Source organism: Bidens hawaiensis, unplaced genomic scaffold, assembly GCF_021521415.1.
Source record: "Bidens hawaiensis isolate Kalapana, Puna unplaced genomic scaffold, B.hawaiensis_p1.1 tig00043428_1, whole genome shotgun sequence".
NCBI lineage: Eukaryota > Viridiplantae > Streptophyta > Magnoliopsida > Asterales > Asteraceae > Bidens > Bidens hawaiensis.
The window spans coordinates 2,074-74,162 of NW_027497689.1; the positions used below are offsets into that span (position 1 = coordinate 2,074).

At 34.3% G+C, this 72,089-nt stretch overlaps 1 protein-coding gene across 2 annotated transcripts; it reads right to left on the reverse strand.

Moving 5' to 3' along the window:
• Positions 1-23,835: 23,835 nt before the first annotated feature.
• LOC143594264 (uncharacterized) lies at positions 23,836-27,698 on the reverse strand. 2 transcript variants are annotated; one of them, XM_077073614.1, is made up of 5 exons: positions 26,552-27,698; positions 26,407-26,468; positions 25,829-26,327; positions 25,008-25,345; positions 23,836-24,184 (listed from the first exon to the last, which is right to left on the reverse strand). In XM_077073614.1, exons 1-5 carry the CDS (start codon positions 26,712-26,714, stop codon positions 24,026-24,028), a joined length of 1,221 nt encoding a protein of 406 aa, XP_076929729.1. In that variant the 5' UTR covers positions 26,715-27,698; the 3' UTR covers positions 23,836-24,025. The 2 variants fall into 2 exon arrangements, with proteins under 2 accessions (XP_076929729.1, XP_076929728.1); XM_077073613.1 differs by having other exon boundaries at positions 25,829-26,330.
• Positions 27,699-72,089: the final 44,391 nt, after the last annotated feature.

Here is a 72,089-nt window from a genome sequence, read left to right on the forward strand (position 1 = left end):
TTTAAGCAATATATGGTAAATATGTGTTAGGTAAACTACAGAGAAAAATGATGGAAAACGTCACTAAACAACAAACAATAAGTTTGCTTAAGTAACTGCTCAATTAGTATGATTATAGCATGTATCTAAGGCATTTTCACCAAGCCAACTTAAGAATTACGTTGAATTATGCTAAAGCGGTTGAGACAATGCTTATTCTACCAAAAAAGTTTATAGATTGGTAAAAGAAACGCAAACTGTGTTTAGATTCATGAGATGTTTGGTACGTATTTAAACTGACCACACTTCAAATACTTATGTAATATATGCCAATCTGCGTAAGAGACACAACAATGAGAATGATATAAAATCTCATAACAAAAAACAACTGTCGATCAAAAATACGACCCAGAAAGAGCTAGATCCGTTCTTAAAATTGTCAAAAGGTGCATTTGAAGCCAATAAACTTTTAAAGATGGTTATTTGAGGCCTCCTCTTTACTTACTTGAATTATAAAAGCATTTTAGTATGTTTATTTGAAACCTGAAGATTGTAAACTACATAATCATGAGGCTATGCAACTAACTGTGTATCTTTTGCATTTAAGTTAAATTGACTAAGTTGTAAATCATAGTAGTTACTATTGTTATAAAGAGTATACGAACCTAGGCATTTTTAAGGAAAAAAAACAAAAATCTAAGACTTGTGTTTTAGCTATTCAACATAAATCATAAGTTTGTTCTAGTAATTGCTCAATCAATATGCGTATAACATGCGTATGAGAAATTAAGGAAACAAACGTAAGAATTATGTTGAAGATATTAAGATAACACTTATTCTACCAAACATGTTTGTCGATTGGTAAACCAAGTGTTCGTTGTGTGGATACCGACAATATGTGTACCTGCTTTATAATTTGATTTGGACAAAATTATTAATTTCCATTCGATGTGGGATCGTATGTCATTGTAAAAACGTGTATCCCGCTAGTAGAAAATGGTTTCCCTTGTAAGCAAACGCTAATTTTTATTCCTTCAAATTAAATGAACATATGATTTAACCACCACGATTTGTCTACAATAAACCTCTATAATTTGCACTATGCCACCTTGGATCTTGCATGAGATATTACTGTAAATGTGGTTAAATGAATCGTACACTATTTATGCAATATATGGTAAATGTGTGGTAGGAAAACTACAGAGAAAAACAATGGAAAAAGCCATTTTACCACAAACATTAAGTTTGCTTTTGTAACTGCCTCAATTAGTATGATTATACAATGTATCTAAGGCATTTTCTCCAGGACATCTTAAGGATTATGTTGAATTATGCTAAAGAGGTTGAGACAACACTTATTCTACCAAACAAGTTTGTAGATTGGTAAGACAAACGCGCACTGTGTTTAGATTGTTAACATGCAGACTAGCTTTATAAGTTTCATATCAACAACACTATTATTTTCTTATCGAAGTGTGATAGAATGTCGAGATAAAATTTATAGTCATCTGGTAGGAAATGGTTTCCCATGTAGGAAAATAGTATATTATTTTCATAAAAAAGGAAGATATGAGATACCCACTACGATATCTATGTGAAACTACTATGATTTGCGTTATGTCACCTTGGATCATGATTCATGAGATGTTCGATACATATTTAAACTAACCACGCTTACAATACTTATGTAATATATGCCAATCTGCGTAAGAGACACAACAAAGAGAATGATAAAAAAATCTTATAACAAAAGCAAATGTCGATCATAAATACGACCAAGAAAGAGCTATAGATCCGTTCTTAAAATTGTCAAAAGGTGCATTTGAAGCCAATAAAGCTTTAAAGATGGTTATTTGAGGCCTCTTTAGTTACTTGAATTATAAAAGTATTTTAATATTTTTATTTAAGATTATAAACCACATAATCATGAGGCTATACTCATGAGATGTTCGGTACGTATTTAAACTGACCACACTTACAATACTAATGTAAAATATGCCAATCTGCGTAAGGGACACAACAATGAGAATGATATAAAATCTCATAACAAAAAAAAATGTCAATCAGAAATACGACCCAGAAAGAGCTAGATCCGTTCTTAAAATTGTCAAAAAGTGCATTTGAAGCCAATAAACCTTAAAAGATGGTTATTTGAGGCCTCTTTAGTTACTTGAATTCTAAAAGTATTTTAGTATGTTTATTTGAAACCTGAAGATTATAAACTACATAATCATGAGGCTATGCAACTCACTGTGTATCTTTTGCATTTAAGTTAAAGTGACTAAGTTGTAAATCATAGTAGTTACTATTGTTATAAAGAGTATACGAACCTAGGCATTTTTAAGGGGAAAAAAACAAAAATCTAAGACTTGTGTTTGAGCTATTCAACATAAATCATAAGTTTGTTCCAGTAATTGCTCAATCAATATGCTTATAACAAGCGTCTGAGCAATTAAAGGAAACAAACGTAAGAATTATGCCGTATTATGTTGAAGAGATTAAGACAAAACTTATTCTACCAAACATGTTTGTGAATTGGTAAACCAAGTGTTCGTTGTGTTGATACTGGCAATATTTGTACTCGCATTATAAGTTTGATTTCGACAAAAAAAAAACAAAAAATCTAACACTTAAGTTTGAGCTATTCAACATAAATCATAAGTTTGTTCCGGTAATTGCTCAATCAATATGCTTATAACATGCGTTTGAGCAATTAGGAAACAAACGTAAGAATTATGCCAATTATGTTGAAGAGATTAAGACAAAACTTATTCTACCAAACATGTTTGTCGAATGGTAAACCAAGTGTTCGTTGTGTTGATACTAGCTATATGTGGGCTCGCTTTATAAGTTTGATTTCAACAAAATTATTATTTTCCATCCGATGTGGGATCGAATGCCATTGTAAAAACGCGTATCCCCCTAGTAGGAAATGGTTTCCCTTGTAAGCAAACACTAATTTTTATTCATTCAAACAAAATGAACATATGATTTAACAACCACGATTTGTCTACAATAAAACTCTATGATTTCCACTATATGCCACATGGGATCTTGCATGAGATATTACTGTAATGTGGTCAAATGAATCACACAATATTTATGAAATATATGGTAAATGTGTACGTGTTAGGGAAACTACATTGAAAAATGATGGAAAATGTCATTAAACAACAAACATTAAGTTTGCTTGAGTAACTGTCTCAGTTAGTATGATTATAGCATGTATCTAAGGCATTTTTCCAAGCCAACTTAAGGATTATGTTGAATTATGCTAAAGAGGTTGAGACAACACTTAATCTACCAAACAAGTTTGTAGATTGGTAAAATAAATGTGCACTGTGTTTAGATTGTTTATATGCAGACTCCCTTTATAAGTTTGATTTCAACAACACTAATATTTTCTTATCGATGTGGTATAGAATGCCGAGATAAAATATGTAGCCTTCTGGTAGAAAATGATTTACCTTGTAGGAAAATAGTAAATTCTTTTCATAAAAAAAGGAAGATATGATATACCCACTACGATATCTATGAGAAACTACTATGATTTGTGTTATTTCACCTAGATCATGATTCATGAGATGTTCACTACGTATTTAAACGGACCACACTTATAATACTTATGTAATATATGCACTGTGCCACGTTGGATCTTGCATTAGATATTACTGAAAATGCCTGATTTTTTCATAAATCGTCATAAAATGCATTTGAAACATTGAGAACTAAAAAGTTATTTGAGGCCTTCTTCATTATGTGAACCCTCAAGAAATTTTGAAGATACTTATTTGAAACTTGAAATATTCTAAACTACGAATACATTTTGAATTGCAACTAGCTATGAATTTAACACATTTAACACATTTTGAAATGTTTGAAGCCAATAAACCTTTAAAGAAGGTTATTTCAAGCCTCTTTCGTTATGAATCCTAAAAATATTTTAATATGATTATTTGAAACCTAAAAGATTATAAACCGCATAATCATCAGGCTATGCAACTAACTGTGTATCTTTTGCATTCAAGTTAAATTGGCTAAGTTGTAAATCATAGTAGTTGCTATTGTGATAATGAGTATACGAACCTAGGCATTTTAAGGAAAACACAAACAAAAATCTAAGACTTGTGTTTGAGCTATTCAACATAAATCATAAGTTTGTTCTAGTAATCAGCTAAATCAATATGCTTATAGCATGTGTTTGAGCTAATAAAGAAAACAAACGTAAGAATTAGGCCGAATTATGTTGTTGAGATTAAGACAACACTTATTCTACCAAACATGTTTGTCGATTGGTAAACCAAGTGTTCGTTGTGTCGATTGGTAAACCAAGTGTTCGTTGTAAACCAAGTTTGATTTAACAAAATTATTATTTTCCGGTCAATGTGGGATAGAATGTCATGGTAAAAACGTGTAACCCTCTAGTAGGAAATGGTTTCCCTTGTAAGAAAAGGATGATTTTTATTCCTTCAAGAAGATAAACCTATGATCTAACCACCACAATATGTCTATGTTAAACTTATGTGATTTGCACTATGCCACCTTGGATCATGAGATATTACTTTAAATGTGGTTAAATGGATCACCCTTACAATATTCATGCAATATATGGTCAACGTGTGTAAGAGAAACTACAAAGAAAAATGACGTAAACCGTCATTAAACAACAAACATCATATATGACCATGAAAATGTTGGATTGTTTCATAAAATCGTCAAAAGTGCATTTGAAACCCATGGAGAACTAAAAAGATGATATTTTCTTTAAACTTGAAATATTCTAAAATGCGGATTCATTTTGAATTGCTACTAGTTGTGAATCGAATGCATTTAAGTTAAGTTTACTAAATTGTTGATCCGTGTAGTAACTATAACTAAAATGACTAATCAACATAAATAAGTTTGCTTCCAGTACAACCTCAATCAGTATGCTTATAACATTTGTTTAGGGCTTCCACACACAAAGCAGATATAAGGATTATGTTGAATTATGCTAAAAAAACGAGACACCACTTATTCTACCAAATAAGTTTGTTGAGTGGTAAACCAAACGTGTGTTGTGTTGAAATTGCTAATGCGTGAACTCTCTTTATCGATGTGAGATAGAATGTTATGATCAAATTTATAATCCTCTTGTAGGAAATGGTTTCCCTTGTAGGTAAAATATGTGGTTTGTTTCTTAAAGAAACGAAGATGTGATCTAACCACTACGATATCTTTGTTAAAATACTATGATTTATGCTATTTAACCTTGGATCATGAGTATAATCAGTATGTAGTTAACTGGATCACACTTACAAATTACAATACTTATATAATATCAGGCGAATGTGTTTTAGAGAAACTACAAACAAAAATGAAGTATAATGTCATTAACTAACAAACATCGATCACAAATGTAACCACGAAAACGTTGGATTCTTTCATAAAATCATCAAAAAGTGCATTTGAAACTCCATAGAGAATTATAAAGATGGTTATTTAGATTCATTTTGAATTACTACTAGCTGTAAATCTAATGCATTTAAGTTAAGTTTACTAAATTGTTGATCACACTATAGTAACAATGTTTAAAATAGCTATAAGAAATTTAAAGACGTGTTTAAGTTCTTTGGCATAAATTTAAAGACGTGTTTAAGAAACCAAAAACAAAATTTAAGACGTGTTTAAGTTCTTTGGCATAAATCTTGTGGTTGCTACCAATACCCGGCTCAATTAGTACGATTATAACATGTGTTTGATCCGGTTAGAGGAAGCGATCACAAGGATATGTTGAATTACGCAGAAGAGATTCAGGCAACACTTGATCTACCAAACAAGCCGATCGTTTAGTAAACCAAGTGTGTGTTGTGTGGAGATTGTTAATTTGTGAACTCGCTTTATAGGTTTGATTTCAAAAAAAATATTATTTTCCATTCGATGTGGGATAGGTCAGATTTAAACTTTTGTAAATATGTAAATATTTTAACGGTAAATAGGAATACGATCTAAACCTTTTGTTTGGACAATTCGTTAGTCGTCTATTTAATATAACACGAGGTTTTATAACTTGCGCGTTGGGTCATGTTTGTGACACATGTGAACACCTAAAAGTGTTAGCATTACTCAAAACATAAAACATAAAGAAAAATAACATCAAACCCAAAATCAGTAACCAAAAAGTCTTAAAAGTGCTTAAAAAACTCGAAATACGAATCAAATTACCCGCGTCTCTAAACTCCATTATGGTTGTGGCATAGGTTGCCACACCACATAGCGGAGCCTCATCATATCCTATACTGTAATTTAAGTCACAAACCGACAACATAAAGCACCACCCATTGTCGCCGCTATAGACAGCCGGAAATGCCACTAGCACAAATGCACTGATGCATCAACAATTAACAGCAAAACACCGCTAGGCAACACCACCACGATGGCTATATCAAACCACCGCCACCAACCTCAAAAACCAGTAGCAAGACAGTGGCGGAAGAACGATGATGGAGACGTGGATTGCAGCAAGATTCACAAATCAAAGTGAATGTAAAGTAAAGATAATGCCAACGGTACAACTAACGAAGCAAAACGTACATTCAACTAAAGCCATGATATAATGCTAAATATATATGTTTCCCTTGTTTACTTTATTTAATATTTTAATAGTTTTTTGTTCGTTTTTAGTCGAGATTTGTATATTACTAACGTTTTTATGTTTCGTAGGTTCCGGGATTTGATCGTGAAGAAAAAGGGCGAAAAAAGAGCTAAAACGAGCCAACACGGAGATCCGGAACGCATCAGGAAGAGTCAGAACAGGGAACCGGTCAGACCGGACTGGGCCCATAGAGACGCACGCCGCGCCACGTGAAGGGGGGAAGGCCAAATGACCTACGCGTGGCGCCTAGGCACTACTTGGCTGGATTAAGTTCGTTTTCGCTTAATGTCGGGCCTTGTTTTAGTTATTTAAACACATTTAACTTAAACCTGACATAACCTGAAAGCCCCTAGCCGATTTTGGAGAGTTATTGGAGCATATTTTTGAGCTTTGCGGTGATTTTGAAGGCAAGAAGACAGTCGGTGAAAAGCTATACGTTCACGTTTGTGACACTCGTCAATTTCAGGTTAACTCCGTTAATTTAAACTCCGTCAATTCAAACTTAAGATCACTTGATCTATAACGCACATCTCATTACATTTAAACTAGGGTTTTAAATGACGCTTGACAATCACTACATATGTAGTCTTTCGGGATTGCACCGAAACGCAAACGAGTTAACGCAAACCATTGGTGAATAAACGAAAAATATCCAAACAATAATTATTTGATAATTATGTGTTAGGTTTATGTGCTATTTGATAATATTATATAGAACACTAACTCAAGATGCAAACAAGTTACTTTAAGCTAGAAAAGTAACAATTAGAAGTTGAGGGGCCTTAGTGTAACATATTATTATTAATAATATTAAAATCCCTAACTCTCCCTCTCCCTCCCCAAAACCGATCGGCCCCCCTCCCCTTGCTCCCTTGGCTGCCGTCAACATACACACACATACACAAAAGGATTTTTCAAGTTTGTTGAAGAATTAAGGTGCTAGGAAGGTATAAACAACTATTCTATGCATTCTATATGGTTAATTTTGATTTTGAATGGGTTAATCCAAAACCCTAAGTCACGAAATTGATGAGTAAGATGAACTAGGGTTTGATTTTATGCTTGATGATTAATTATGCTTTGGTTATTGATTTAGATGATCATATGTGATTTTGAACGGTGAAAGGTTGTTAAATCATTGATTGTTTGTAAACCCTAGAGGGTTACTACTGATTTCTATGGATAATTATGTTTATTGCATGTTTGGAGATATGTCGTATGCTTAGGATGCATGTTAGACGATTGTGTGTGCTTGCTGAGTTTTGACAGCAGAGATAGTTAAACTTGAACGACATGTAACTTGTTAAATATAAAACCAAACTGAGCTATTTATGAGTCTAAAAGGTATTACTCTGAGTCTAGTTTCCAGAAAACCCAACCACGCCTGATTTGGAGTTGTTTTGGTTGCTCAAACAATTTAAATGTGATTAAAGGTCAAAACTGGTACTGGACAGATTGTAAGTTATGTTTAGACAACTGTAACTAAATTTTAATGTGGAAATTGATCGAGGTTGTTAACACTACAGGGTACTATCTTGAGTCTAGTTTTTAAAAAAATCCAAGTTTGTAATTTTTGGATGAGTAAAAGTTAACTTTTATTATTTTACAAAACTGAGGTGCAAATCTGAATTGTGAGACATGCTGTTAGGTTGTTTTGTAATTATCATATCTCATGAACTACAAGACCAAATGGGTTGGTTCCACTTCTGGAAGTTAACATGTTGAGTTAAGAACCTAACCCAATTGGTCTTGCATTAATTGGATTTTTCATTTAACGGGAATAACAAATAACATTCTGTTGCGCATGATTTTGACTGCTGTGAGTTTGCTGTAATGTTTTGATCTTTGTGAGTAAACCATGTGGAATAAAAATACAATAAAAATAGTTCTGGAAACCTAACTCATGTATGCTTTTGTGACAATTTTTGGTGAATTAATTGATATGCTATGATCTGTTGAATAGAGTAATCTCTCAAGTAGAATTCTGTCGTGATAAAACTAGCTGCTGAACTATATGAAAATACATGAAACGTGCTTGTTGCTAGATAATTGTTATGTTTTGACCAAATTGCCCTTGTGGGGAATAATTGCTAATAATGTACATTATTAATACTTGACACGTAAATAGTTTTTCACACATCTAACGTATCACAAATGTGTTTGTTGAGTCACACACAATTCACAAACGAAACACGAAACGTATCTTGTGCATAGGTATTATGTGCCGAGTCTAGAGACTTGATAGTAGTTCCAACACTTAGAAAATCTAATTGTTGTTTTAGAACGCTAGGGAGGATTTTCTGTGACGCGCATCACTTGGGTGACTTGTTTTTGGAATTCTTCGCAAACAGTGAGTTTCACGTTCCCCTTTTAACTCCTTTAAACGCTTTTTTTCACTTGGGGGAGAATACATACTCCGAAACGCTTTTAGATTTTGTTATTTAGTTATATATCACTTGTAAAGGCTAAGTGGCAAACGAAACAACAAAAGTCTTTCATACACATCGAACCGTTTAGTATTGGATAATAGCGAGTCACTGTTGAGTAGTACTACTGGGTTTGACAAACCCCACCCGACGCTAAACTTGACTGGAGGTCGAGTGGGTGTAATCTTGGCTAACACATTACCATGGTCGAGATAGACCTGGTGGCAAGGCAAATGATAAACAGTCAGCTTCGGTGTCGAACACTTAGTAATACTTGCTTTATAGGCTAGCTACCTATAGATATATAATTGATTTAACACTATATGATAACGCAAAACGCAAAACGCAAACGCAAACGCTTTATTTTATATAAACTTGTGAACTCACCAACCCCGTGTTGACACTTTTAGTATGTTATTCTCAGGTAGCCGAGGCGGCGCGCGGTATAGGATCATGCATTACTTTGAACGCTATTGTTTATGCAAACTGGTTTTCAAACTGTTATTAATTGGGTTTTTATGTCGTTCTGCGTGACGCAACACTTGGTTTATGGTTTTACGCTTCCGCACTTATTTACACTTAAATTGTTTTCGTGGTTTGAAAACTTTATTTATGGTTTGATTATAACTAATGATTCCGATCCTGTTAGTTCACACCCTCTGACGGTAAAACTCCGTTAGTGGATTTTGAGGGTGTGACAATTGGTATCAAAGCCATTGGTTATAGCGAACTAGAAATTGCATGCATACTAGACTATAACCGCAATGACCCATTAGTTATAATTATACGCACTGCATATATATTTTGCTTAGTCTCTCGTTATCTTATTTCTTTACCTCATTCACTCATACGCACGCATACACGGCTTACCTGTAGGGATGTCGACGCCATCATCTTCATCATCCGACCAGATGACTCATGCTCATGGAAAGGAACCGCAGCTACCTACCTCATCGCCACCCCGAGTAGTCCCGAAACTAGAAGCCCCTGCACCGAAGAGGTATCGCCTGTCTGGAGGCATGTACGACGACGACGTTAGCTGGGATTGGTACCCGAGTCTGATCAGACGTATGGTTTATCGCGAACAAGTTCCCCCACTACCTCACCCGAGTCGCCCTGCTTACCCCAACACCCTACCACCCATAACCTAACCTATAGAGCGTGTTCTCGCAGCTGTTGTTTCTTGTTTAGAGCGTGACGTGGGTTTTATGCGCTCGGCGAGGGCGAACGTTTTCGGATTGATAATAGATGGAACCGAGGCTAGGGAGGAAATTTCCCACCTGACAGCGGCTATGAAGGAAATGCAAGATACTAATGATCAGCAGATGAAGATTATGAGAAAAATGCAAGCAGAGATGATCGACTTGCAAGAGCAACTTCTTGTGGCGAAATCCCGGACAGAGATAGCTCTGGAGCGTTGCGATGTCTTACAGACGCAAATTGCTCAGAACGCAGCAGAACTCGAGGAATATCCCGAGGAGGAACCCGAGGAAGATCCCGAGGAGGAACCCGAAGAGGAACCGGAAGAAGAACCGGCTAAGCCCGAGGCACACTCAGAGGTGTCCTCAGACGATGACATCTAAGGATGATAACACCTATATGGAGGGGTTGTCTCCATCCAAACTATTATTTTCTATGATTTTAAGGATTGGTTTTAAATACTTTGTAGCGAATACAATGGTTTTAATCATGAATTATTATTTGGATTATTATATGGTTGTGATGTGATGTTTACTTCTTTTTTTTTCTTTCTTACCTATCTTCTTATTACATGTATGGTGTGTTGCATATGAAACCGAGAATTCATGTCTGACATTTTATGCTGTGATTCTAGGAGATGGCTGGAAGAAACGCTGGGCACGGTCGCGGTAACATCAACTTAACCGCAGCAGAACTCCAAACCCTATTGAATGACCATGCGGCGGCAGCTCTAGCCGCACATGTTCAAAATCAAGCCGGAGGTCCAGCTGGAACGTGTACTTTCAAGAACTACCTGGATTGCAAGCCCAATTCGTTTAAGGGAACTGAGGGAGCCACAGGGTTCCTGCGTTAGGCTGAGAAGGCAGAGTCAACTTTTGAGATGTGTAACTGTCCACCCGCCAGTAGGGTCAAATTTGCTGCTGGAACACTGGAAGATTCTGCTCTCACTTGGTGGAACTCCAATGTGCAAATTCTTGGATTGGAATTGGCTAACGCTATGAACTGGGAAGAGTTCAAGAATATGATGCGGGAAAAGTATTGTCCTAGAGAGGAGATCGCGAAGTTGGAATCTGAGTTTTGGTCCTTGAAAATGGTGGGTTCCGAGATTGAAGCTTACACCACCCGTTCTCACGAGCTAGCAGTAATGTGTCCACGGATGGTAAACCCGCCGAGTAAGAGGATCGAGATGTATATCGATGGGTTGGTACCACAAATTCAGGGTATGGTGACGTCCTCTAAACCGGCTACAATTCAACAAGCGATCCGGTTAGCTCACAAACTGACGGATCAGGCAGTGACCCAAGGTGCGTTACCACCTAGAGGTTCAACCTCTAAAACCCGTGACAACCCGAGCACTGACAATCACAACAACAACAACCCGAGCAATGGAAAGAGAAAATTTGACAACACCAGGTCCTCATCCTCGAACCTCCCACAACAACAACACTACCGTAAGCGCGAACTCACTCGGAGCTTCAATAATCAGGGTCCCAACAATAACAACAACGGTGGCGGGCATAGTTCGAGCGGCTATGCTAGGAAACACCCGAAATGCAACAAGTGCAACTATCACCATGCTGGGCCATGCGACCATATCAAATGTCTGAGATGCGGAAAAATGGGTCATCAGGCCAAAGAATGTAGGGGAGACCTAGCGGCAAAGGGTGCTCCTAATCCACCTATGATGACTAAAGGGTGTTACGAGTGTGGTCAAGAGGGTCATTTCAAGAAGGATTGCCCCAAACTGAAGCAGAATGAGAACAATGGAGGCAGCAGCGGTGGCGGAAGCAGTGGTAAAGGAAGAGCTTTCATCATTGGGTCAGGCCAGGCCCGCAGCGATCCATATGTGGTGACCGGTAAGTTTCCTGTGAACGACTGTTTTGCTTTTGTTTTGTTTGACACTGGAGTTGATAGGAGTTTTGTATCGAAAGCCTTTAGTAAACTCTTAGACTTAACTCCAACCCCGTTAGATGCTAAGTTTCCTGTTGAATTAGCTGACGGTAAGTCTATAGAAACAACTCATGTACTTGCGGGATGTAAGTTGAAACTGTCGGGTCATATTTTTGATATCGATCTCATACCTATTTCACTTGGTAGTTTCGATGTCATTGTCGGCATGGACTGGTTATCCGAGAACCGAGCGGAGATTATATGTCATGACAAGATAGTCCACATCACTACCCTTTCCGGCGAGATCATTTCAATTCAGGGCGAGAAGAGCGGCATGACCACCAGCATCATCACCCTCATGAAGGCACAGAAATATTTACGAAAGGGTCATCTGGCAATTTTAGCCCATATTGTCGAGAAACCCGCAGAGGAGAAACGAATCGAAGACATACCGATCGTGAGAGATTTTCCGGAAGTTTTCCCGGAAGATTTGCCTGGACTCCCTCCTATTCGACAAATCGAGTTCCAAATCAAATTGACCCCCGGTGCTGCACCCATAGCACGAGCCCCGTATCGGCTCGCACCGGCAGAGCTTCAGGAGTTGTCCACTCAATTGCAAGATTTGTTGGATAAAGGTTTTATCCGACCTAGCTCATCACCATGGGGAGCCCCTATCTTATTTGTCCGGAAGAAGGACGGGACTTTCCGCATGTGCATCGACTACCGAGAGCTGAATAAGGTGACGATCAAGAACCGTTATCCCTTACCCCGAATTGATGATCTCTTTGACCAACTTCAAGGATCGAGTTACTACTCGAAGATCGATCTGAGATCTGGTTACCATCAATTAAGAGTGCGCAAAGAAGATATTTCAAAGACGGCTTTCAGAACTCGGTATGGTCACTACGAGTTTTCGGTAATGCCTTTTGGCTTAACCAACACACCAGCCGTATTCATGGATCTCATGAACCGAGTATGCAAGGTGTACCTCGACAAGTTTGTGATTGTTTTTATTGATGATATCCTCGTCTACTCCAAGGACAAGACCGATCACAAAGAACACTTGAGGTTAATTCTGAAATTACTAAAGAAGGAACAACTGTACGCTAAACTCTCGAAATGCGAATTTTGGCTTCGCGAGGTTCACTTCTTAGGACATGTGATCAATGAGAATGGTATCCATGTCGATCCCAGTAAGGTAGAGGCCATCAAAAACTGGGAAGCACCTAAAACTCCGACAGAGGTGCGACAATTCCTAGGACTGGCCGGCTACTACCGGCGTTTTATCGAGGGATTTTCAAAGATTGCTCAACTCCTCACTGCTTTGACTCACAAGGGTACTAAGTACAATTAGGGTGACGCGTAAGAATTCGCTTTTCAACTGTTGAAAACCAAACTCTGTAGCGCCCCTATTCTAGCCCTTCCCGAGGGAACGGAAAATTTTGAGGTACATTGCGACGCATCGATACAAGGTCTCGGTTGCATGCTGATGCAACTCGAGAAGGTTATAGCCTATGCCTCTCGACAACTACGGATTCACGAGAAGAATTACACGACCCATGACTTGGAACTCGGAGCTGTGGTGTTTGCTCTTAAGATATGGAGGCATTACTTGTACAGTACCAAGTTTACCATTTACACCGACCACAAGAGTCTCCAACATATCTACGATCAGAAGGAGCTGAACATGCGACAGCGTCGTTGGGTCGAGCTATTTAAGGATTATGACTGTGCCATTAAATACCACCCGGGCAAGGCCAACGTAGTGGCCGACGTTCTCAGCAGAAAAGAAACTGATAAACTTAGGCGAGTGCGAGCATTACAACTCACGATTCACGCCAACTTACCCGATCAGATTCGCGATGCGCAACTCGAAGCCTTGAAAGACGATAATCTCCCATCAGAACTCATGCGAGGCATGAACAAGCAACTTGAAACCAAATCCGACGGGGTCCGATATTTCGAAAATCGGATTTGGGTCCCACGTTACGGAGAGTTGAGAACTCTAGTGATGGACGAAGCACACAAGTTCCGATATTCCATCCACCCTGGCTCAGATAAAATGTACCATGACCTGAAGGCACTTTACTGGTGGCCGAACATGAAAGCCGACATTGCCACCTACGTGAGCAAATGCTTGACTTGTGCAAGAGTCAAAATAGAATATCAGAAACCATCTGGCCTGCTACAGCAACCGGAACTAACCTACGTGAGCAAATGCTTGACACTCGTCAATTTCAGGTTAACTCCGTTAATTTAAACTCCGTCAATTCAAACTTAAGATCACTTGATCTATAACGCACATCTCATTACATTTAAACTAGGGTTTTAAATGACGCTTGACAATCACTACATATGTAGTCTTTCGGGATTGCACCGAAACGCAAACGAGTTAACGCAAACCAATGGTGAATAAACGAAAAACATCCAAACAATAATTATTTGATAATTATGTGTTAGGTTTATGTGCTATTTGATAATATTATATAGAACACTAACTCAAGATGCAAACAAGTTACTTTAAGCTAGAAAAGTAACAATTAGAAGTTGAGGGGCCTTAGTGTAACATATTATTATTAATAATATTAAAAACCCTAACTCTCCCTCTCCCTCCCCACAACCGATCGGCCCCCCTCCCCTTGCTCCCTTGGCTGCCGTCAACATACACACACATACACAAAAGGATTTTTCAAGTTTGTTGAAGAATTAAGGTGCTAGGAAGGTATAAACAACTATTCTATGCATTCTATATGGTTAATTTTGATTTTGAATGGGTTAATCCAAAACCCTAAGTCACGAAATTGATGAGTAAGATGAACTAGGGTTTGATTTTATGCTTGATGATTAATTATGCTTTGGTTATTGATTTAGATGATCATATGTGATTTTGAACGGTGAAAGGTTGTTAAATCATTGATTGTTTGTAAACCCTAGAGGGTTACTACTGATTTCTATGGATAATTATGTTTATTGCATGTTTGGAGATATGTCGTATGCTTAGGATGCATGTTAGACGATTGTGTGTGCTTGCTGAGTTTTGACAGCAGAGATAGTTAAACTTGAACGACATGTAACTTGTTAAATATAAAACCAAACTGAGCTATTTATGAGTCTAAAAGGTATTACTCTGAGTCTAGTTTCCAGAAAACCCAACCACGCCTGATTTGGAGTTGTTTTGGTTGCTCAAACGATTTAAATGTGATTAAAGGTCAAAACTGGTACTGGACAGATTGTAAGTTATGTTTAGACAACTGTAACTAAATTTTAATGTGGAAATTGATCGAGGTTGTTAACACTACAGGGTACTATCTTGAGTCTAGTTTTTAAAAAAATCCAAGTTTGTAATTTTTGGATGAGTAAAAGTTAACTTTTATTATTTTACAAAACTGAGGTGCAAATCTGAATTGTGAGACCTGCTGTTAGGTTGTTTTGTAATTATCATATCTCATGAACTACAAGACCAAATGGGTTGGTTCCACTAATGGAAGTTAACATGTTGAGTTAAGAACCTAACCCAATTGGTCTTGCATTAATTGGATTTTTCATTTAACGGGAATAACAAATAACATTCTGTTGCGCATGATTTTGACTGCTGTGAGTTTGCTGTAATGTTTTGATCTTTGTGAGTAAACCATGTGGAATAAAAATACAATAAAAATAGTTCTGGAAACCTAACTCATGTATTCTTTTGTGACACTTTTTGGTGAATTAATTGATATGCTATGATCTGTTGAATAGAGTAATCTCTCAAGTAGAATTCTGTCGTGATAAAACTAGCTGCTGAACTATATGAAAATACATGAAACGTGTTTGTTGCTAGATAATTGTTATGTTTTGACCAAATTGCCCTTGTGGGGAATAATTTCTAGTAATGTACACTATTAATACTTGACACGTAAATAGTTTTTCACACATGTAACGTATCACAAATATGTTTGTTGAGTCACACACAATTCACAAACGAAACACGAAACGTATCTTATGCATAGGTATTATGTGCCGAGTCTAGAGACTCGATAGTAGTTCCAACACTTAGAAAATCTCATTGTTGTTTTAGAACGCTAGGGAGGATTTTCTGTGACGCGCATCACTTGGGTGACTTGTTTTTGGAATTCCTCGCAAACAGTGAGTTTCGCGTTCCCCTTTTAACTCTTTTAAACGCTTTTTTTCACTTGGGGGAGAATACATACTCCGAAACGCTTTTAGATTTTGTTATTTAGTTATATATCACTTGTAAAGGCTAAGTGGCAAACGAAACAACAAAAGTCCTTCATACACATCGAACCGTTTAGTATTGGATAATAGCGAGTCACTGTTGAGTAGTACTACTGGGCTTGACAAACCCCATCCAACGCTAAACTCGACTGGAGGTCGAGTGGGTGTAATCTTGGCTAACACATTACCATGGTCGAGATAGACCTGGTGGCAAGGCAAATGATAAACAGTCAGCTTCGGTGTCGAACACTTAGTAATACTTGCTTTATAGGCTAGCTACCTATAGATATATAATTGATTTAACACTATCTGGTAATGCAAAACGTAAACGCAAACGCTTTATTTTATATAAACTTATGAACTCACCAACCCCGTGTTGACACTTTTAGTATGTTATTCTCAGGTAGCCGAGGCGGCGCGCGGTATAGGATCATGCATTACTTTGAACGCTATTGTTTATGCAAACTTGTTTTCAAACTGTTATTAATTTGGTTTTTAAGTCGTCCTGCGTGACGCAACACTTGGTTTATGGTTTTACGCTTCCGCACTTATTTACACTTAAATTGTTTTCGTGGTTTGAAAACTTTATTTATGGTTTGATTATAACTAATGATTCCGATCCTGTTAGTTCACACCCTCTGACGGTAAAACTCCGTTAGTGGATTTTGAGGGTGTGACAACGTTCGAGTTTACAGGTTTTATCATCTTCGATTCCCCGTTCTTTATTTTTTCACTACGATTTCATTATTACTTGTTTTGTTTAATTTAGACTTCATGATGCTAGGCTAAATTCCATAAACTACCTAGGTCGTAATGAACCTTTGTTCAGTTTGATTTTATTTGGATTTCGTTTCGTTATGGATTTTATGTTCTAAGTAAACAGTTGAGTTTGATTTAATTGATGCGTATGATTGCTTGGTTTTGTTTACTTGAATTTATTGTTCACATTGCCCTTGTTGATTGTTTCATAGGATAGGGTTTTGTTAGGTTATTTACTGTGTGTTCTTGGCTAGTTTGTGATTAATATGCATTAAAAATCATATAAACGATAAAATCAATTAAACAGATAAAAGTGAACTGCCAGCCTAGAAAGCTGTAAGGTGATAGGTTGTTGATAGATCTTTGTTGATCAGGATTGCTAGATTTAGTTCTTCGTAAGGAGTCCGTCTATGTTTGATTGTCAGCTTAGTCTATTAAGTTAATTGAGTCTGCTTTGCTATCTTTTGAATTCCGCTGTAAGGTAGGTTTTCGTCATAAAAGATACTTAGACATAAGCGATTAAATAACCGTAAGGAAGTTTAATATAAAACTGGTGAGTCTTAAAACTTGTTAGAAATCCATAGGCGTCTTCTTGAAGTTCAAGGGTCCTGTTCGGGTTTTCTGTCAAGGCTCTATTTTATGATCCCAGTTCCATAATGTGAGTTTTCCATTTAATTAATAACCGTAACTTTGGGGATTCTAGCCTATGTTGTTATCTTTGTCATCTGAATTAATCTAAGTGTTTACTAGTTTATTAGTTTATAGTAATTAGGTTTAAGTTTTATTATTAATTAATTAATTAGTTTTAAGGTAATGATTATGTTTTATTATTATTATAATAATTAGGGTTAGGTTTTAATATTTTATTAGGTTTATTATTAGTTAATTAAAGTAATTATTAGTTAATTATTATTATTATTAAGTTTAATTATTAGTATTTAATTCCCCCTTCAAATATTATTAATAAATAGGCGTGTCTTGTAGTTGAGTCTAATTTGCTAGTTTCGTAATTTAAAAAGTCTCGTGGGTTCGATATCCGGACTTACTTAGTTGTACTAGAGTCGATCGGTTCACTTGCCGGTTAGTAGTTTAGTCGAGTTTAAGAGTCTAGAATTTATTACTTAGTGTCTAGATTAGTATAATTTTAGTTAATAATTATTTGACTACTTTTAGCACATCAAGTTTTTGGCGCCGTTGCCGGGGACTCTTGGCGATTGCGTTATTAGCTCTGGTTGGAATTACTTGCTATATACGTGCTATTGTGTTTTTGCTTTTGAGTTTTGTAGGGTTTTAGTTAAATTTATTTTTACGTGTTTATTTATTTATTATTATTATTTTTTTTTGCTTTGGTCCTAGGTGTCTAATTGTCCGTGTCTTTTTCTTGTTCTTGTAATTATGTGTGAAATTTGTAATGTACCTCACTTTACCATTAAATCTCCATACTATAGTAACCTTAATTGTGATACGTGTGGTGACCCTCATTTACACTATGATTGTCCATACAAGGGTTCTAGATTTATTTGTTATAGATGCGCTGGTTGTCATATGACTCGTGCATGTCCATATAATCGTACTAACCCTTCTGTGCAGCCGGTGCAAAATTTTTCACAGGAACCTTTTCCGTATTATTTTAATAATTCATATCAGCAACCTCAGCAAAACCAAGAGCAGTGTTATGATCAATTTTCTAAAAGCCTTTCTGATGAGAATGTATCTGCTAAGGGTAGGATAGAAAAGATGTTGGTCCAATACATGGATACAGATACCCAAAAGATGTTCGTTAAGCATGATACCATCTTCAAAAATCACCAGGATATTATTACAGATCTCCAACGTCAAGTAGAAGAAATTTCTAGGAGACTGGATGAAGAAGATGAAATGGAGAGGTTGAGATCCTTGGAATATGTTGAGCAGTCAGATGAGGAGATCATTCAAGTAATGGAGACAAAAATGGATGTTGAAGTCCCACCTCCGGTTTCACATGCTATTATTGATTTTTGGAGTGACTCTGATGATGAGATAAATGAAGAAGAGTGGGCTGCTTATCAGAGGTCGTTAGTGAAGAAAGAAGAGATAGAGGATGACGTGGATTTGGGGGATTCACTTGAGTTGATGTTTGGTGTTGAGGAAAATGTTGAGAATAAGTTGTGTGAGGAGGATGACCTTTTGGATTTAGAGTTAGAAGGTTTGCCCGAGTATTATGAAATATGTGAGTTCGATTCGGAGGGTGACTTAGCATTTTCTGAAGCCCTACTAGAAGATATTGAAGAGGTGGTAGAGGAAGAACACCACAGCTGCCCCGTGGAAGTTATAATAAATGTCGCTCAAAAATCAAAACCACGGGAGAAGGCGAAGAAAAGAGTATTTGCGAATCGGAACTATTTTCAAGTCAGAGGATGGTCTACAGGACAGAAGAAGCCATTGAAGTTTAAGAACGACCAGTCTTCTTAATACTTACAACACATTCGGCTCTTGCCAGGTAAGTTTAATAATAGGTGGTCTGACCCGTTACTGATTCTGAATTCTAATTTAATATTTTGCGGTTCCATCATTGATATATTACTATTTGATAAATTCCGGGTGGAACTAAACGGGTTAGATAGGGTCCAGATCAAGGAGAAACCTCCTGATTAAGTTCAAGTGTAGGGAGGTTTCGCGGAGTTTGTATATTTTATCGAGTCACTAACGTAGTTTTTGTAGTTCGTCTTTGTTTTTTTGTTTTTAAGTTTTGTTAGTTTGAAGAAAGATTAAGCTAGAGACGATCCCCAAGGAAGAGTATAATGAAAAAAGACAAGTGTGGGGATGAAGTTGCAATGGAGCCGTATACTTTATATTTATTTATTTGCTTCTAATTATTCATGTTTTATATTTTTATGGGTTGTTGAAACACTTTAATTGCATTATATCTATAATTATGATAAGATACATTTTTAGATATGTTTGTTTTGTTTTGCTGTTTGCGTTCGTTCGTGAGAGAAGGAGTTACCATTTGCTGAGCATGTTCGTAGTTGGAGGGCATTCATGGAAGAAGACTTTGGCATCATATTTCATGCGCATATTACCAGCTAAGTCTTTTCCATTATCTAGCTTGTTAATTTGTTAATTTTTTATTTTTCTTTTGTTTTTAATTTTTAGGTTTTTATAGTTTTTTTTGTAGTCCGACTTTATTTTTATTTTATTTTTGTTTTAAGTCGTCCTTATCCTTGCATTGAGGACAATGCAAAATTTAAGTGTGGGGATAGGATATTTGAGTCATAATTTTAATTCTAACTAATAAAAATTAAAATAATAATTAAAAAAATGTCTTAAAAATGTCCCTCGAGCCTAGTTTTTGTTGCGAGAAAGTGGAAAATGGTGATATTTGTCGGAAATTGGTTTTTCAAACTATTAATAATATGAGATAAATAAAAAAACACACTTAACTTGGGATGTGTCGGTAGGCTCAGCCTTGAAAATGAAAGGGCAATTTGATAAAATGGGTCGGAAATCTCTTGCGGGTAAAGCGTTTTGTCCGTAGAAAATAAGTAATGAAAGGTCAGCCATACTCAAGCCTCAATTCTTGGTATGAAAAGTGAAAATAATAAAAAGTTTGAAAAGTGAAAATATTAAAAAGTTTGAAAAGTTTAAAATTTGAATACGTTATCATATGATGCTTGGGTAGGTTAACGTTAGAGTATGCCGTGTAGCCTGTGATATAAACTTAAAAATGCTTAGTTTTAGTGTTTTACACATCATTGGCGTATGGCTTTATAACCTTAAATCTTGTATTGATGGGATGCCCCGGGTCCGGAGACCATGGTCTGTATGCAGTCTATTCATCTGGGTATTTTACAATTCCAAATGGGGTTGTAAATATTTAAAATAAAGCTAAAAAAGAGCAAACCCGCAGATTTCTGCCACATAAGTCTTTAAATATGATCACAAAAGTACAAAAGCATTACAGACTTGATCATCCACGCTGTTAGCCATGTGGGTCCCCTTGCTCGCGTCTCATTACCATTAAGAAACGAACCACAAGGAACACGCCACATGTAAGCCCTACAGATGAAATTTTGCATACTCACCTATGGTAATGGTTCAGTGTATTGCTTGATAACGGGGGTATGTCATGTTGTGGGAAACACTAGCTATAAATTAATTGAACCTTAATAATATCTAATGGCTGCTTGGTAGACTTTGATGCTTAAACTTAGGTGGATAAACAATATCCTTGGTTGTCTTAACTATTCATAAGAAAATAGAGCAATAAAAGTTTTAAATATGCTAATTTTGAGGTTTAAGTCAAGTTGGGGTGGTTTGGTCCGGTAAAAGCTGAAAATAAGCGGGTCTTAATTGTGTAAACCACTGAGTATTATTATTGTCGGATCTTCTTTGTCCCGGTAAAGATTAAGGCATGGGTTTAAATGGACAACAATATCGGTGATCGCGGTTTTTGCGTTTTTCTGAGCTTTAAAAATTAACCTATATGTTTGTTAGACTGTATTTTCCGATTCTGATCCAACTGCTTCAAACTTTTTCAAGGACGAAAAAAGAATAAGTGTGGGGATATTTGATATAATGCTAAATATATATGTTTCCCTTGTTTACTTTATTTAATATTTTAATAGTTTTTTGTTCGTTTTTAGTCGAGATTTGTATATTACTAACGTTTTTATGTTTCCTAGGTTCCGGGATTTGATCGTGATGAAAAAGGGCGAAAACGAGTTAAACGAGCCGAAACGGAGATCCGGAACGAATCAGGAAGAGTCAGAACAGAGAACCGGTTGGACCGGGCCGGTCTGACCGGCCCCATGGAGAAGCACGCCGCGCGAAGGGGGAAGGCCAAATGCCCTCCGCGCGGCGCCTAGGCACTACTGGGCTGGATTAAGTTCGTTTTAGCTTAATGGCAGGCCTTGTTTTGGTTATTTAAACATATTTAACTTAAACCTGACATAAACTGAAAGCCCCTAGCCGATTTTGGAGAGTTATTGGAGCATATTTTCGAGCTTTGCGGTGATTTTGAAGGCAAGAAGACAGCCGGTGAAGAGCTACACGTTCACGTTCGAGTTTACGGGTTTTATCATCTTAGATTTCCCGTTCTTAATATTTTCACCATGTTTTCGTTATTACTTGTTTTGTTAAATTTAGACTTCATGATGCTAGGCTAAATTCCATAAACTACCTAGGTCGTGATGAACCTTAGTACGGTTTGATTTTATTTGAATTTCGTTTCGTTATGGATTTTATGTTCTAAGTAAACGGTTGAGTTTGATTTAATTGATGCGTATGATTGCTTGGTTTTGTTTACTTGAATTTATTGTTTCACATTGCCCTTGTTGATTGTTTCATAGGATAGGGTTTTGTTAGGTCATTTACTGTGTGTTCTTGGCTAGTTTGTGATTAATATGCATTAAAAATCATAGAAACAATAAAATCAATTAAATAGATAAAAGTGAACTGCCAGCCTAGAAAGCTGTAAGGTGATAGGTTGTTGATAGATCTTTGTTGGTCAGGATTGCTAGATTTAGTTCTTCGTAAGGAGTCCGTCTATGTTTGATTGTCAGCTTAGTCTATTAAGTTAATTGAGTCTGCTTTACTATCTTTTGAATTCCGCGCTGTAAGGTAGGTTTTCGTCATAAAAGATACTTAGACATAAGCGATTAAATAACCGTAAGGAAGTTTAATATAAAACTGGTGAGTCTTAAAACTTGTTAGAAATCCATAGGCGTCTTCTTGAAGTTCAAGGGTCCTGTTCGGGTTTTCTGTCAAGGGTCTATTTTATGATCCCAGTTCCATAACGTGAGTTTTCCATTTAATTAATAACCGTAACTTTGGGGATTCTAGCCTAGATAGTTATCTTTGTCATATGAATTAATCTAAGTGTTTACTTGTTTATTAGTTTAAAAGTAATTAGGTTTAAGTTTTATTATTAATTAATTAATTAATTAGTTTTAAGGTAATGATTATGTTTTATTATTATTATAATAATTAGGGTTAGGTTTTTAATATTTTATTATTAGTTTTATTATTTGTTAATTAAAGTAATTATTAGTTCATTATTATTATTAAGTTTAATTATTAGTATTCAATTCCCACTTCAAATATTATTAATAAATAGCCGTGTCTTGTAGTTGAGTCTAATTTGCTAGTTTCGTAATTTAAATAGTCTCGTGGGTTCGATATCCGGACTTACTTAGCTGTACCAGAGTCGATCGGTTCACTTGCCGGTTAGTAGTTTAATCGAGTCCAAAAGTCTAGAATTTATTACTTTAGTGTCTAGATTAGTATAATTTTAGTTAATAATTATTTGACTATTTTTAACACATCAAGCCATTTTCAAATGAACAGGGATGTGCAACCGAAAATTCTAAATAGTATAGAAAATGATTGTGACACATTTATTGCACATATACCATGGAAATCTAAGATGGTAATTTAAAAAAAAAAATCACATTCTGTAAGCTATTTTGCTTTTCCAACATGTTTTCCTAAAGTACACAAAATATGAATTCCACTTTGGAACTAAATTTTAGAACATAACTTTATTAGCAGACAGCAACTGGTCTGCGTTAAAATTGAACATCAAAGCGAGCATACAGTTTAAACTCACAACATCAACGCGTTTACCATCTGTAGCATTGATCAAATACCAATCAACAAATACAAAATGTCAAAAGAAGAAGACTAATCTAACATAGAACCCGAATATTAAAAAAATAAAAAACGAAACAAACTAAACTATCATAGCTATGAAAATGGCAAGTAATATATGCCTTAAAAGACAAAAGAAACAGGTATTAGCAAACTGAAGTTTACCGCCATTAATTAACTGTACAAATTTTCTGCAACTACAATGTTCCACAAATTATACCCGAACACCTAACCACATGCTTATTGTATAGATAATCATGTTAAAATATTGGAGATGTAAGTAAGAATCTATTTATTCCTTGTTACCGAATCGCTTAGCAATAATGGGACGAACATCTTGAGCATCAACTAGAGTTTCAAGAAACGGAAGTAAAGAAATTAGTGCGCAATCTGATGGATCATCAAACCAACTCTTGATCGGAATTCCATTATTGACTTGCAGCCGGAACACCTGCAATCAACACAAGAGTGTATGAGACTCTCAAGTCTGAAAACACTTTTACAAAAATATATGTTATAATCTAGGGCATTCACTGTCGGTTTTGACGAAAATTTGGAGCTGCATCGCTAACCATGCTAACGTTTTTTTTTTATTTTAAACAGTTAGTTTGTATTTATTTTTTTTAAAATAAGTTGAATGTATCATGTGTGTGTATATAACTCCATATTCAAAAAATTAAAAAAAAAATAAGTAAAAAACATTACACTGCTGGTCTGGTTTTCACGGTAACCATTTGACAGGCCGTTAAACTGCCAAACTATGAAAACCATGAGCCGTTAAACAGCTGACTTGCTTCGGCAGTTTGATCTCTCATTTTTGACACGACATGAAACTAACAAGAAATTCACAGGTTTGGTTTTAGTGTAAACAGATTCGGGTCAGTTTTAGGCCTTAGGTTAAACCGGTCATGTTCGTGTCAACCTAGCAAGTTCGTGGGTTGACCCGTTTAACCGGTTTATTCTTTAGTTAATTCTTTTTAATGTATTTTATGTCATAAATTCAATTGGTTAGGTATTTTATGCAAACATTTAAAACTTATAAGTGAAATTGACAAAGATTTCATAATTAAATATTATTCTTGTATATACATTTATATTTTTTGTTGTAAATTTTTTATAGTATAACTTATGATTTGGGTTAAACGGGCAGGTTTGTGTCAACCCACGAATAATCTTATCGTGTTGGGTTGAGGTCAACCCGGAAACACAACCCGTTTAGCACCCCTAGTCTCAATGTTTTATGAACACCACAATTATAATTAATCAAGTTCTACCTGTGGCGAGTTATCGATCAAGACAATTTTGGCAAGATCGACACTTAAAACGGTTAGATCTTTGGTATAACTGCCATCTGCGAAGATACATGAATCTCTGTAAGCTCGACGAGAGATGATCTTTCCATCAGGGTCAAGTATATCGAGAAGTTTCTTGGCGTAAATGCTTTGACTTGCTGTGAAAATGACAATATGAAACATTTCTGATACTTTCTCCAAGAATGTTCTTAAATAAGGCCTTTGCTTCACATACACAGTATGCTCCTTAAGACCAGATACTACTGAAAATGTGAAGTCTGCATCATCACAATGGTCCAATGAAGAATGCACCAGGGTTTCTGTACATCAAATTAACAATTTTTAGAAATCAAATTATGTTTTACAAGATTTAAATCAATGTAAAAAAACAAGAATTTCATACCTTCTAAATCAAATTAACAACTTTTAAGGGATCAAATTTATTTGTTAAATATTAAAATTAATATAAAAAGCATGAATATCATCATACCAGCTAAATCAAATTAACAATATTTAAAGGATGAAATTATTTTTTAAAAGATTAAAATCAATGTAAAAAAGCAAGAATTTATATCTAAATCAAGTTTACACCTTTTAAAGGATGAAATTATATTTTGAGAAATTAAAACCAATATAAAAAGCATGAATATCATACCATCTAAATCAAATTAACAATTTTTAGAAAATGAAATGATTTTTTAAAAAGATGTAAAAATCAATATAGAAAGCAAGATAACAATTTTAAAGGATGAAAACTAATTTTTAAAAGATTAGAATCAGCATAAAAAGCAAGAATATCATACCATCTAAATCAAGTGCAAGGGTTACAGATTTTGTTTTGGTGGGAATCTCCGAAAGATCCCGGAGATTCCTGAGAAACATCTGTGGATCCAAAAAGTCCCTCGGATACCAATCCGGATATGAATTAGCATCAGAATCTTGATTGCACGGTTTCAATTGATGGATCGCAACATATATGTTTGAATCTTCTGATACGATTACCGGTTCAGAATAAACACCATCTTCATAACGATTTTTTGTCTCGATATTATCTTCTAGAAATGGTAGTAGCATACATTCATCACCAAGAAATCTGCTTGATTCATCACACTCATTATCGAGTAAACACGAGGTGGAAACAATCATGTCGGGGATGAACGGTTCTGAATATTCACACGGCTCTCGTATGGTATCATCAAGATCATTTTCCATCCATTTGTTACCTCCATAATCGTATAGATTCGGTTCAATGTCAATCGAATCCAAAATAGGCGAAAAGATTGTTTCTATAGTTGAGGAATCCTGCTATTAAATTATCAACTAAAAGTTAGAATTACCATAATATTATTTTGTATTCAACGGTTTTAAGTAAGGTATTTACCGCGCTTGAAGGTGATATACGCTTTTCGTCATCTACCATTTGACAGCAGTTGGTTCTTTCATCTGATTTATTAACAACAAAATGAGATTAAAAAAGAAAATTTATCACAAAGATTGTTATTTTATATAAAATTTAGAAACTTTACCACCCTTTGGAGTACACGTATCGAGTTCTGCTTCATGCTTCGAATTTCTCGTGTGAGAAAACGAGTTCTTGGATATCTTGCTCGATTTTTGACAGACGTGGAGACCATTACTTTCTTTCAGAAAGTCTCCGGTTGACTTTGTTTTCATCTTAAATGATGGCATTTGATTTGTGTTTATTATGTCTATCACAGTCTTCTTCACCCAAGAACATCAATGAGTATATATGACCCGGTTGAGTGAAGATATGTAGACCGATCCAACGGCCTGCAAATTACCAAATATTGCATAAGAACATGTTTAAATTGAATCATATCTACAAATTCTAATTAACAATCTCAAACTTTATATAAAAATCAATTTCAAATTCTATATTAAAAACAGTTTCAAATTGCATAAAATCAAACTCGGATTGTATGAATTTAATCTCAATTTCTATAAAATCAGCCTCAAATTGTACCAAATCAAACTCAAATTCTATAAAATCAAACTCAAAATTGTATAAAATCAATCTCAAATTCTATATAATCAAAGACAAACTCTATAAAATCAATCTCAAATTCTATAAATTTAAACTCAAATTCTATAAAAACCAATCTTAAACTGTACAAAACCAATCAAACCTACTAACAAACAACTTATAACTTAAAAACCATCCATTTCCAGATGCAGATCTAACATATTCAAACCCACACAAACTACATAAAACCACTAGCACATATCACTATCGAGTACCCACGTGCGTATATATCTTCCGAACACCCGAATCAAGATCCCACATCTCAATTACAACCAACCCAATCCCAATATCAAGAAACCACCATTCCAACTCAAATTCAACACACCCGGAACCGATCGATTACAATTACACAATAAAATTCAAAACCCACCAATTAATTCACGAAATTAAGCAAATCCATTTCCTAAAACCTTAATTAAGCTGAATCTTGTACAATTAAGTTCAAAATTGATACATAATTGATGATTAATATGGAATTGGTTAGTGATTAAGTGATAGTGATTGAGTGGATTTGAGTGAATTAAGATCAAACAAGTGATGAATTTAAAGATTAAAATCGTTATTTAATTAATTACCTGATTATTATGAATCTGACCCTGTTTTGACAAGCTTTTATTCCCTCTTTCTATCTCTCTGTTTCTGTATATATATAAATGGAATTGATTTGCATTTGGGTACTACTTGTTGGGATGAGTGTGACTTATAGTCCTTGTATAATTAGAGAAATGTCTTTATAGGTTTATTGTGACGGAGATATGTTATAATTCGAGAATTCTTGTTTGATTGTTCGTGTTTGGAGTAACAGGATAAAGGTAAATGGGATTAAAAAGACTTCGGCTTAGAATGATCATGATATTTTATTTGTTTTCCTCTGTCTAATTCGCTAAATTTAGTGATTTTGATTGACTATGTATTGGTTATAAAAACGCGCAAAACGTGAATTTAATTAATCCACGTGTTTAATAAGTTTGATTTTATTTGTGTTATGCCGATTTTAATGTTCGAAGATTCACATTTCTTGGAAAACACGTCTTTAAAGTAATTTTTTTATATTCATTATTCAGAACTATATTAAAATTTTATCAATTAGTGCATTCTTTCTCTTATAATTATGCTTTACGCTATATTTAACGGATATTTGTAACTTTATATGATGGAAAGTTACTCTTGAGGTAAATTTTGTGTCATTGATTTAGCTCTTGATAATATAGTCAATTTTTATCTCTTACATCAACTATGTATCCTATTTATAATTTGGCTAAGGCATTAAAACCTTTAGTTAAAAGCGTAGTTTGTCAAGTGAGGTTGGTACTTGAGCAAGTGATTAAGAAAAATGGGCTAGAAAATTGCTCAACTTAAAAAGAGCACAAATCTCGCTTTGTATGGAGTTATGGGTCCATGAATAGTGAACGGAAAAATCTCAACATATCGAATCATATCGTAATGTCAGATCCGAATCCATCATCTTGAGCCCAGATTCTAACACTGACAATTTTCCTCAAATTGAGTAATTTTTAATCATTTCAATTTGATTGTAGAGACACAAGAATCTTTGAATTTATTAACTAGGGTCTAGGATTTTGTTTATTCACTTAGTTTTGTGTCAATCAAATTATATTTTAATTGTTGAAGATATACAATCAATAATATGTTGATTTTCTTGTAATAAGAGTATTTTTTTAGTGTATTCGTCATGTCCTGAGTATCTACTTTTTTACAACATTTTTTACTAAGTTAGGTTTTTTTGGCTTAGTTAAACATATTTTTTACACTTCATAGCTTGATAATAATAATAATAATATAATAATCCATGATACATTAGCTAATCTTACCTGGTTAAGGTTTATCTTCTCCATTTTTTCATAAAGAACAAAATATAGGTAGTTGTTTTTAAGGTTGATTTAAGTATAGGGGTAGGTTTGTGAAATATAAACATAAGTCCAGCTCAAGACTGACTGGACAGGGTTATCATATTCATAGGCATGGTGGTCTGGTGGACTATCTAGATTGACTCAACTAACGGCTCAGATCGTAATTCTCTTGGAGTTCTTTCTAGCAATAGGGTGTTCACACGTGGGCTCACACGCCCACAACCACAGTGGTCGTCACAAAGTCAAATAATTTATCCTTAAAAGGTATAATAATTTAACTATTCATTTAAATAATAACTGAATTATATTTTCTTGTATAAGTAAACGTCAAACTTGATATAATTTGTGATAATAATCGGTACAAATATATTTTTTACATAATTTACATAACCATAATTTATAAGGAAAACAACAATTTAAATGGTACGTTTTACTTGTAAAACCCTGATGTATCTTTTATTTTATTTACTTTCGAAAGTTGACTCAAACGTTAACCGGTTTAAGTTACAACCGTAGCTGACCCACAAACCTGTCTGTTGACTTAAACCTGATCCATATAGCAAACCGTTTTTGCGGGTTTGACCCGAAACTCAATCTCCTCTTTTAGATTAAATCAAAATTCGCAAATTTCAGATAGGTTTGTGTAATATTGAATACTTGAATTCACATATAAACCATTTTTCTCCCATTATTAGTTCACCAACCATCAACCCCATCAAATCTCAACGCAGCACAAGTTACGACCTCTTTAACAATAAAGGAGTTTCGTTTCTCCTAGCCACATGACGTCAAAACAATGACCTTAACTAAACCAAAGCTCCAAGGGTTGAGCCCATTTAGACACCTTTTGTATCATGTCATTAACATATCGACTGTTTATACAAATCTCGATCAACACAAACCCTAACTGGTTTAACGTTATTGCAAGCCTTGGGATATCATAACTTGTTCCACTAAGCTTCGATCTTGGGTGAGGAACATGAGCTCTCTTATATGGAGGGAGATAATCAAGGGCTCAGTTCTACGGCTACACATTTTTTAAGAGTTCACTTTTGAACTTATCTCATGTAAATGATATGCTTCATTATTTCATTAAACACGAAATGCTCGAGTTAAATAATCGTGTTAAATGTCATGTAGAACACCCACAATCCAATTAATGACAGGTTTTGCCAGCTCTAGCTCAAACGATTGAAGCTAACAATAAAAACAAAAGGTTTGTGAACTTGATATGGTAAGCTCAACATAAGGAGACGTGTTTCAAAATAATTTTTTAATAGATACATATATAAAGTAACGTGTAACAAAAGAAGAAAAGCAGTCAATTTTATCAAAACAATAGATTCTCCATATTCCAATGAACCTTCACCTACTTATAAATATTAAATAAAAAGTTTGAACTTTTAAGTATATTTTTGCCACTAATGTTTACTCAGTTTTCCGTTTCATTCCAAAAAAATATTATTTTTTTTGGGTCCGGTAGCTTCGTTTTTTCCCCATTTTCATCTGATTACCTAGCAATGTTATTTAATAGTGTTAATATACTTTCATGTGCCACTCACATGAGTGTAGAGATGAGATCGGAACCGTACGGTAACAATCGGTCCCGATCTTGAAAATGCCGATCCCAAAATAGCGAATTTTTGGTACCGGTACCGAAATATTCGGTTCGGTACCGGTACGAGACCAAGATGTTACGGGGATTGAAGATAAAAATTCGAGAAATACCGGTACCAGTCTCGTACCGGTACCGAAACTCAAAACTTTGGTACCGATTCGGTACCGACGGTACCAAATCAGTACCGATTTCGGTACCAGTACCGATTTTGCCCATCCCTACATGAGTGCAAACACGTAAAGGGATATCACGTATAGAAACCCTAAGCATGCTACTATGTCGTTAAATCTAACCATCTATCTTATAGTTTTCGGCTCTGATACCAATCTGTCACACCCCCGACCAAAGGCGGCAGAACATGCCGAGGCTAACGTATTGATTGGACAGTAGATCAAAAGACACTAATTAAAACAATAATAATTATTTACTTTAATTAACATTATACAAGTGCGCAAATTCAATAATAAGAAGCAAATACAATATGTTTTTTGTATCTTGAATAATATCCTGGGGTAAAACTAATTTCTTCGATCCTGAACAATGTTAATTAATTGTACATGTAGCATGTATAAAAATAAATTTTGGCAACACGAATGTTAATGAGAATACATAGTTTTAGTTGATATATATATAAATAAAAACAACAATTAATATGTTAATGATGAGCATTATAATTCTTATGAAAGTGCAAACAACTAAATAGATGTGGATCCGTTTCTATTGATAGAAAATCAATGTACTTTGGTAAATGCATGATCATACTAGATGAAAAAAGGTGAGGATGAAATACCAACCACCAAACATAAAATAAACATTTAAGCACATAAAGCATAATCGTAGAGCATGCAATAATCACACATAAACATTTATTGAATTGTATTGTGAATAATTGTAGAAATAAAACATGAGTAAAATTGAATACGGTATACATGCTACCCCCATAATATAAAAGAGGGAAAATGGGGTATGTAAACTCATATTGAATGTGTTAGGAACAACTTTCATTTAGAAAGTTTGGTCGTATTCAGACCCGAGATTGGCTATAACACCCATTTTTTCTAAAAGGGTAAAGATCTGCGCACTAATTTTAGTTTGACCACTATGGAGTCATAAAAATGAATTAAAATGCAAATAAAACATTATTAGAACCACAACTTAATGAGTTTAGTCATAGGCTTTAGTCTTGCACCATTTCAATTTGTTATTATAAAGTTGTGGCTCAACCTTTGTTGGCCAAGAATTCTGTCAGTTCTGAATCATTATAATTATTAATGTCCTTTACATTTTGAAATGATGTTTTTGATGGAAATAAATTATAAGCTATTGATGGGATGATGAATACATCATATAAAGAATATGTATCATCAAACCCTTATGGTTATTATATAAAAGAAAATCAAAATAAAACATAAAGTTACAAGGAATGTAAGAACTTTGTTAATGTGTGACCATTGAAGATCATCTTCCCACCTTTAGTTCTTTGTCTCCTCCACAACACACACCATGGTGCATTGATTATGTGGGATCCTTGACATTACTATATGATTGTTAATTTGCAACCTTGTGAATGAAGAAGATGACAAGAAAAATAGAAGCCTTAAAGATGGTACAACTAACAAAAACTTGATTACCTTAATTTTTGACAAAATAGTAACAATAAGAAAAAAAAATGAAGAAGATGGAGATGATAGAGGGAGAGGGGATAAGATAAGTTCTTCTTTGAATTTCAAAGAAGAATAATAATGGTACAAAAGAAAAGAGGGGATGATGGTCTCATATAAATAACAAGATTCGGATAGGCTAACTTAGTAAAGTTTGCTTTTGTAAAAAGTTGTAAAACTTAAAGAAGGGGAAGGGGTGGGGTGAACGGTTTCGGGTCTTTTTGATTGTATTATATTGTATTTTTAAGATATGGGAAGAAATATTTGCTACAATAATTAATTAGATATAGTACTTAGGCTAGTTACATGTTTAAAGGTGCATGTAACAGTTTATTATGTTATAAAATGAAAGAAACACACTTATGAGTTATAACTTATTATGTATAGGAAAAATACATATACATAACTTATTAGGGACTCCAAATATCCAGTTAGGTTATACGAGTTTCCAAACGCTTTAAATACGTAACACAATATAAGTAACGACGTGAGATAACAATTTTCGATTCATCAAAACTTGCGAATATGTTAGCATAATAAATATGATATAACTTTAGTATCAATGACCAATAACATGATTAAAACATAGACATCCAACATTTCATTGTTATAAATGTTTAAAATCACATTGAAAACAAAACGGATCGGGTTACGGGTTTGGAAATTAACGAATGTTACAAGTAATTGCGAATATGTTAGCATAATAAATATGATATAACTTTAGTATCAATGACTAATAACATGAGACATCCAACATTTCATTGATTATAAACATTTAAAATCACATTGAAAACAAAAACGTGCCGGGTTACGAGTTTGAAAATTAACTAGTGTTACAAGTATTGTATTGTTATAGTTTAGTTTTTATTAATTCAAACAAAGTTAACATGTTACGTGATTACTAGTGTCTACGTTTCTTGTCTCATCATGCGTACACCATTCTAATATGATGTGATATGTAATATAATATGATATGATATGTTATGCTATGATATACTATGACACGTGGTTTGATATAATATTATATATAATATGTAGTATGATATCATATGATACGATAAGATATATATTATGATATAACACATAATATGATATGATACGTAATGCAATATATATACTATGCTGCGTAATTTAATTAATATGATAAGTAACCTGATATGATGCATAATAATGTATGATATGATATGCTTTGATATGATATAATATAATATGATATGATATGACTTGATATGATATGATTTGATATGATAAATAACATGATATGATGCATAATAATGTATGATATGATATGACTTGATATGCAATGACATAACTAACCATTGTAGATGGGGTGTGAACGACCCAATAAGTTTTTCTTTAGTAGTCTATAAACATTTTAACACCCCATAAAAAAATTGATTTGGATATTTAAAGCCTATTTAAACAATTTGTTTAGATAACTCGAGCTATTTTAAACAATAATTTGAAAAATTCGAGCCTATTTTAAACAATGAATTTGAATACTTCAGGCCAAACAACTAAACAATGAAATTAGTAGCATTTTGAAAGTTCATCTATTTGTCACATATGGATCATTAACATCTAAATGAAAAACAATCGAATTGCCACCCAAAACACGACAACCACTAGAGAGAGCCTGGTTGATCCTAGCCCGCCCTCCACAATCCACACCTGTAATCAACCAGACCGCGCCACTCTTACGAATCGATTCGAAACAACATCCAAATCCTTAATTTGAAACAACTTATATTGATTAATTCTTTGAATGCTACTATGTGTCAGCCTAAAAATTGAAACATAGTGGTATAATAATTTTATTAGATTATTAAAACTTGTTTGTTATATATGACCTGGCTCGATCAACCTGAACTAGAAAGAAGTTAATTTTGTTTTTAAATCGAGCTCTCTCTACATGACAATGGTACGGCGGAATTAATTCCAATCTAGTAAAATCAAACCTTATTCATGATGTCAACAAGTGGTTATACAAACACCCCAATGATACTCACGTCCTCGATGAGATTTTCCCCATAGTAAACGAAACAATTAGAACATGAGTGACTCTTATACCATTTGTATTAGATTAATATTAGAGTCTACCATGCCATTGAAAATGTCTGCTTTGCCCAAAGGAGATCACGACTTTATTTTAGGTTTCCCAGTGGTAATCTATCTTACTATTACTCCTACCAAAACATGCTTAATTTAGAGTCCTTTCATCCACTACTATTTTGCCCAAAAGCATTCGCCACATTTTGCAGCCAACATGGTTATAATGGAGCCCTAACTAGCCCTATACACTCCTGTCTTACACAGTTTATCATACACGGCTGTATAAAGGAAAAACAAAGTGGTAGTTAAAATATCAAAAACTATGCTACAAGAAAAGGGTTTGAGCAAAATATTCCGCGAACTAAGTCGTAACATTGTACATATTAAACTTGTCCCCAACAAGAGCGGTTCCATAAAAAATGCCATATGAAGCATGGCACGGTGTTAAACCGTCTATAGGATATTGCACTAATCCAAAGCTTATATATTATATGATCTTGCAAAGAGATGTTTTATCACAAGTCGTGATTTGGTCTTTAATAAACAAACATGGGAAAAAAAAGGAAAAGGTAGATTTAAGTCTTTGATAAATTCTTTTTTCTTAGTGTTGCAAAAGCATTTCTTATGGTTAACACACTTTAAGGCAATAGTGGAAGGAAGGCAAGCCTCTTGCATGACTGATTTTCACCATTGACATTTAAAAGCACACACTAAAACTTACTTGTAAAAAAATCATTAAGTTGAACTTAGACGGTATATCGTTTGCATATGTTCCATTGACTATGCAAGATGCATGACACGAGTTTTGTATGTTTCAAACCCTTATTAAATTCTACTTTCAAGGGTACTACACAAATGTTCCCATAAAAATATAAAGATAGATCTCAAATGAAATACATGTCCTCGTAGCGTAATATTGTCGTTGTCGGTACAATAAATATGCAAATGACTCACATTGCGTTGCATCGCAATAGTTTAACATGCATTTATATAGTATTTAAGTTAAACCATCGTATTTATTTAGTCTTAATTTTATTATGTGAATTTTGAGACCTAACAAACGGATCAAGATTCAAGAAGGTGGCCGGTACATTGAAAAGACAACTACATTGGTTTTAGTTAGCCTTTCCCAAAAATAAAACATAATTTTATAGCTAGAAGATACATCAGACAATAAATAATCTTAATGACTCGGTTAGGTTATACTACGAAAGGGACAAAAATGAGAAAGATGAGAAAGATTTGTAGGAAAAAAAAACATAAAAAAAAACGTAACTCAAAATTTATTGAAAAAACGAAAAAAGTAAAAAACACAAAAATGTTTCTTCCGTCTTCCTCATTATAAAAAAATGTTAAGGGAAAAATATTATTGAGCATTTTATTTATTATTGTGTTTTTGTTTATTATCATCATTGATTGTGTCTTTTATCCTTGGCATTGTGTCTTTTTATATTATTATATTATTCAATATTGTTTTATATTTTGTTCGGCATATGTTATATTTTGCGATATGTTGTGTCTTTTTTTTATAATAATGTCTTTTGTTAATTTTCGTCATTGTGTATTTTCGTCGGTTTTTTTTCTTGAATGGAAACGATGGGAGAAACATTTTAATTTTTAAAATTTTTTCGTTTTTATTTATATTTTGAGTTATAACTATTTAGTTATTTGTTTTTGAAATTTTTTAATTTTTTAATTTTTTTTACCACAAGTCTTTCTCACATTTCTCATTTTTGTCACCTTCTATATTATAACTTTTCTCATTAATGACTTGCTAATAAAAGTCTTCAAAGTTTCATGTAATTTGACTACAATTGTTTTATATATGGGCTTTAATTACTTAGTACTAAAGAACTTAAATACAAGCTTGGTTCTAAAATAGTAAAACACTCGTTTTGGTAGCCTTTTAAAGATTCAATATATATAATAAAGTTAATTAATTTAATTTTTGTTTGAACAACGAGACTGTATCAAAACAAATATGACACATTCAAAACATATATTATATTGATATCAGTGCCAGAATTAAGATCTTGATATTAATGCATATTTTAAAAACAAAATTACAGAATAATATATATTTGATTGATACGATCAAAAGTGTATTTGCTTATAACACGAGGGCCTTTTTGAAAACATATGTTGTGTAGCGGCTATAAATAGGGTTGGGTGTCCAGGGTTTCATACATCCTCATCCTCTAGTGTCTGGTTTCATTTTCATTTTCGTTTTACATATCACTCATTCTCTATTTTCGTTTTCGTTTTTAGTTGTCTCAACATGATAAATCGGTTGTATGTCGTTGTTCTTCTAATGGATACAAATCCGTACTCTTTGAAAAGGTTTTCAAAACTATTTGTTTTCGACCTCGTGTTTTTTAAGTTTGATGTTAATAGTTTTCTCGGTCTATATGGATCGGATTATAACATGTCGATTGTTCATACCTTGTCTCCGACCGTACAATTACTTTGTTAACTTTTATGTCGTTTAGTTCATTAATTGAACTAATGAGCATTAATTTTTAGAGTTAATTTATTTAAAATACGATGTAAGGTAGCGTTTGGTATGAAGGAATGAGAGACAAAATGAAATGGACCATTGTGAGGGAATAAAAAAATATGTGTTTTGTTGGTCAATGAAATGGAAACTCATTACTATGTTTATCCATTCTTCCTAAAACACCCCAAATTCATTCCATCCATCACCCTTGTTTTTTTCCATTTCATCCATCTTTCACACTATATCACCTACAACACCTCTCACTACCACACACCACCACCACCCATTGCACTCATCGCCGCCACCACCACCGCTTGTCATTACTGCTCACTGCCACCGCCCACTACCATTACTGCTCACTGCCACCGCCATTTTTCTTTTATTCTGGATATTTTTAGCCTACCAAACAACACAAAGTAATAATTAATTTTATTCTCATATGGTAACAAAACATCTCAATGGAATGGTAATGATTCATTCAATTACCTTGTCCATTCCATTCCAACGCTCATTCCATTCCATCACCCATTTGATTTTACCAAACAGACCCTAAATATTTGCACGCAAAGTTAAGCCGGATTAAGAGACTGAAAATGGTAAGATCTATTTTTTTATTTACTTCATGCATCGTTGAATCTATTGATTGCGTGTGCTTGTTTTGCAATGGATATCGTTGATTATTTGTTATTATTTTTTTTTCTATTTTCATCATTTCAATGCAGCAGTTTACTTGATAATTCACTTAATTTCCTTGAATTTAAGTTTCGCGTTGATGTTCAGTGTGGTTTTATAATCCTTTTTTGATTTTTATATTTTCAGTCAATACTTGCTGTAATAATGGAATAATATCCTTTTGTTGGTTAAATCCTCTTGTAATTTTGTTTATTTCAGTTAATGTTTGTTGCTATAAACGCCATAGACAAGACAAATAGAGCCAACAAGTCAGCAATTTCTTCAAGGCAAAATCAAAGCTCGAGGAAATAGCCCTGAAAATGAGTGAGGCATAAAAGGCCATTATGAGTTTGAAGGTAACCGTGGATGGATTAGAGCTTGCTATGGAAGATTTATCGAGCCTTAAGTCTTGTAATACTAGCTTACCTTTGTTGTTAGTTTTAGTCTTTGTGAATCCCTATGTGCTTTAGTATGTGTCTTGACGTCTTGTAATATGTTAATATCCTCTATGTAAAAAAACGAGTTCACTCGTATTTATTGTTGAAATCTTATCTCCATAAATAGTTGATACATCATATTACTTATCATATCAATCACAATATATGTATCATATGATACGATATACATTATATTATATCAAGTATCATATCACAACTTAACATATCATATTACATTACGTATCATATCATGTTATTTACATATCAAATTATATCATATTATAATTGGAAAATAATTGTTTGATCCTTGTCCGCCCTCCACAGTCCACACCTGTAATCATCCAGACCGCACCACTCTTACAAATTGATTAGAAACAACATCCAAATACTTAATTCAAAACAACTTATATTGCTTAATTCTTTGAATGCTACTATGTGTCGGCCAAAAAATTGAAACATAGTGGTATACTAATTTTATTAAATCATTAAAGCTTGTTTGTTATTTATGACTAGACTCGATCAATCTTAACTAGAAAGAAGTTGATTTTGTTTTTAAATTGAGCTCTCTATACATGGCAATGGTATGGTGGAATTAATTCCAATCTTGTAAAATCAAACCTTATTCATGATGCCAATACTAAGTGGTTATACAAACACCTTAATGATACTCATCGTCCTTGATGAGATTTTCCCCATAGTAAACAAAACCATTAGAACATGAGTGACTCTTATATTATTTATATTAGATTAATATTATTGTCTAGCATGCCATTGATTATGTCTGCTTTGCCCAAAGGAGATCACTTCTTTATTTTAGGTTTCCCGGTGGAGATTTTCCGGGTACAAGTAGCATGCTTAACTTTGGAGTCATCTCATCCACTACCATTAAACCCAAAACGTGTTAGTAATATTTTATGTGATGAATTGCTTATACCCTATTATATCGCATGTAGACTAAGCATAACAATGTAGGATTCTCCTAAGGTTTTACAACCATTGTGCATTTCTTCCGAAGAAATAAGAGAGCTTCGAGAAATTAATATGTTGGAAATTAACTTGTGCATGTCGATATAGTTGGTCCAACAGAAACGGAAACATAATCCTCATGGGTAACCAGTACTTTTAAATCTCCACAAATAACTTTAGAAGGATGTCTTGGTATATTAATTTGCCACACAAGAAATTAGAGAGCTTCATGAAAATCAAGATGCACAAAGTTGAGTGAGAAATGAATCGAGCAAGAAGTTGATCACACTATAGAGGTAGAGATTTTTTTTATCAAAAGCATTCGCCACATTTTGCAGCCAACATGGTTGTAATGGAGAACTAATTAGCCCTATACACTCTCCTATCATACACAGTTTATCATACACGGTTGTATAAATGAAAAACAAAGTGGTAGTTAAAATATCAAATACTATGCTACTGGAAGAGGGTTTGAGAAAAATATTCCGTGAACTAAGTCGTAACATTGTACATATTAAACTTGTCCCCAACAAGAGCGGTTCCATAAAAAATGCCATATGAAGCATGGCACGGTGTTAAACCGTCTATAGGATATTGCACTAATCCAAAGCTTATATATTATATGATCTTGCAAAGAGATGCTTTATCACAAGTCATGATTTGGTCTTTAATAAACAAACATGGAAAAAAAAAGGAAAAGGTAGATTTAAGTCTTTAATAAATTCTTTTTTTAGTGTTAAGTGTTGCAAAAGCATTTCTTATGGTTAACACACTTTAAGGCAATAGTGGAAGGAAGGCAAGCCTCTTGTTTGATTGATTTTTCACCATTGAAATTTAAAAGCACACACTAAAATTTACTTGTAAAAAAGTCATTAAGTTGAACTTAGACGGCATATGGTTTGCATATGTTCCATTGAATATCAAAGATGCATGACACGAGTTTTGTATGTTTCAAACCTTTATTAAATTCTACTTTCAAGGGTACTACACAAATGTTCCCATAAAAATATAAAGATGGATAGCAAATGAAATACATGTCCTCGTATCGTAATACTGTCGTTGTCGGTACAATAAATATGCAAATGACTCACGTTACGTTGCATTGCGATAGTTTAACATGCATTTATATAGTATCTAAGTTAAACCATCGTATTTATTTAGTCTTAATTTTATTATGTGAATTTTGAGATCTAACAAACGGATCAAGATTCAAGAAGGTGGCCAGTACATTGAAAAGACAACCACATTGGTTCTAATGGCTCAGTTGGGTTATACTACAATCTGGACAAAAATGAGAAAGATGATTATGAATATTTGTAGGAAAAAAAAACCTAAAAAAAACTTAATGAAAAAACGTAAAAAGTAAAAAACACAAAAATGTTTCCTCCGTCTTCCTTGTTATAAAAAAAATGTTAAGGGAAAAAGATTATTGAGCATTTTTTTTATTATTGTGTTTTTGTATATTATCATCAGTGATTGTGTCTTTTATCCATGACATTGTGTCTTTTTTCTATTGTTATATTACTCAACATTGTGTTATATTTTGTTCGGCATGTGTTATATTTTGCGATTTGTTGTGTCTTTTTTTTTTATAATTATGACTTTTGTTAATTTTCTTCATTGTGTCTTTTCGTCGGTTTTTTCTTGAATGGAAACGATGGGAGAAACATTTTACTTTTAAAAATTTTTTCGTTTTTTATTTATATTTTGAGTTATAACTTTTTAATAATTTTATTGAATTTTTTTAATTTTTAAAATTTTTTTTTTTGCCAAAGTCTTTCTCACATTTCTTATTTTTTGTCACCTCCTATATTATAACTTTTCTCATTAATGACTTACTAATAAAAGTCATCAAAGTTTTCATGTAATTTGACTACAATTGTTTTATATATGGGCTTTAATTACTTGGTAGTAAAGAAACTGAAATACAAGCTTGGTTCTAAAATAGTTAAAACACTCGTTTTGGTAGTTTTTAAAGATTCAATATATAATAAAGTTAATTTAATTTTTTGTTTGAACAATGGGACTGTATCAAAACAAATATGACACAATCAAAACATATATTATATTGATATCAGTGTCAGAATTAAGATCATGATATTAATGCATATTTTAAAATCAAAATTACAAAATAATATTTGATTGATACGATCAAAAGTGCATTTGCTTAAAACAGCAGGGCCTTTTTGAAAATATATGTTGTGCAGCGGCTATAAATAAAGTTGGGTGTCCAGGGTTTCATACATCCTCATCCTTTAGTGTCTGGTTTCATTTCCATTTTCATTTTATATGTCACTCATTCTCTATTTTCGTTTTCGTTTTTAGTTGTCTCAACATGATAAATCGGTTATCTGTTGAGGTTCTTCTGATAGATACAAATCCGTACTCTTTGAAAAGGTTTTCAAAACTATTTGTTTTCGACCTCTTGTTTTTTAAGTTTGATGTTAATAGTTTTCTCGGTCTATATGGATCGGATTATAACATGTCGATTGTTCATAGCTTGTCTCCTACCGTAGGATTAGTTTGTTAACTTTTATGTCATTTAGTTCATTAATTGAACTAATGAGCATTAATTTCTAGAGTTAATTATTTAAAATATGATGTAAGGTAGAGTTTGGTATAAATGATAGACGGAATGAAATGGACCATTGTGAGGGAATGAAAAAAATATGTTTTGTTGGTTAATTAAATGGAATCACCCATTGCCATGTTTATTCATTCTCCCTAAAACACCTAAAATTCATTACATCCATTACCCTTGTTTTTTTTCCATTTCATCCATCTTTCATACTGTATCACCTACAACACCCTCTCACCACCACCACCCATTGCACTCATCACCGCCACCACCACCACTTGTCACCACCGCTTGTCACTACTACCCGTCGCCACCAATCATAACATGTCGATTGTTCATAGCTTGTCTCCGACTGTACGATTAGTTTGTTATCTTTTGTGTCGTTTAGTTCATTAATTGAACTAATGAGTATTAATTTCTAGAGTTATTTATTTAAAATATGATGTAAATATTTGAATGCAAAGTTAAGGCGGATACAGAAACTGAAAAATGGTAAGATCAATTTTTTTTGTTTAATTCATGCATGATTGAATCTATCGATTGCGTTTGCTTGTTTTGAAATGGATGTGTTACCTTTTTTTTTCTTGATTTCGTATTTGTTATTTTTTTCTCTTTTCATCATTTACATGTAGCAGATTGCTTGATAATTTCACTTAATTTCCTAGAATTTAAGTTTTGTGTTAATGTTCTTTGTGGTTTTACTCCTCTATTTATTTCGTTATATTTCAGTCAATATTTTCTGCCATATTGGAAAAATATCCTTCTGTTGGTTTAATACTCTTGTAATTTTGTTTATTTCAGTTAATATTTGCTACAATAAACGCCATAGACAAAACAAATGGAGCCAACAAGTCAGCAAAATCAAACTATCAAAGATTGAGGAAATAGCTCTGAAAATAAGTGAGGCATAGAAGGCCATTGGTGAGTTTGGAACATGCATGTTTGAGGGTAACCGTGGATGGATTCGAGCGTGCTATGGAAAATTTATCGAGGCTTAAGTCTAGTCTTCCATAGTTGTTTTCTACTTTTGTTATTAGTTTTAGTCTTTGTGAGAATACCTATTAGCATGTGTCTTGACGTCTTGTAATATGTCAATATTCTGTATGTAAATAAACGATTCCACTCGTTTTTATAGTTGAAATCTTATCTCCAAAAATAGTTGATACATTTGTAATTATTTATGTAATGTAAGAATGAGAAGAGGAACAAGATTTCTATAAATAACCTATAGTGATTCAATACTACTATTTAATTAAGGAGAAAAGAATTATATCATTTATAGAAATTTCGACTACATAATGACTGAAAGTAGACAATCGTATTACGAAACCTCGTATTACAAGTCGTATCCCTAAGTAACATTACAAGTAGTTTAGAATTAATTCGTGTGCGTCGAGTGGCCGTTGGACTAGATGAGTGGATTGTGGAGAGGGCGGTTGAATATCAGTTGCCATCTAGTGGCGCTCTGGTTGGCGGGTGGGGGTAGTGCATTCGGGTGATTGCTCGAGTGTTCCTCATTAGGACACTTATGGTTGATGGTAATTGATGAGTTATCAAATTGCGCTAATTCCATTGTTTAGATGTTTATAATGGGTTGAAATTATCCAAAATTAATTGTTTTGAATGGGCACGAATTATTCAATTTAATTGTTTTAAGATGGGAACGATTTATCCAATTTAATTTCTTAAAGTACGCTTGAGTTATCCAAATTAAATGTTTCACGGGACGGTGTAAATTTTTGATAGTATGATCTTAAAGAAAAACTTATAGGTACACCCGCACCCAACTTCAATGGTAGGGCTACCCTTGTATATTCATACCATATCAAATATCATGTTAGTCAAACACATCATGTTACTTATCACATCAATCATATTTTGTGTATCATATGATACAGTATACATTATATTGTATCATGTTATGATATCATAACTTAACATATTATTACATTACGTATTATATCATCTTATTTATATATCATATCTACCTATTCTAATAAAGTAAAATAATGTAGACACATGTCAGTTTGTGGTTAATCTTCACAATTGTTTTCCCTCCAAAACTAATTTATGTTATTATTAATTTATAACATAAATTAGTTTTGGAGAGAAAACAATTATGAGGATATAATTATTAATCTATAACATAAATTAGTTTTGAAGGGAAAACAATTGTGAGGATTAACCACAAACTGACATGTGTCTACATTATTTTACTTTATTAGAATATATAACATGATTAAATTATTTATTTTTCTTTAAACTCTATTTATATTATGTCTATACACTTTTATAATAATGAATATTTACATATTATACCACTACTCATTGTTAAATATATTTCACAACATACTTAGTGAAATCTAAAAATCAACAACAAATAGTTAAATATTGAAAAGAATATAATTTTAAATGTTATCATTAACATATTACACTACGTATATTGTTGAAGATTGTAAATAAAAAAACACTAATATGCTTTCAATTTATGAAGTAATTTTTTTTAAGGAAAATTGGATATTAATAATCCCAACTATTCACTCTTGGCCAATAATAATCCCAACTAATAATATGACCAATAATATGACTGGTAGCAATCCCAACTTTCAGTTTTGTTGCCGATAGCAATCCAAGTCTAACAAATTATTAACTCCGTTAACTATGTTCATTTAAGTTAGTGTAAAATGACATAAATACCCTTTTTTTATTTTAAAACAAAAGTTAAAATCTATAATTTATACATACATAACTTATATGTATATTCATCTTCATCTCCAATTTTACCACCCTTATCTTCATCCATCTTCATCCATAAGACCCCCACCGTCTCCTGCCGGCCGACGCCACCACCACCGTCTCCGACCGACAACCTAAAGCATCTCCTGAAACCACTTCCACCGCCACCATAACATCCATGAACGGAAATCGTCGCCATCATCAATGTCCTCGCCATCATTCCATCTCATCCTCTTGAGTGTTCAATTTCCGGTCAGATGTAAAGCAACAGTAAATTATATCTGAATATGGAGGTGTGGGATGTGATGGTACTGGCATATATGAAAATCAAGTGGGGGTTTCTCGGCGGAAACAACATAGGGCGGGTGCTTGTCAGCCGGAAATGATTGTGGTGGTGCTTGTCAGCGGAAGAGTTGCCCGGAGGTCTTATACGGTGGCGGTGGTTGTCGGCCGGCCGGAGACAGTGGCGGTGGTTGTTAGCCGGCCGGAGACAGTGGCGATGGCGGTCTTATGAATGAAGATGAGGGTTGTAGAATTGAAGATGAAGATGAATATACATATAAATTATATGTATAGTATAAATTATAGATTTTAACTATTGCTTTAAAATAAAAAAAAACGTATTTAGGTCATTTTACACTAACTTAAACGAACATAGTTAACAGAGTTAATGATTTGTTAGACAAGGATTGCTATCGGCAACATAACTGAAAGTTGGGATTGCTACCGATCATATTGTTAGTTGGGATTATTATTGGCCAAGAGTGAATAGTTGGGATTATTAATATCCAATTTTTCTTTTTTTAATCATTAAATTATAAATATATGATTAGAAGTTTATCTATTTTTTATAAATAAATCCGTTTATCTGTTGTTTTTTTTGTACATTGTCATATAATTTTATAAATTATAAATATATGATTTAAATCAATCTATTTATTTTTCCGATTAATTTAGTAAAATATACATATATGTGTTAAATTGTTAGGAGAGTATATACCAACACTTTCAAATATATTAAAGTTTATCATATTTAGTTTCTTGTGTTTTTTTAATCAAGGATTGTTGCGGGTTTTTTGTGGAACTTAAGTTTGATTGTTACGAGTTAAAAGTTGATTAATAGATCGTTTGGTACAAATTAACTACATCTGGCTCAAATTGTTACGGGTAAAAAGGGGTAATCTGAATATTTTTAAAATTTTGAGAATGCAAATAGTATTGTTAAATTCGTTACGTGTTTAAAGTTTTGACTTGAAAATGTAAAACAAATTAAAGTTAGAATTTTAAATGTGATTGGGTTTCAAATTTATTTTTAAGGACATTTTTGGAAATAGTCAAGATTCGGGATTTTGCACGTTGGGTATTTTTCCCTTGACTATTAAATTTAAGAAAAATGACAAGCACTTCCGACATGCCACCTCAAGGCCTTTAAATGCTTTTAACTTTTATCAAATTAGAAAAAAATGTGTCAACACTGACTTTTCCTTGAATAGTGATCAGAATGTTTTATGTGAAGTATGACGTACAAAATTTTCAAGTGAATCAAAACATTCATAAAATTGAACGGGTTAACATGTTATTTTTTTTGTCAATTGCCAAAGTCGAGAAACCCCTCAAAATTATCAAAAATGTTTTTATGATGTTGCTCAAAACTATTATTATATGAGAAGTATTCTTCAAAATTGGTTCATAACTAAATTTATTTCAATTATACATACATGATACTGAGAATAAATTTTCAATAGATGAAGTGTTCTTTAGTATGTTTTTGCACGTGTATTATTTTTTAATTAAATTTATTTTTCTATTTTTTTTAAATTCATTTTGTGATATAAATAAAATCAATTAATATATAATGATACAAGCATAGATGTAATACATTTTTCTATGCACATTATGTATTTCTTTATTTGTAACTTAATTATTTGGATCATTCCGTATGCTACACGGGCTTTAAAAGTAGTTATATCATATTATAATTGAAAAATAATTGTATTTTTCACTTGAACGATAATTTAACTACTCAGCGTCTATACTTGAGCATAATAAGTGATATACTTATAGATAAGGACAAAAGTCTAGTGTTTCAAGAAACTTTTTTTCGTTCGTTGTAGTTTTTATCATCTAAATATTCATTAATGATATTATTATGACATGTTAAATATAATTATTTAATCCCATCACATATATCTCAAGCTACCAACATTTTGTGTTCAAGCTACCCAACCAAAACATATCTTCCGGTTTAATACTAGTTGCCGATGTTTATTAAAGTCTCGTCAATATAATTTTGGATTTACTTGATTTGCATTTTTATGTGAGGAATGATTGATTTGATCTCTCACTAGAAAGATTGAAAAAGGAAGTGATGTATGTCTAAACTATTCGAATGAGAATACGGCATTAAAAAAACATTTTGAATTATTACATTATTGCACTCAGTAAATCCTATTAATAGCAAAGCTATGTTAGGGTCTGAGATGGGTAAGATGTAAACAGTCTTACCTATACCCGAATGAATAGAGATGTTGCTTCCGGTGAGACATCCGGCTCGATAGTAGTTTTGCATCAAACCTTGGATATAACACACATGACATTCAACCATCGGCAAATTAGTGCATGCACCATTGTTTAAAATAGTTAAGACACTCGTTTTGGTAGCTTTTAAAGATTCAATATATAATAAAGTTAATTTAATTTTTTGTTTGAACAACGGGATAGTATAAAAACAAATCTGACACAATCAAAACATATATTATATTGATATCGGTACCAGAATTAAGATCTTGATATTAATGCATATTTTAAAAACAAAATTACACAATAATATTTGATCGATACGATCAAAAGTGCATTTGCTTATAACACCTTGGGCCTTTTTGAAAATATATGTTGTGCACCGACTATAAATAGGGTTGGGGTGTCCAGGGTTTCATACATCCTCATCCTCTGGAGTCTGGTTTCATTTTCATTTTACATGTCTAACTCATTCTCGTTTTCGTTTTTAGTTGTCTCAACATGATAAATCGGTTGTTCGTTGTTGTTCTTCTCATGGATACAAATCCATACTCTTTGAAAAGGTTTTTCAAAACTATTTGTTTTTGACCTGTTGTTTTTTAAGTTTGATTTTAATAGTTTTCTCGGTCTATTTGGATCGGATTATAACATGTCGATTGTTCATAGTTTGTCTCCGACCGTATGATTAGTTTGTTAACTTTTATGTCGTTTAGTTCATTAAATGGACTAATGGACATTAATTTCTAGAGTTAACTTATTTAAAATAGGATGTAATGTAGCATTTGGTATGAAGGAATGAGAGACGGAATGAAATGGACCATTGTGAGGGAGTGGTAAAAAATGTTTGTTGGTGAATGAAATGGAATCACTTATTACCATGTTTATTCATTCTCCATAAAACACATCAAATTCATTCCATCCATCACCTTTGTTTTTTTTTCCATTTCATCCATCTTTCACACCATATCACCTACAACACCCTCTCACCACCACCACCCATTGCACTCATCGCCGCCACCACCACCGCTTGTCACTACTACCTATCGCCACCAACCATCACTCCCAGCTCTCGCCCATCGCCACGGCCCACTACCATTACTGCTCACATCCACAACCATTTTTGTTTTATTCTGGCTTTTTTTAGCCTACCAAACAACACAAATTAATAATTAATTTCATTCTCATATGGTAACCAAACATCTAACGATCCATTCCATTACCTCGTCTAATCCATTCCAACGCTCATTCCATTCCATCACCCATTCTATTTTACCAAGCATACCCTATATATTTGCACGCAAAGTTAAGCCGGATACAGAGACTGAAAATGGTAAGATCTATTTTTTGATTTACTTCATGCATCGTTGAATCTATTGCTTTCGTGTGCTTGTTTTGCAATGCATATCGTTGATTATTTGTTATTTTTTTTTTTCTATTTTCATCATTTCAATGCAACAGTTTACTTGATAATTTCACTTAATTTCCTTGAATTTAAGATTCGTGTTGATGTTCTGTGTGGTTTTATAATCTTTTTTTGATTTTTTAATTTTAGTCAATACTGCGCAGCCATAGTGGAATAATATCCTTTTGTTGGTTAATACCTTTTGTAATTTTGTTTATTTCAGTTAATGTTTGCTGCTATAAACGTCATAAACAAGACAAATAGAGCCAACAAGTCAGCAATTTCTTCAAGGCTAAATCAAAGCTCAAGGAAATAGCCCTGAAAATGAGTGAGTCATAAAAGGCCATTATGAGTTTGAAGGTAACCGTGGATGGATTAATGGAGCTTGCTATGGAAGATTTATCGAGCCTTAAGTCTAGTAATACTTGTTTTCTACCTTTGTTGTTAGTTTTAGTCTGTGTGAATCCCTATGTGCTTTAGTATGTGTCTTGACGTCTTGTAATGTGTTAATATCTTCTATGTAAAAAAACGATTTCACTCGTATTTATTGTTGAAATCTTATCTCCAAAAATAGTTGATATATCATATTACTTATCATATCAATCGTTTTATATATTTATATGTATCATATGATACGGTATACATTATACTATATCAAGTATCATAACAACTTAACATATCATATTACATTACGTATCATATCATGTTATTTATATATCACATTATATCATATTATAATCGGAAAATAATTGTTTGATCCTCATCCGACCTCCACAGTCCACACCTGTAATCAACCAGACCGCACCACTCTTACAAATTGATTCGAAACAACATCCAAATCCTTAATTCGAAACAACTTATATTGCTTAATTCTTTGAATGCTACTATATGTAAGCCTAAAAATTGAAACAAAGTGGTATACTAATTTTATTAGGTTATTAAAACTTGGTTGTTGTTTATGACCTGACTCGATCAATCTGAACTAGAAAGAAGTTAATTTTGTTTTTAAATCGAGCTCTCTCTACATGACAATGGTACGGTGGAATTAATTCCAATCTTGTAAAATCAAACCTTATTCATGATGTCAATACTAAGTGGTTATACAAACACCTTAATGATACTCATCGTCCTTGATGAGATTTTCCCCATAGTAAACAAAACCGTTAGAACATGAGTGACCCACCATTTATATTAGATTAATATTATAGTCTACCATGCCATTGATTATGCCTGCTTTGCCCAAAGGAGATCACGACTTTATTTTAGGTTTCCCGGTGGAGATTTTCCAGGTATTAGTCCTACCAAAGCATGCTTAACTTTGGAGTCCTCTTATCCACTACCATTAAACCCAAAACCTGTTAGTAATATTTTATGTAATGAATTGCTTATACCCTATTATATCTCATGTGGACTAAGCATAACAATGTAGGATTTGCCTAAGGTTTTACAAACATTGTGCATTTCTTCCCAAGAAACAAGAGAGCTTCGAGAAATTAATATGTTGGAAATTAACTTGTGCATATCGATTTAGTTGGTCCAACAGAAACAGAAAATATCAAAATAAATCCTCATGGGTAACCATTACTTTTATATCTCCACAAATAACTTTAGAAGGATGTCCTGGTATATTTTGTCACACAAGAAATTAGAGAGCTTCATGAAAATCAAGATGCACAAAGTTAAGTGAAAAATTAATCGAGCAAGATGTTGATCACACTATAGAGGTAGAGATTTTCTATCAAAAGCATTCGCCACATTTTGCAGCCAACATGGTTATAATGGAGCACTAACTAGTACTATACACTATACTATCTTACACAGTTTATCATACACGGTTGTATAAAGGAAAAACAAAGTGGTAGTTAAAATATCAAATACTATGCTACAAGAAAAGGGTTTGAGCAAAATATTCCGCGAACTAAGTCGTAACATTGTACATATTAAACTTGTCCCCAACAAGAGCGGTTCCATAGAAAATGCCATATGAAGCATGGTGTCAGAAAGGAAAGTCAAAGACGTGAGACAATTAAGGATACGAATTCTCATCATATCCTTGTCCAAGAATAAAATATTGACAGCTGCTAATTTATGGCTCTTTGACAGATCAAACCATAATGTTCTTTCCTTTTATTTATCCTTGTAAATCAATATAAATATGTGTATGTTTTTCCCTGTAAACCAATCAAGCAATACAAACATATTCTTCAATCATCCTCCTGTTCTATACCAATTTCAAGATGGTATCAGAGCAGTAAATCTATTCACAATCTGCTCATCATATACCCTTACCTCATAAAGCCTTTTTACCATGTCTTCCCGTAGTGGTCCAACCGTTTCAAACAACAATGATCTCTCACTTCAATTAGCCAACTTTCTCAATGGAAACCAATCCCAAAATCAAATTTCCAAGCACAACCTATCTGATAGTTTGAAGATTAGTCTCAAACTTGATAACCAGAATTATGCACTATGGGCTCGAATGATCCGAGTAGCCATTGGTGGGAAATCAAAAACACTACTTGGCCATTTTTCAGGAAATTCAACACCACCCAAACCGACAGATGACGGGTATGAGCAATGGGAACAAGACGACCTTGTAGTGTTCTCATGGCTTATTCAGAACATTGAACCAGCTATTGCAAGCAATCTGACTGAATTTCCCACGGCTAAATCGTTGTGGGACACTCTCATTACCACTTACAGCAGTGGTAAAGATAACTCCAAACATTTGACTTACATGTTAAAGCGAATGGAATTAAATAGAATGGAATTCCACAGGAGGAATTCTGGATTATAATGCAAGGGATATGGGGAGAAATCGATAGAAGAGACCCGAATCCCATGACCTCACCAGCAGATATTACCACCTACAACAATATTCGAACAAAACAAAAGTTGTTTCAGTTTCTGAATGCAATCGATCTACAATATGCTACGATAAAAAGGGAAATTCTGAGAATGGATCCTTTACCATCAGCCGAAGAAGCTTATAACACCGTTCGGAAGGAAACCGCTCATCAGACAATCCTTGGTGCAACCCCCGAAACTAAATCGGGAGTGGCGGCGGGGTTAGTCACATCCCGAGCCAACAAAGATGAAGCCCTAGGGCTTGTATCCAAGGGTCAAACACGCAGACCAGATCCACCTTCAAAACCCAGGACTAACAAATCAAAGCTCAAATGTACCCATTGTGGGGCATGATGAAGCACACTAAAGAACAATGCTTCAAGCTTGTCGGGTTCCCTGAGTGGTGGAACAATGGTCACAAGAAGGGGAAAACCGTCGGAGAAGAAGGAGGAACGGCGGCTGCAGCCGTGGGCAACCCAGAGGTTACCAGCAACGGCGATGACTCCTTCGGCCATGGCAGTCATCACACCACCAACTATACCGGTGGGTTTGCGGCGGTGGGTCTATATGATTCGCAAACAGGTGTTCACGTTCAAACAGGTATAAGGGATGAGGATGTATCCTCATACCCTTATAATTCTAGTTCTTTAGATGTAACCCCTTGTTCTTTAAACAATAATATGACAGGTCCTTATAGTCCTAATAAAACACAAACAAATATTAGTCCATTTTTTGAACAAACTAACCAAGAAGTTTTTGGCAAAGCCTGTGTTGCACAAACAAGTCAAAAAAATAACAGGTAATGGATATTTGATTGTGGTGCAACTGACACCATGACCTTTGAGAAATCCTATTTTATTTCTGTTTCTAAACCAAAGCGAACACATATTCAAACGGCTAATGGGGGAATAGTCAATGTCAATGGGGGAGGGACTATTGAAATTTCACCCACTCTTAAACTCTCAAATTGTCTCTATGTACCATCATTGTTACATAAATTATTATCTATTAGTCATGTGACTAAAGAGTTGAATTGTACGGTCCTGATGCATCCTAACTTTTGTATCTTCAGGACAGGAGTGAATATTGGGCGTGGCACTGAGCGTCAAGGGTTATGCTATGTGGATGAGGTAGCTCAAGAAGGTATTGTAATGTTGGCTCACGAAACTACAAGCCGAGAAGCTTGGTTATGGCGCAAAAGACTTGGACATCCATCTACTGGTTATTTACACATTGAATTTCCTAAACTTTTTCCTTCAAATAGTAAAATGAATTGCGAGCCTCGTATGCTAGCAAAAAGTCATTGCTCAACTTATAAACCAATTTATACAAAAGTTGATGAACCTTTTTCGTTGATACATTCGGATGTATGGGTCTGGCTCCTGTTATTGGGGGACAAAATTTTTGATATTTTTTATTGTTTGTTGATGATTGTACCCGCATGACAAGGATTTATTTTTTAAAACATAAATCTGAAGTTTTTGAGAAGTTCACCATGTTTTATGCCATGATAAACACACAATTTCAAAAAACCATTCCAATATTCCGATCAGATAATGGAAGCGAGTATGTGAACAACTCTATGAAACAATTTTTTCAAACAAAGGGAATGATTCATCAAACATCATACATGCATACTCCTGAACAAAATGGAGCCATTGAACAGAAAAATCGAATTCTCATAGAGGTTGCCCGACCCCTCTTGATTGAATCTCAAGTACCTAATAGTTTTTGGCCCGAAGCTATCGCTACTGCCACGTATCTCATCAATCGCTTACCAACCAATACCCTCAAACTCAAAACTCCACTTCAAGCCTTATCTGATTTCACCAAACTTCCTCCTACCCTTACCCTTGAACCAAGGGTCTTTGGTTGTCTTGTCTTTGTCCACATACCCAAAGCAGAACGCACCAAGATTGACCCATGTGCTGAAAAATGTGTATTCGTAGGATACGGAGTTAATCAAAAAGGCTACCGGTGTTACAATCCAAAAAAACGCCACATGTTCATCACCATGAATTGTGACTTCTTGAAACTGAGTTTTTCTATAACCAACACAGTGGTCAGGAGGACATGGAATATGACACGCTGAGTTGGCTACAATGGGTACCCTCATCCGAAGAAGTTGATCACAATGCCCCATTAGAGTCACCATCGTCACCATCTCCATAAGCTTCACCCTCAATGACGACGACTAGTATCGCTGCTCAAGATCCTCCTAGCCTAATGCCTGAGTTTGAACCTGAACAAGCAACCGAAACAGGTGAACAAATAACAGGTGAAGAAGAACAAGCAACACAAGAAGAAACACCTGAAATATATGTTCTACCACCAAGGGCAAATAGAGGAGTTCCCCAAAAGATATATTCACCAGAAAAGGAAACTCGTAGCTGAAGATATCCTATAGCAAACATAGCCGAAGCAAATCTGACAAAAGAAGCTAAAGGGTTTGATTCCTCACTATACTTGGAAAAAATTCCAACTAATATGGAGCAAGCTTTAGGATCAAAAATATGGAAGAAGGCAATGGAAACTAAAATGGAGGCCTTGATAAAAAATGACACATGGGAAAAATGCAAACTTCCAACTGGAAAAAACCCAGTAGGGTGTCGGTGGGTATTCTCAGTGAAACACAAACCCGATGGCACTATTGAAAGGTATAAAGCCCGTTTGGTCGCTAAGGGGTATACTCAAACATATGGGATCGACTACTCAGAGACTTTATCCCCAGTTGAAAAAATGAATACAATAAGAGTTCTTTTCTCAATTGTTGCTAACAAAGGATGGCCTCTCCACCAATATGATGTAAAGAATGCTTTCATGCATGGTGAGCAAAAAGAGGAAGTCTATATGGAAGCTCCACCTGGGTTCAATGCAAACTTCAAAGCAGGAGAGACATATCGTTTAAAAAAATCTCTGTATGGACTCAAACAGTCTCCTCGTGCTTGGTTTGGCAGATTTACTCGTGCCGTGCAACAATATGGTTTTAAACAGAGTAACTCAGATCATACTCTGTTTCTTAAACACAGAGGTAGTCATGTGACTTGTCTGATCATTTATGTTGATGATATGAGTATTACAAGAGATGATGAAGAAGAAATGATGAATTTAAAAAGGAACTTGTTCACAGAATTCGAAATGAAAGACTTGGAAAGACTTAAGTACTTCCTTGGAATAGAGGTTCTCAGGTCTAAGCAAGGCATCTTCATCCGCTAGAAAAATATATTCTCGACCTGTTGGCTGAAACCGGAATGTTGGAATGCAAACCAGCAGATGCTCCCATGGTGGTTAGCCATGGTCTTCATATGGTGGAAGGTGGAGAACTTGCAGATAAAGAAAGATACCACCGAATGGTAGGGAAACTGATATATTTATCACATACCCGTCCCGACATAGCCTACACTGTTGGAGTGGTCAGTCAGTTCATGCATCAACCCCATGTCACTCATATGGACGCCGTTTGGAGAATTATCGGATACCTCAAAAGCTTAGTCGGTCATGGTGTCCTCTTCAGACCAAATGGACACCTAGAGATCCAAGAATATACGGATACTGACTGTGCAGGAGATAAAGGGGACAGAAGATCCACTGTTGGCTACTTCACAATAGTCGGTGGAAATTTGGTCACTTGGAGGAGCAAAAAGCAAAAGGTAGTGGCTCTTTCTAGTGCAGAAGCGGAATTCGGGGAATAGCCCAAGGTTTGACAAAAATATTATGGATACATCAACTTTTGACAGAAATTAGTTTCCCCCCAACTAAAGCTAGCAAAATTATGTGTGATAATAATGCAGCAATCCAAATCTCTGAAAATCCAGTTCAACACGATAGGACGAAACATGTGGAAGTTGACAGAAACATCATCAAAGAGAAACTAGAGGCAGGTATAATTGAACTTCCATTTGTCCAATCAAAGGACCAACCGGTAGACATACTAACAAAAGCGGTCAATGGAAGAATCCTAAACGAATGTTTAAACAAGTTGAGTTTTGGAAATCCCACTACTCAACTTGAGGGGGAGTGTCAGAAAGGAAAGTCAAAGACGCGAGACAATTAAGGATCAGAATTCTTATCATATCCTTGTCCAAGAATAAAATATTAATAGCTACTAATTTATGGCTCTTTGACAGCTCAAACCATAATGTTCTTTCCTTTTATTTATCCTTGTAAATCAATATAAATATGGTGTATGTTTTTCCCTGTAAACGAATCAAGCAATACAAACATATCATCCTCCTGTTCTATACCAATTTCAAGACCTGGCATGGTGTTAAACCGTCTATAGGATATTTACACTAATCCAAAGCTTATATATTATATTATCTTGCAAAGAGATGTTTTATCACAAGTCGTGATTTGGTCTTTAATAAACAAACATGGAAAACAACGGAAAAGGTAGATTTAAGTCTTTAATAAATTCTTTTTTCTTAGTGTTAGTGTTGCAAAAGCATTTCTTATGGTTAACACACTTTAAGGCAATAGTGGAAGGAAGCCAAGCCTCTTGCTTGATTGATTTTTCTACATTGACATTTAAAAACACACACTAAAACTTGTAAAAAAATCACTAAGTTGAACTATATGGTTTTCATATGTTCCATTGAATATCAAAGATGCATGGCACGAGTTTTGTATGTTTCAAACCCTTATAAAATTCTACTTTCAAGGGTACTACACAAATGTTCCCATAAAAATATAAAGATAGATCTCAAATGAAATACATGTCCTCGTATCGTAATATTGTCGTTGTGGGTACAATAAATATGCAAATGACTCACATTACGTTGCATCGCGATAGTTTAACATGCATTTATATAGTATTTAAGTTAAACCATCGTATTTATTTAGTCTTAATTTTAATATGTAAATTTTGAGATCTAAAAAACGGATCAAGATTCAAGAGGGTGGGCAGTACATTGAAAAGACAACTAAATTGGTTCTAGTTAGCCTTTCACAAAAATAAAACATGATTTATAGCAAGATGATACAGTAGACAATAAATATTTTTAATGACTGGTTAGGTTATTATACAAAAGGAACAAAATTGAGAATGACGAGTAAGATTTGTAGCAAAAAGAAAAAAAAACCTTAATATATTTTTTTTTAAATCATAACACAAAATTTAATGAAAAAACGAAAAAAATAAAAACACAAACATGTTTCTATCGTATTCATCATTCTCAAAAAAAACTGTTAAGTGAGCATTTTATTTATCATTGTGTTTTTGTTTATTTTCATTATTAATTGTGTCCTTTTTCCATGGCATATGTATTTTTAATATTGTTATATTACTCAACATTGTGTTATATTTTGTTCGGCATGTGTTATATTTTGTGATCTATTGTGTCTTTTTTTATTTATAATTGTATCTTTTGTTAATTTCGGTCATTGTGTCTTTTCATCGGTTTTTTTTTCTTGAAAGGAAATGACGGGAGAGACATTTTAGTTTTTTAATTTTTTTGTTTTTTATTAATATTTTGAGTTATATTTTTTATATTATCTTTATAATACCTTTTAGGGGTTTTTTTTTATCTTTTTGCCACAAGTCTTTCTCACAATTCTCATGTTTGTTTCCCTCTATATTTTAACCTTTCTCATTAATAACTTACTAATAAAATTCTTTTTTCATATAATTTGACTACATTTATTGTTTTATGGGCTTTAAAAAGTACGAAAGAAACTGAAATACAAGCTTGGTTCTAAAATAGTAAAAAACACTCATTTTGGTAGCTTTTAAAGATTCAATATATAATAAAGTTAAATAATTAAATATTTAGTTTGAACAAAGGGACTTAATCAAACAAATCTGACACAATCAAAACATAGATTATATTGATATCGGTGCCAGAATTAAGATCTTGATATTATTGCATATTTTAAAAACAAAATTACACAATAATATTTGATCAATACGATCAAAAGTGCATTTGCATATAACACCAGGGCCTTTTTGAAAATATATGTTGTGACAGCGGCTATAAATAGGGTTGGGTGTCCAGAGTTTCATACATCCTCTAGTGTCTAGTTTTATTTTCGTTTTACATGTCAAACTCATTCTCGTTATTGTTTTTGTTGTCTCAACATGATAAATCGGTTTCCTGTTGTTCTTCTGATGAATACAAATCCGTATTCTTTGAAAAGGTTTTCAAAACTATTTGTATTCAGTCTGTTGTTTTTTATGTTTGATTTTACTAGTTTTCTCGGTCTATCTGGATCGGATCATAACATGTCGATTGTTCATAGCTTGTCTCCGACCATACGATCAGTTTGTTATCTTTTGTGTCGTTTAGTTCATTAATTGAACTAATGAGCATTAATTTCTAGTATTAATTTATTTAAAATACGATGTAAATATTTGCACACAAAGTTAAGGTGGATACAGAAACTGAAAATGGTAAGATCTATTTTTTTTGTTTAATTCACGCATAGTTGAATCTATCGATTGTGTTCGCTTGTTTTGAAATGGATAAGTTACCTTTTTTTTTTGATTTCATATTTGTTATTTTTTTTTCTGTTTTCATCATTTACATGCAGGAGATTATTTGATAATTTCACTCAATTTCCTTGAATTTAAGTTTTGTGTTGATGTTCCACTACTAGAAAAAAAGCTTTTAATAACTCGCATTGCGAGTCATAAATGGGATGCGAGTCATTGATAGCCCGGTCATAAATCAATTATGACTCGCACTCGCGAGTCATAACTTATGACTCGCATTTATGACTCACATTTCATGACTCGCGTTTATGACTTACACTTTATGACTCTCATTTATGTCTGTAATTTATGACACCCAAATTTGCGAGTTATGGTATTATTAAATTTTTTTTTTTACTATTTTATTATTATTATGCATACTAATATTTAAATTAATGACACAATTATACAAAATAAACCTTTCATTTCATTTATTAATTAAGCATCCTGCTTCAAAATGTTACAAATAATATTTGTTTAGTCAATACAAGAAATCATTCTCGAAAAACAACTGAACCGCATAGCTCGACCATTCTTCACGAACCACATCAAGATCCGCATCTGTGTATACCTCTTTGCCTCCACCAACCTAAGAAGAAAAAAAAAGACGTTACAAATTTCGTCGGGTCAAAACATATTCTATCAAAACAAACCAATAAGCAAAAGAGTAAATTACACTCACATTGTTATTGACGAGTATTTCAAGTCCGTCACGAACTATCTCCTTCGTGAAGTTTAAGTTATAATATCCGCACTCTATACTTCTCGGTTGAGTTGGACACTACATAATAACATATTCAAAGTTACAGATATCGCACTCTATACTTCCTAGTTGAGTTGGACACTACATAATAACACATTCAAAGTTACAGATTATGATTGAATGATAATACAAGTTTGTTTTTGTGTGTGTTGAACTCAGTGGCGGATCTAGAACTAAATTCCAGGGGTAACCTAAAATTTTTTGTTTTCATCATACATTCATGTAAAAAAAAAGACGATAACAAATAAAGTTAACACACCTACCTAATAAATGATCTCTCCTCTTCGGCATTTAATAGCTTGAAATCGGGCCATTACATCGTCTTCCGTTACTTTATTAAATGTTTCTCTTTCGACCGCACAAATTAGAGCATTGTTCAAATAATCGTCACCCATTCGATTGCGTAAATCCGTCTTGATAAGCTTCACTTTAGAAAAACATCTTTCAACGGTTGCGGTTGCAACTGGTAAAACCAACGCTAGCTTCAATATCCGATATACCAAAGGAAAAGAAAGATGTTTTCCGGTTTCTGCCATTAGACGAGCAAGATCGCTTATTCCATCCAGTTTTGCAAATATTTCATCTTTTTTTACAGAGTGATAGAAGACATTAAGCTCACCCAAAAGACACCCTCTTTCTTTTGTAGTAAAATCTTTCTCATACATCTCAGAAAATGCAATTATCTTAGACGTGCCAAACTTAGAAAACCGGTCACAAGGATTTAAACCCGACATGTTTTCTAGCAAAGTAGTTGTTACCTCATTGAATCGATTTCCAAATTCTTGGATTTGCATATCCAAAACGGTATTAAAAATGTCAACTTCAAAATGATGTCGATTAGTAATGACATTCTTTTGGTTTCTAGCCTTACCATACGTTTCCGTCATATCTAACATCTTGATGTTGTTTTTTACACAAAAAAATGTTACTTTTTCCAACATTGAAGCAAACCCGTTTTGCCTTAAATCATTCAATGCTCGTTTTGTTCCATTTATCAACTTAGCCGCTTCTAATAAATCTTGACTTTTTTTAAAGATGTTTTGAAAGTACATTTGTGTGGCCTAAAACATCTTCCATCAAGTGCGCATAAAAAACAAAGTCAAGTTTTTTGAAATGTGATAAAATACCTTTTGCATTCTTTTTGAAGAAGGGGCCGGCGGTGGTGGCTGGTAATTGTTTGGTCTGGTTTTCTTTTATGGTGGGAGGCTGGGAGCAGATCGCAGATGGTAATTGTTTTATAACTTTATTATATTATTTTTTTGGTTTTATTTTATTTAAGTTGTGTGGGCTTTTAATTAATGTGTGGGCTTATCAAAATCTTTGAGGGGTAACCCAGTTTTCGTTTAGGGGTAACCTGATATATAAAACGACGAAAATAAAAATTTTTTACACTACGGAATGAAAGTTGAGGGGTAACCCGGGTTACCCCTGTCCAAACCTTATGTCCGCCACTAGTTTAACTAAAGGCAACCTAGTAACTAAAAACATCATCTCATAATTCACTAAACAAGTTGACCATTATGACTTCAAGTTGAAATAATCACACTTTAGTTACACATTTATGAAAGAGATTTTTACAAAGTTGAAAAGAAATACTTTATTTTAGTCGTATTCTTTTACTTGCGTCCAATTCAGCGCGTGCAGATCAGATTCGCGCGCACGCGTACAGATCAGTAGCGTGCAGTTAAAACTAGAATTTGAATAACGCGTAGATCAGAATAATGCGCACTGATGAGAACAATCCGCAGATCAGAATAACACTCTGATCAGAACAACGCGCGCCCGGATCAGATCAGCACGTGCGCGTCCGATTCAAATCTGCGCGCGCGTGGATAAAATTAGCGCGCACGTGCAGATTAGTATGCGTGCAGTTCAGATAAGATACGATAATAACGCGTGCAGTTCAATTTCCGTTTTAAGAAATTAAGTACTCACCTTGTTGTTGACCCAATTGACTTTGATACGCATGTTGGCTCCTGTTTTTACAGCGTACACTATCATTGCGCTACAATATAAATTTTGAAATATATCAAAGAATATAATATATAATGTTTCAATAATTTGTATAACTTACGCATCAGTAATTTGCCTAAGCTGCGATTGACATCGATAGCCTTAAGGAATCCAGAAATAACAAGTAGTAGTTTTAATGTCTAACACGGCCAACACCGAGTGGTTTCTACAAAATTCAAAAAGAAAATAAAGTTAAACAACTTAGTGAAATGAGCTTGTAGTTGTAGAAATGTCACGAGAAAACTTGTACAAATTAGTAAAATAGGAGGATCTAATAATTTGTTCAGCTCTTAAGGTATTCTTTTTCTAACAAAAAGGGTGCTTATATCATTTCTCATTAAGTTATACCTTTCCATAGTCCTTTTGGATGCATATTATTCAAAGTCAGCGCGCACACGTGCAGTCTTTTTGCGAAAAATGTGCATGTTCGGGTCAGCGCACGCGCGAAGTTAGCGCGCGCGCGCAGTTTGCGCGCGTGCAAACTGAATCAGCGTGCGCGCGCGCAGATCTTGTCAGCGCGCATGTAGATTGGTCAGTGCGCGCGCGTGCAAAATTTGATGCTTTAACCCGTTTGGTTGAAACATAACCTAAATTCAGAAGCTATTTTTCTAGTAGTGTTCTGTGTGGTTTTAATCCTCTTTTGATTTTGTTATATTTCAGTCAATATTTGCTGCCATAATGGAATAATATCCTTCTGTTGGTTTAATCCTCTTGTAATTTGGTTTATTTCAGTTAATATTTGTTGCAATAAACTCCATAGACAAGACAAATGGAGCCAACAAGTCAGCAAAATCAAAGCTTGAGGAAATAGCCCCGAAAATAAGTGAGGCATAGAAGGCCATTAATGAGTTTGAAACATGTTTGACGGTAACCGTGGATGGATTGGAGCGTGCTATGGAAGATGTATCGAGCCTTAAGTCTAGTCTTCCATAGTCTTTTCTACTTTTGTTCATAGTTTTAGTCTTTTTATTTACCTATGTACTTTAGCATGTGTCTTGACGTCTTGTACTGTGTTAATATTCTTTATGTAAATAAACGATTCCACTCGTATTTATAGTTGAATCTTATCTCCAAAAATAGTTTATACAATTGTAATTATTTATGTAATGTAAGAGTGAGAAGAGGAACACGATTTCTGTAAATAACCTATAGCGATTCAATACTATTGTTTAATTAAGGAGAAAAGAGTTATATCATTTATAGAAATTTCGACTACATATAAAACGATTGTACGTAGAACAATCATATTACCAAACTTCGTATTACAAGTCGTATTCCTAACTAACATTACAAGCAGTTTAGAATTGATTCGTGTGCGTCGAGTTGTCGTTGGACTAGATGAGTGGATTGTGGAGAGGAAGGTTGGAGATCACTTGCCATCTAGTGGCGCTCTGGTTGGCGGGTGGGGGTAATGCATTTGGGTGATTGCTTGAGTGTTCTTTATTAGGACACTTGTCATTGATGGTAATTGATGAGTTATCAAATTGTGCTAATTACATTGTTTAGCTATTTAAAATGGGTTGAAATTATCCAAAATTAATTGTTTTGAATGGGCACGAATTATTCAATTTAATTGTTTGACATGGGAACGAATTATCCGATTTAATTTCTTAAAGTACGCTTGAGTTATCCAAATTAAATGTTTCACGGGATGGTAAATTTTTGATAGTATGGTCTTAAATAAAAACTTATAGGTGCACCCGCACCCAACTTCAATGTTAGGGTTGTACATTCATATCATATCACGTATTATGTTATTCATGCACATCATATTACTTATCATATCAATCATATTTTGTGTATCATATGATACGATATACATTATATGGTATCACGTATCATATCATAACTTAACATATTATTACATTACGTATCATATGATCTTATTTACATATCATATTATATCATATATCATTAACTTGAATGATTATTTAACTTCTAAGCGTCTATAGTTGAACATAATAAGTGATTAAATTACTTAAAGATAAGACTGACAAAAGTCTTTAGTATTTCAAGAAACATTTTATCCTTCGTTGTAGTTTTTATCATCTAAATATTTATTAATGTTGTTAATATGACATATTAAATACAATTATTTAAGCCCACCACATATATCTCAAGCTACCAGCATTCTGTGTTCGAGCTACCCAACCAAAACATATCTTCCGGTTTAATACTAGTTGCCGATGTTTATTAAAGTCTCTTCAATATAATTTCTGATAACTAGATTTGCATTTTTAAGTAAGGAATGATTGATTTGATCTCTCACACTAGGAAGATTGTAAAAGAAAGTGATGATATATGTCTAAACTATTCGAATGAGAATACGACATTAAACAATATTTTGAATTATTACATCATCGTACTTAGTAAATTTTACTAATAGCAAAGCTATGGTAGGTTCTAAGGTGGGTAAGATGTAGACAGTTTTACCTATTCCCCATAGGAGTAGAGAGGCTGCTTCCGGTAAGACCTACGGCTCGATAGTAGTTTTGCATCAAGCTTTGGATATAAGACACATAACATTTAACCATCGGCGGATTAATGCATTCACCCTTGTCTAAAATAGTTTTTTTTCCGAACGGTGACTTTCACAGTAAGATATATCACACTCCTTGGTCCAACGGGAGGAGGAGCACCGCCACCCCACTCGGGCCAGACTATGTTGACATAATCGGGATCCACGCTGGCATCCGAGTTTGGCTTGGCCGTTCCCGGTAAAACCCAGTTGACTCACCCCGCCCGAAGGCACGGCACGTTATTTTGCTCTGGAAAAATCCGGTCGGAATCAGGACTCAAACCCGGGACATCTGGGTCATCCATCATGTTCCTGACCATTGGAACAATCCCCGCTGGTTTTGTCTAAAATAGTTAAAACACTCGTTTTGGTAGCTTTTAAAGATTTAATATATAATAAAGTTAAATAATTTAATTTTTTGTTTGAACAACGGGACTGTATCAAAACAAATTTGACACAATCAAAACATATATTATATTGATATCGGTTGCAGAATTAAGATCTTAATATTATTGCATATTTTAAAAACAAAATTACATAATAATATTTGATCATCAAAAGTGCATTTGCATATAACACATGGGCCCTTTTTGAGAATATACGTTGTGACATCAGCTATAAATAGGGTTAGTGTGTCCAAGGTTTCATACATCCTCTAGTGTCTGGTTCATTTTCGTTTAAATTGTCAAACTCATTCTTGTTTTTGTTTTTAGTTGTCTCGACATGATAAATCGGTTGTCTATTCTTCTGATGGATGAGAATTCGTACTCTTCGAAAAGGTTTTCAAAACTATTTGTTTGCAATCTGTTGTTTTTTATGTTTGATTTTAATAGTTTTCTCTGTCTATCTGGATCGGATCATAATATGCCTTGTTCATAGCTTGTCTTCGACCACACAATTAGTATGTTATATTTTGTGTAGTTTAGTTCATTAATTAAACTAATGAGCATTAATTTCTAGAGTTAATTTATTTAAAATATAATGTAAGGTAGCGTTTGGTATATGAAGGAATGAAAGGCAGAATAAAATGGACCATTGTGACATAATGATAAAAAAATATTTGGTTGATCATTGGAATGGAATCAATCATTACCATATTTATTTCATTCCGCTTTAAACACCTCAAATTCATTTCGTCCATCACCCTTGGTTTTTTTTCATTACATCTCTTTTTTCACACTATATCACCTACAACACCCTTTGACCACCACCACACCACCACCACCCATTTCACTCATCGCCGTCGCCACTGCCACCACCACTTGTCACCATCGCTTGTCACTACTACCCATCGCCACCAACCATCACTCCCACGTCTCGCCCATCGCCACCACCGCTCACCGCTGCCACTACCCACCACCAAAACTGCTCACAGCCACCGTCATTTTTATTTTATTCCGGCTTTTTCTAGCCTACCAAACAACAGAAAGTCATCATTCATTTCATTCTCTTATGGTAACTAAGCATCTCAATAGAATGGTAATGATCGATTCCATTACCTCGTTCATTTCATTCCATCACCCATTCTATTTTACCAAACAAACCCTGAATATTTGCACACAAAGTTAATGCGGATACAAAGACTGAAAACGGTAAGATCAATTTAGGGTCGGCCCATAGGGGTGGCAGGGTGGTCGACGGCCACAGGCCCGACACCCCGTTAGACCCAAATTTTATTTTTTTTTAAAAAGTGTATGTATTTTTATGAAATACAATATGTATATTTAATGTTAAACTCAATTACATAACCACTAGCTTGGTCTAGTGGCAAATGAGTGTTACTCCCAACCAAAAGGTTATGGGTTCTAGCTAGTCTCATTTGAGACATTTTTAGTCCTATTTTTTATACAAAATTTTTAACACAACCCAAATTATAGTCAAGTAAACCCATATAAAAATTAAATTGTTTAAACCCAACAAAATACTTCTTTTACTTAAGCTATGCGTAGTGGAGGGGCTACAAATGGGGGCGAATTGCAACACATGGCGCCCAGTCAGCAAAGGGTGAGAATTTGTTTTTGAAGGGTGTAGGGGCTACAAATAGTAATATAATATACATATATATATATATATATACATATATATATATATATACATATATATATATATATATATATATATATATATATATATATATAGGGAAGGGTTAAAATAAGAATTGGAGTTTGTCTAAGAAGTGTAAGAAGTAATATGGTGCGTTAGATATGTTGATCAGATGATGGATATGGAAAGTGTGTTTATTGTGCAGTGTGTTTTATTTTAGTTGCGGTGTGTTTATTATGCGGTGTGTTATATTAATATAATGGTGAAAACACACTTTCTACACTTTTTAGGAAAAATCTACTTCATATTTTAACCTTGAATATATATATATATAACACATTAATATAATAATATTTCTTTTCCTCTTCCGGCGACAAAACCCTCCCGTCCCCGCCCCATTTCGCCCCAAAATCGCCCAGGGGTGGTGGTTCCCCCCAAATTCGCCCCATTTCGCCCATTACAAATGACCTTATGTTGGAACCCGATTAAACAATCGTATCAATCTAATAACTATAACACTAACAGATCTCAGATATGTGGATAATCGATTAATACGTTTATATAGATCTAGCTCATACTTACCTTAGATTCAGTGTTGTATGTGTTTATATATTATCAGTATATATGTATATCAATTGTTTGTATAATGTTAGGTTGAAGATCGAGAGAGCGATTGGACTGAATTCGATAATTAACTCTCAAAACTTAAATTAACAGTGAACAATATTCACTATATATAGAAGATAGGTCTGGTTCGCTAGCGAACCAGACACTACTTCGTTACATACATTAATTAGACGAAATACCCCCTGATTCGTTAACATCCCCTAACGAATTAGGAGGGAATACACTTAATGTCTTAGTTCGCTAACATCCCCTAGCGAACTAGACTTTACACATAACGAACTAGATAATAATTAATCTAATTATTACATTAAATAATAAACAAAACGTTAACGACAATTACAAAGACTCAAGACGCAAAACCGTGCATTAACAGACACCCCCTCGTCTTGAGCTCTTTGTCTTTAAATTATTTGAAGCGCTTGGACTGCCAGTCTCTGCAACTATGAATTCCATGCTCATGACACACACGAACAACTCGTTGGAATTGCATAGCCAGGTTATAGTCTTCTTGGCGCTCGAACAAAATCTGCTTCCTGTGGAGCACGTCATTGTCTGTCTATGATAAATTAACCAACCACATTGGGTCAATTATCTTGATGAGCTCAGTCTTCAGTCCTCTACCATGAACAATGACGGCCTCGCCAGTACGATTGTCATAGTATCAGTGGTTGAATGAGAGATGCATGTCTTGAGGCATCGTCTTCACAGGAACCTGCTTCATCGTCTTTGGCGGCTTCACTTTCAGGACAAGTTTTCTCCAGCCAGTCCTCGGATCAATCTCGTCAATACGCTTACGTCTTGGGACCTGGGGCTTGAAAAACTTGAAGCCATGATTGACCTCGAACAGTAAGTGTTGATGGAACCACTTAGCTGTTCGGTAACCCCCACGATTGATAAATGGACGTCTTGCGAGGGTACGAACATCCCACCGCGGTAATGTCAGAACGTCCCTTATCTTTTCATAGTACTGGATCCCCTTCTCCCATTTGATTATACATACTTTCAGCTCAGAATCATAAAGCCAGGAGACAATGTCACCGTGTACCTTGGAAACAGTCTTGAAGGAGGTCACTTGGTTTTCTTTAACCCATGCAACAGCTGTGTCTTTACGTTCTTGATCTACAATCCGATATGCCTTGATAATCTTACCCGTTGCTTTAAATTTGAACCAGCTCAGAATCTCTTCAACAGACGGATCAAACGGTTTACCAATATAAAAACCCTTTCCTTTGGACTTCTCTTCAAGATGGTCTTCTGCTTCTTTGATTGTTTCTTCATTGAATACCGGAGCACCTTGATCAACGTTTGTGTGTTGATACAAGTTTGGATACTCCTCAGCAGTTACGTCTTCCATCTCAATATCCTCATCCTCATAAATAAACTCCGTATTCATCTGAATAGATGGATCATCTTCTAAACCTTCTTCATTCACCACCTCAACATCTGGCTCAGTTTCTAACACGGTTAATTGTTCGTCATTAAGCCCAAGCAGTATGGAAATCTGCTCCCGTGTCAGAGACCTCTCCACAAACTCCCCAACCTCTATCTCATCCCTGTTAACCACACTTTTAACTACCCCAGATCCATCCACAAATATCACAGTACTAGCCGCAATCATCTCAATTGGCTTAGCAGCAGTTGGATCTTGATATATGATAATCTGTTTACCCGAATCTTCACCGCCACTAGTACCAGCACTGGAAGATGAACCATGCGTTTGTTTAGGCTCACCTCCTGCACCAGACGCATCAGGGTCTTTATCATCATCTTTGATTTTCTTCAGGGCATCTTCTTTGCATGTCAGTTGAAGGATTAACTCCTCTTGTTCCTTTAATTTCACCCCCAGAGACTCAACAATCGTACTCAACGACTTGTCTCTTTCTGAAAAAATGAGATATAACTCATCAACCGTCGTTGATTCTCCATAAGTCTTTCTTGGTTCTGACGATCAGCTGCTATTTGGTTTTCATAAAGATGTAGAAGATTCAGCAGCATCTCAGTCTGACGGTTTGATGGCATGTTATACAGAGATGGATGAACTGGTTGGATTGGACCTTGAGGTCGAGTGATTCTGATAAACGAGACATCACTTGGAGGTGGTGGAGTAGGAGGACGAGGACGAGGAGGCCTCATCGAGGGTGTTGAAGGGACAGTAGACACTGTAGCAGGAGGCCTTGGTATTTCTGATAACGCCGTTTGTGAAATTACACCAAGCCTTTCATGCGACACCAACGTCGTCGTCAATCTAAGCATCGGAATGCTAGTAGTAGGCGGCACTGTTGAGCGTTGATTTGTGGATTGACGTGGTGGTGGAACCCCAAAAATTACCCCAGCCCCCTCTGAAACACGTCTCTTCTTTGATGTCTCACCAGTTGCCACCGCTTTCCCTTTCCGTTTCCTTTCTTGTTGAGCTGCAATGGTGGCAGCTAAAGCAGCATTGACTGCCTCTTGTTGCTCTTGAAAAGCAGCATCACCAGCTCCACCCTCACCATCATTACCATCATCATTCCCAGCATCATCGTTCCCACCTTCTCCCCTTTCACGCTCGGAATCCGAATCGTCATGGATTCAGTGTTCATTAGGAAGACATACATAATTAGGATTGATTATATGACCAATCATCCGTTTATTTTGTGGCTTCTCCTTTCTCTAAGTTAACATTCGATGCACAGTTCAGCTGTCATGTGTTCCATATGAAGTACATCGTTCACCAACGTCTGATCAATAGCCAAATTCGGAATTAAATCTTGAATAATCAGCTGTAGAAAGCGAGGATACATCGAGAACTTCTTTGACTGAAGTGTTTGCTGAACTTGTTCTTTCAAATGATCAAAGACTAGTTTCGAGAAGTTAAATGGCTTGTTCAAGATCAACGCTACAAAAGCTGACTGTAAGCTAAGTCTACATTCGTCAAACCCACCACGACGGCCACTCATACAATGAAGTAGAACATGTAAAAGATACTTGTATGGTGGACACAACCCGTTCTTGTTCAACATAGATTTATGAATGCCACCACCATAACGCAAGCGTGTGAATAAACCTTTAACCAGCGGCCTGTCGAATTCACTTGGGTTGTTATCATTATCACCAAATTGAAGTACGTGGCGAATAACCTCAACATCAATCGTAATCGGGGTTTGATTGATTGTAGCTCGAATGTATTTATCGTCCTCAACATATTCAGATGTGTTCCAAAATTGCCTGATAATACTCAGATACACTTTAGGTCTAGCAGTTATAGCATAGTGTATCACTGAGCATCGTAAGAAGGCTAACATATCCCCAAACAAATTCACATTTACCACATCTTGATTCACGTAAGCACATATATTATGTTTCTTGTCAAATGGTAGTAAAATAACATCGTCTTGTTGCTCTTGTTGTGGTGGTTGAACTTGTTGCCCTTGATCGGCAATTGGTGGATCTTGATTTACTTGATCAGCCATGTTTACTGTATAAATATAAACAAATATGAGAAATGTGAAGACGTAATATGTATTAAACATCAATATATGTCTAGTTATTTATAAATGGTGTATATTCAGTGTCAAAAGATATGTGTATTTAATTTATTTACGCGTTTAGACGATTTAAATACTTTAATTATTTAATTAAAATTGAATGTCATTCGTTAAAATATCTCACTGATTCGTTACTATATAGTAATGAATCGTGCGATTCGTTATCAGGTAAATAAGCTAACGAAGTAGTCTTAGCGAATTACTATTCAAAATGACGAACTAAGGATCTAGTTCGTTATACTTTTAACGAATCCACATCTGATTTGTGAACTCCATTCTTCGCTAAGCTAGTTCTTATATGTCCTTAACGAATTGGACACGAAACAGTTTCAATTCGCTAAGGAGAACGTATGGTCCATTAATTAGACTTAATCTTTGACCTTCAAAGTCAAAGTCAAAATTGCGATGAACACAGATAGTCAACAATATGAACCCAGAAGCAATTAGTCCATAACTATCGTTGAATCATCTAGACAATGAACGTGTTGAACTCGGAAACACAAAATGAAGCTCATGGTGATGAGATTGAGACTCAAAACACAGAGATACTGAGGTTAACCGAAGCAAACAGAAACACAGAAACTATGTAAACATAATCAACCCGGCAAACTATAATCAAACGTCGATTAAAGTCCACCAAGGGTATCGAAATCACATTCCGATTACATTGAAACATTAATAATCTATATTATCACAATGGTGCATAAACAAATCAGGGTTTAAAGACTCAGAAAACCCTTAGACCACAAAAGTACATAATTCATCTATCAAATCAGACTCATTTTTGACGAAAATCACATCTCGATGATCGTCTATTCCTTAGACACACAGAGATATCCTTGAAATATCGAAATGTGAAAGTCGAAATTTCCGAGAAAATTTTGAATAGTTACTTTAGGGTGAATGAAGAAGACGAACAGTGAAGGACTGTTCGTGTTTCTTGTCCTATATAACTTAACACGCTACCCGAGGTACACAGTGTACGAATTACGCAATTCGTTTGAATTTTAAATAACGAATTAGCTAATTCGCTATTCCAGTTCGTTACCTTTGGGTAGCGAACAAGACATGATTCGTGTCTTGATTCGTTAAATATGTATAACGAAGAAGGGATGATTCGTTACAGAGTGCGGAAGCGAATTAGGTGAGCGAACTAGAAACCCATTCGCTAAAGAATCACCTAGTTTGTTATCCATAAATAACGAAGTAGCTTTTAACGAATTAAAATCTTTATTTAATTTTAAATTAAATTAAATGAATTAAATAATAAATAAAATTTTATCTTAAAAGAATTATCGAGAACCGTTTTATCCCGATAACTAAGTACCTTAAAAACCATTTCATTTTTACGAAACATAACTTAAAAGCATTAATGTAAAGTACGAAAAATAAAATATTTTTGGTAGTTTGTAAAAAATTAAAGAATGTATTTACAAAATAATATCCGAATTAGAAAATAGACAATCTTTTTGTGTTTTTCAATGATTTATCAAAAGCAGTACATATTTTTGTGTTTTTGTTGAGTTTGAGCAGCGAATCATATTGACCAAAATGCCCTTCCATCACAGTTTTATATTTCAGCGATATTATGACTGGCGTTAAGTCGGTCATTGATATTGTTGTCAACTTAAATCTTATAACAAACCTTCGAGCATTTTTGTGATATGATTTATGGTTCAATTAGCACACAGAATATCAGAAACTATCAGCCCCTAATCTCGGTTTAAGCTTAATTTGATTTTTGCCAAATCACCCCAACTTGACTTAAACCATTATAATGTTGATCAAAATTTGAAACCTTTTGAATATTTGAGCAATGCATCAGGTTTCCTTTACTGTGAGTGAGTATGCACGAGTCCATCTGTCGGCTTACATACATTGTATCCCCTGGGGTCCGTTTCTTATTGGTATTGAGACGCACGCAAGGGAGGAACAATTGTATGACTTACAACGGATTTTGATCAAGTCAGTAATTTAGATTGTACATAGTACAACAGTGATCAAGTTTAATGACTTTGGGTTTTCTCTAAGAAGCGAGTGAAATATTCATGCTTATGAATACCCAGATGATTAAGCCGCATAAAGACTCACAGTGTCCAGAATCCTAACGCTTGTTATTTGCTTTATTATATTTTTGGTGATCAACAATGATAAGGCTTGAGTATGATCGGTTATTACATTTCTGCCATCTTCACCGAGACTTTTGCTAGAGACTAACATCTCTTTCAATTTGGCTTTTCTTTAAGTTTATATCACTTACTTTACTCTAGCAGCTTGTTTAAGACCTATCAATGCACCAATGATTAAGCACACAGTCTTTTAAGCTTATTTATTTCTGAATTTGGGGTCAAATAATCAATGTACTATTATTTTCTCTTTTTGCTTCAAAAACTCAAGATTTTGAGGAGCATAAAACAAAATGATTTAAATTGCCCCAGTTAATTTAAGTTCATAAATTAATGGCTATCCTAGTCATCTACAAGTAGAGAATAGGACCAAAACATGCAAGCACGCTTCACAAACTTAAATAACTGGCTAAATTCTCAGCTAAAAAATAAAGTAGAGTGCTTAACGAACGCCCCAAATACTTTCCATTTGTCAGATAAATGGCTAACCCGAAGATTTCCAAGAGATTATCAGGACCAAACATATACAAGTATATGTTCTTCAAAATAGAAGCAAATGACATAATTTTCAGCGAACATAAGCAAAAATCTTTTTGATTTTTCTCTTTATAAACTAAAAACACAATCTTTTTGTTTTTTTCGGATTTTTCTTTACAAAGACAAGAAAATTCACATTTTTTTTGACTTTTTCAGAAATTTTTCTGTACAAACAGAAATCACAATCTTATTGAAATTTTCTAATTTTAAAATGTTTTTGGTTTTTCAGATATTAAAATAAAACAAGAAAGAACAATATTTTTGATTTTTCTATGTTTTCTAATGTTTTTGGGTTTTATCTATACAAACTCAAAGCACAATATTTTTGTATTTTCTAGAATTCACTCCCTAAACCTAAAAACAAAAATTTTAAACTAGAACAAAACTAAAAATAAAGATAATCATCCTAAATTTAGGATCTCAGCAAGGGTCTTCAATCCATTTAAATCAAGCAAAAAGTTAAAACGTGTTTTATCAAACGCTTTGGTAAATAGATCGGCTTTTTGAAAATCAGTGTGCACTTTCTGAAGATCAATTAATTTCTTT

Excerpts from the sequence above, each read along its gene's own strand:
- LOC143594264 (XM_077073613.1), bottom strand. The coding sequence starts at position 26,714 with ATGCCATCATTTAAGATGAAAACAAAGTCAACCGGAGACTTTCTGAAA. Across the intron at positions 26,469-26,551 it reads TACGTGTACTCCAAAGGGTG|ATGAAAGAACCAACTGCTGT; the intron begins GTAAAGTTTCTA and ends TTAATAAATCAG. Across the intron at positions 26,331-26,406 it reads GTATATCACCTTCAAGCGCG|CAGGATTCCTCAACTATAGA; the intron begins GTAAATACCTTA and ends ATAATTTAATAG.